The 71,621-nt window shown below is 44.9% G+C and overlaps 1 protein-coding gene and 1 long non-coding RNA gene across 2 annotated transcripts; both read right to left on the minus strand.

The window, feature by feature from the left end:
* Positions 1-25,417: 25,417 nt before the first annotated feature.
* On the minus strand, positions 25,418-27,753 carry LOC138769967 (uncharacterized). Its single transcript, XR_011359359.1, has 3 exons — positions 27,720-27,753; positions 26,502-26,579; positions 25,418-25,829 (listed from the first exon to the last, which is right to left on the minus strand). It is a non-coding gene; the product is annotated as an uncharacterized lncRNA (long non-coding RNA).
* A 2,159-nt stretch (positions 27,754-29,912) lies between these two features.
* On the minus strand, positions 29,913-56,308 carry LOC138768804 (B-cell receptor CD22-like). Its single transcript, XM_069946759.1, has 6 exons — positions 55,941-56,308; positions 49,479-49,766; positions 46,732-46,995; positions 42,635-42,898; positions 31,334-31,591; positions 29,913-29,977 (listed from the first exon to the last, which is right to left on the minus strand). Exons 1-6 carry the CDS (start codon positions 56,116-56,118, stop codon positions 29,913-29,915), a joined length of 1,317 nt encoding a protein of 438 aa, XP_069802860.1. The 5' UTR covers positions 56,119-56,308.
* Between the last annotated feature and the right edge of the window lie 15,313 nt (positions 56,309-71,621).

Raw genomic sequence — 71,621 nt, forward strand, 5'->3', positions numbered from 1 at the left:
ACAGCATATATGCAAATAGCTGAGATATAGCAGCAAATAGGAACTTTAAGGTCTTGTCAGGCAATGTATCACAACATCCACAGTCACATGTCCACTATTGGCCAATAGAAGATGTAATATATGGAAGGTCCTTAAAGTGACACTGTCACCTCCTTTGTGCATTCTGACATCTCTACACAGGTGTAAAGGGTGAATTTCGCATTTTTCATACCTTATTTTATATTATACGTCATGGTGCTTGTTCTAGTAAAAAGTCATCTTCTGTCAACTGCAGATTGTGTCTAAGTGTGCCACTTAGCCCCGCCCACAACGGCACAGTTGGCCCCGCCCCCTCATTGAAACAGGCTGGCCGAAAGGTCTCGACCCCACCCCATTTACGGCGGCCAACCAATGGACGTCAAGGGGGCGGGACCAACGGTGCAGTTGTGGGCGGGGCTAAGTGGCGCGAATGTCACGACTCCACACCAACTTAATACAATCTGCAGTTGATAAAAGGACACTTTTTACTTGAACATGATATGAAATATGACATATGATATGAAATAAGGTATGAAAAACGCTAAATTTACCCTTTACACCTGTGTAGAGATGTCAGAATGCACGAAGGGGGGGACAGTTTCACTTTAACGATTTTGTCTTCCTGACATGAGTAAGATTGTCATGGTAACCGAGCAATGATCTTTACCATTATAAGTAGCAGAGTTCAGTCAGTAAAATAGCAGAGCTGAGGCAGCAATGTAGCAGGGATGGTACCCCAAGCCACTCTTAAAGGGACGGTACCCAAGCAGCTCTTAAAGGGGCGGTACCCAAGCCGCTCTTAATGGGATGGTACCCAAGCCGCTCTTAATGGGACGGTACCCAAGTCGCTCTTAAAGGGACGGTACCCAAGTCGCTCTTAAAGGGACCCAAATCGCTCTAAATGGATCCCTTTAAGAGCGACCTGGGTCCCTTTAAGAGCGAAATATGTCCCTTTTAAGAGCGAAATATGTCCCTTTAAGAGCGACCTGGGTCCCTTTAACCCCTTAAGGACAGAGCCTGAAATGGCCTTAAGGACAGGGACAATTGTCACTTCTGCCTTTTCGTTTTTTCCTCCTCTCCTTCTAAGACCCATAACGCTTTCATTTTTCCACCTACCGGGCCATGTGAGGGCTTGTTTTTTTCAGGAGCAGGTGTACTTTGTAATGGCATCTTTCAATCTTCCATTAAATAAATGACGGAACCCCAAAATATCATTTATGGGGTGAACTTGGGTCAAAAAATGCGAATTTTGGGGGGCTTCCACGTTTACGTAATCCACTTTGCGGTCAAACTGGCATTTTTCCTTTATTCTATAGGTCGGTCTCAACATGGTGATATGCAGGTTTACTAGGTTTTCTTATGTTTTACTATTTTTATTAGCAGTAAAACTTTTTTATTGCAAATAGGCATATTTAAAATAGTCCTATTGTGACTCATATAGCGCATTTATTTTTTCACCTAGAGGGTCGTATGGGGTGTCATTTTTTGCGTCATGATCTCTAGTTTTTACTAGTAATATTTTTTTCTAGATCAAATGTATTGATCGCTTTTTATTAAATTTTTTATACATAAAATGCCATTAAAAAAACAATCTCTGCATATTTTTACCGCTTTTTTTTTCACGCCATTCACCGTGCAGGAAAAGTAATGTTTTTTTTAATAGATCGGACGATTACGCACGCTACGGTGTATAATATGTTAATTAACTGTATTACCTTTTAGGTTTTTTATGTAATGGGAAGGCGGGGTGATATACACTTTTATTGGGGGAGGGGCTTTGGGGCACTTTGTAAAACTTTTATTCATTTATTTCTTTACACTTTTATAGTTCCCTTAGGTAACTTACATATATTAGATCAGTAACACTGCTATGGCATAGTTAGCCATCAGTGTTATCTGTGATCTTCTGATTCAGCCTGCCTGTGGCAGGCTGAATCAGAGGACCGATCCAAGGACTGCACGGAGGTAAGTAGCAGACCTCCGGCAGTCAGGAAAAGCTATCGGGACCCCCGCAGCGTGTCCCGATCGTTAAGTGACCGGAGATGCTCCGGTCACTTATACTTAAACGTCGCAGTTGCGGTGCGATCGCGGCATTTAAGGGGTTAATGGCAAGCGGCCACGCAATCGCGGCGGCCCGCCATTGAGGGTGAGGGCCTGGCTGCAGAAAGCCGCCGGTCCTCACGCGGTATGGGGCGGGCTCAGCTCGTGAGCCCGCTCCATAGCCCGGGACCGCGCCAGGGCGTACATTTACGTCCTCCTGCGTTAAGTCCCAGGCAGTGAGGGCGTCAATGTACGCCCAATGTCGTTAAGGGGTTAAGAGCGAAATGGGTCCCTTTAAGAGCAAAATGGGATCTTTTAAGAGCGACCTGGGTCCCTTTAAGAGCAACCTGGGTCCCTTTAAATGTGACCTGGGTCCCTTTTAAGAGCGACCTGGGTCCCTTTTAAGAGCTAAATGGGACCCTTTTAGGAGCTAAATGGGCCCCTTTAAGAGCTATATGGGTCCCTTTAAGAGCGACCTGGGTCCCTTTAAGAGCGACCTGGGTCCCTTTATGAGCGACCTGGGTCCCTTTAAGAGCGACCTGGGTCCCTTTAAGAGCGACCTGGGTCCCTTTAAGAGCGACCTGGGTCCCTTTAAGAGCGACCTGGGTCCCTTTAAGAGCGACCTGGGTCCCTTTAAGAGCGACCTGGGTCCCTTTAAGAGCGACCTGGGTCCCTTTAAGAGCGACCTGGGTCCCTTTAAGTGGGAAATGGTTCCCTTTAAGAATGAAATTGGTCCCTTTAAGAGCGACCTGGGTCCCTGTATGAGTGAAATTGGTCCCTTTAAGAGCAACCTGGGTCCCTTTAAGAGCGAAATGGGTCTCTTTAAGAGCGAAGGGACCCAGGTCGCTCTTAAATCGACCCAGGTCGCTCCTAAAGGGCCTCATGTCGCTCTTAAAGGGACGGGAGCCAAGTTGCTCTTACAGGGATGGGACCCAAGTCGCTCTTACAGGGACGGCACCCAGGATTAAAGTTTCTCTTAAAAGGAAGTCACTGGTAAAGGGGCGCTCTTTTCAAGCACTATGTATTTCCCTGGAAATGCAAATCTAGTTGTTATTGTTGTTGTTGTTATTTTAGGTACTATGAGCGGCAGCATCTCCAAATGGTGTGGATCCTCTTTGTACTGTGACACCTCCAGCTCTTATCTGGATGGTTTTAATAAAATAATTACTGCATACGTCTGCTGCAATGAGGATAGCTGTATCACACCAGATCCTTTCGGTATGTATTTTGGATTAATTTAAAAAATACATTAAAACATCTATCATTTTGCGTTTCTGACTCCTGCCCCTTCAATAACATTAGGAAGGGGACAATGGTCTAAATGACACTGGGACGCTTGAGTGGTTCTTCTTACTTTCTTAGCCCCTAAAAAGGTATTTACTCCGCTGCGGATCTACGGCCGGTCATTCTCCATGAGAAGACATACTCGCAGCGTATGCAAAAAGACAGCCCCCTTAACCCCCACCGGCCCGCATCATATACTGTACCTGCTCCAAGATCCAGCCTGCTTCGCGGGCTCCCGGCGTCTGCACATCCCACCCAATCAGTGGCTGAGCGGGACGTCCAGCCGGGAACCCCCAAAGCAAGCCGGATCCCGGAGCTTGTACAGTATATGATGTGGCCAGTGGGGGTTAAGGGGGCGGTCTTTTTACATGCTTGCAGCAGGATGTCAACCCGGCTGCGAGTATGTCTTCTCATTGAGAATGACTGGCCATAGATCTGCAGTAGATTTCGCTGCGAAATCGCAGCATGAACTCTGCTGCGGACCCGGCGTGTGTGTTTGTAGCCTAAGACTGACAACTCATCTCATACATGTTATTACCTTTTCTATCTCCTTCCCCCAGTTCTGAGCTGTTGCTTTCTGCTGAAGACACAGAGCTGTTGTCTCAGTCTCCCTCCCCCCCCCCCCCCTTTTGAGACGGCTCATGTAAACAGTTTGAGGCCAGGGTGTTTATTTACAGTGAGGTCACAAATAATTTGACCATAGATTGCCCTCTCGGGGAGAGCCAGCCAACCGGGGAAACTGTTTACATGAGCCGTCTCGAAAAAGAGGGGCGAGGAGGGCGAGACAGAGTGAATGGCTTACAGAAAGGGAATAACAAGTATGGAATGACTTGTTCGTCTACAGGAGAGGGCAGGATTTAACATGTGAATCAATATTGGTGTCAGTGTTGTTCATAATATATAGTACAAGCATAGAAATGTAGTTTTTTTTTTTTTTTTTTTTTTGGGGGGGGGGGGGGAGTAATATGTTCCTCCCATGTGTGAGAGAGGAACGTAAGTATTGCAGACAAAAAAACTCATGAATAATAGAGGAGCTAGGGGGAAAAAGACTAATGAGGAGAGGGTAAATGGCAAAAAAAGGGGGGGAAGGTGGTTGTGTGACCGGAACAGCACAATTCAGCAGTTAATACATTACTGGAAAAGATGAAGAAAGTCACTGCAATTGGCACATACTGTAGTTATTTGAGGAGGTGGGTAGAGGGAAAAGGATGTTTCAAAGGTCAGTCCGAATCAGGGCAAAATGGGCAAGGTTGATTTATATAGAGTAGGAGGAACAGTTTGTTAGCCGCTGTAATAAGGTGTACTAAGAGTCGGTTCTTGGTTAACACCATGTGTGTGGGTGCCAACCATAGGAGAATCAATTGTGGCGACAGTCTGATACGCGTGTCACACATCTTCTGTATTGCCTTCTCCACCGCATTGCAGAATAGTACAACTCCCAGCAAGCATAGATATCAGGTCCTATATCCACATTTGATCGGTTCAAACCTAAACCTAAACCTAAAACGAACCTGGCTATAAGAGCTGAATAATTGCAGCTACAATAGTGGGAGTCTGATAGGGTATAGTTTCGTTTAGTTGCAGTTGCTATCACAATGAAAAAAGTGGAAAAAATAAAAGTGCAAAAATAGTAAAAAAAAAAAATTGCCGGCAACAATACCGCACCCTATTTAATTAATGAAACAAAGTTTTGTTCTAAAAAAAGCAAATTTTCATTGTTCAGTAGCATAATTAAAACGAATCAATGATTTTGCAATTAAATATACTGTTAATAAAAAAAATTATTATCAACAATTACAGGGAGCTGTATTAAGGCCGGCAATTCCTATTGCCGATAATACAGTTCAATGTAATACTTAATTAATACTTTAATTAAAACAGAAAATGTTTCTTCTAATTATGCAATTTTTTTTATCACAATAGCAAAATTAGAAGAAACATTTAGATTTATATGTCCGCCCAGCTGATTGGCTGAGCGGACTTATAAAGAGCTGGAGCCGGCAAACTGAGCTCAGTGTGCCGTGGACCGGCGAAGAGAGAAGAAAGAAGAGAAAAGATAGAAGAGCTGGGAGGGTGAGTAGAAAGCTCTCCCCCCTCCCCTACATCGCACCCATCCCAGCAAGGAAGGGGTGTCCCTTAACCCCTTCCTTGCTGGTATGGGTGCATTCTGACATCAGTCTGGCCACCAAGGGGTTAAGTGGGGACACTTACTTAACCCCCTGGGGGCCAGATTGTTCAGTATGGCACCCAAAGGGTTAAGGGGGATGCAATGCATCCTCCTTTAAGCCCTTGGGTGCCACACTGTAAGCAGCGATCTGTAAAGATGCTGCATACTGTAAGGTGCACAACAGCACTCACAATGATGGGTGTTGTGCTCCTCTTTGTGTGTTTTTTTTGTGTGTGTTTTTCTCTTTTTGTTTTTCAGATATTGGTATTCTGTGGATTATGGCGGATTCAGTGGACTATGTCGATGACCAGCGGTTGTTTGGATATTTTTTTTTTTTATAAAATGGTCAACAAGGGGTGTGGGGGTGTTTTTATTTGAATACAAAAAAAATTTACTTGTGTCTTGTCTTTATTTCTTTACTATATAGACTTAGTAGTGGAAGCCGTAATAGACGGAATCCATTACTAAGTCGGGCTTATTGTTAGCCGGTATAAAATGGTATAAGATGTCTTGGACTTGTCTATTCTGTGATTTTATTTGTAATGGTTATTTTAACCCCTTAAGGACAGAGCCAATTTAGATTTTTGCGTTCTAGTTTTTTCCTCCTTGTGCTTAAAAGGCCATAGCACTTGCATTTTTCCACCTAGAAACCCACATGAGCCCTAATTTTTTTGCGTCACTAATTGTACTTTGCAATGACAGGCAGAATTTTTGCATAAAGTACACTGCGAAACCAGAAAAAAATTCAAAGTGTGGTGAAATTGAAAAAAAAAAAGCATTTTGTTTATTTGGGGGAAATGTGTTTTTACGCCATTCGCCCTGGGGTAAAACTGACTTGTTATATATGTTCCTCAAGTCGTTACGATTAAAACGATATGTAACATGTATAACTTATATTGTATCTGATGGCCTGTAAAAAATTAAACCATTGTCAACAAATATACGTCACTTAAAATCGCTCCATTCCCAGGCTTATAACGCTTTTATCCTTTGGTCTATGGGGCTGTGTCAGGTGTCATTTTTTGCGCCATGATGTGTTCTTTCTATCGGAACCTTGATTGCGCATATATGACTTTTTGATCGCTTTTTATTACAATTTTTCTGGATTTGATGCGACCAAAAATGCGCAATTTTGCACTTTGGGATTTTTTTTTCGCTGACGCCGTTTACCGTGCGAGATCAGGAATGTGATTAATTAATAGTTTGGGCGATTACGCACGCGGCGATAGCAAACATGTTTATTTATTTATTTATTTACTTTTATTTATAACCTGGGAAAAGGGGGGTGATTCAGACTTTTATTAGGGGAGGGGGATTTTTACTATTAACAACACTTTTTTTTTTTACTTTAACACTTATACTAGAAGCCCCCCTGGGGTTAGGGTTATTCCCCCTAGGGTTAGGCTTATTCCCCCTGGGGGACTTCTAGTATAAGTGCTTTGATCTCTCATAGAGATCTCTGCAGCATAGATATGCTGCAGAGATCCATGAGACAGGCACTCGTTTTCTTTCGGCTGCTGCAGCCGGAAGTAAACGAGTGCCGAGCCGAGGACGGCGCCATCTTGGAACGGTCCCCGGCCGGCTTCAGAAACTGAGATCGTTCCTCCCGGATGACATCCCAGGGGAGCGATCTCCGCCACTAGACACCAGGGAACGGCTGAATCCGGTAATCGGATGCAGCTGTCATGTTTGACAGCTGCATCTGATTACTGTATTAGCGGGCACGGCGATCGGACCGTGCCCGCTAATACCTATGGTCCCGGGTGCCGGCACCCGGGACCGCCGCAGTTCAGAGCAGGGTTGCCGCGTGGCCCCGCTCTGAACGTCCTTACCGGCATCAGGGCGTAAATTTACGCCCGATGTCGTTAAGGGGTTAACTAGATTCGTAACAAACTTTCTCAAAGTCCGGTTCGGTGACGAACTGAACTTTTTGCAAAGTTCGTAACAGATCTGTTTTGTTGCGGTTTGGTTCGCTCATTCCTAGTTAAGAAAGATCATGTCCAGCGCCACTCATCATAAAACTTGATCTTTATTCAATGTCCAAAAGACATACAAAACAGGAACATGGAGACACCTCTCCTTACAGCTGAAGCCTATTGGCTGAGGTGTCTCCATGTTCCTTTTTTGTGTGTCTTTTAATTTTTCAATAAGTATTCTCATCTTATGCTGCGTTTACACGTAACGATTATCATGCGAATTTGCGCGATAACGGTCGAATTCGAACGATAATCGTACGTGTAAACGCAGCGAACGATCGAACGACGCACGATAAATCGTACATTTTGATCTTTCATCAGGTCATCAAATCGTTGTTCATCGTACGCCAAAAAATCGCAAATCGTTACGTGTGAACAGTCGTTCACCGATTTAACCAATGTGTGAGATAGGCTAAAACGATCGCAGTGCGAATTGTCGTACGATATATCGTACCATCTAAACGCTGTTCGTTATTAAAAAAAAATCGTAAATCCGACATCGCTAATCGTACGATCGGGCCAATAATCGTTTAGTGTAAACGCACCATTAGAAGAAGTGTTAATGTAGTGTCCGAGCACAGGTGTGCCACTTAGTTCTTTATGGCACCTGGGTAAAGTAACTCACTCAGGATCCCACAGTGGGATGAGATTTAACCCTTAGGAGACACAGTTTTCATTCTTGCGCTTTTGTTTTTTCCTCCTTGTGTATATAAGGCCATAGCGTGTGCATCTTTCCACCTAAAGACCCAGATGAGCCCTAATTTTTGCGCCACTAATTGTACTTTGCAATGGCAGATGTAATTTTTGTCTAAAAATATGCTGTGAAACCAGGGAATAAAAAAACAAAAAAAACAGAATTTTAAATTATAAGTGTGGTGAAATTGTGGTGAAACACATTTTTTTTATTGGGGGGGGGGGGGGGGGGGGGGGGTTACACCGTTCGCCCTAGGGTAAAACTGAATTGGTATACATGTTTCTCAAGTTGTAGCAATTACAACGATATGTAACTTGTATAACTTTTATTTTATTTGATGGCTTTTAAAAAAATTAAAACCTTTTAAAATATATAAAATGCGGTTCAGGGAAGAAACAGAGTGCTGCACCTCACACCTATGGCTGATACTAGTGCCGCTTGGCTAAATAAAAAACACATCAGAATTTTGTGTATGAATTGATCAAGCCATACTGCCCCATGTACCTCGTGCCGGTATCTGATACACATGGGTCCCTACACTAAGTCCACACCGTGCCAGTCAGTGGCCACCAACCCCGCAGGCGTGCACAGCCAGGGAACGGGGGCCATGGGACGGCCCTGCGACCCCCATGCCACAGGACCAGACCCAAAAACACCACACCAGAACCCGGCCAGCACCGCCGGCGGAGAAGGTCGCCCCCAAGCAGCACAAGTCTGGATAAGGTATTGCGCTCACCATAGCTGCAGCAAACAGAATGGGAAAAAAACAGGAGGGATTAAAACCATGTGCACTCAGGAGACACCTGAGTGCACATGGTTTTAATCCCTCCTGTTTTTTTCCCATTCTGTTTGCTGCAGCTATGGTGAGCGCAATACCTTATCCAGACTTGTGCTGCTTGGGGGCGACCTTCTCCGCCGGCGGTGCTGGCCGGGTTCTGGTGTGGTGTTTTTGGGTCTGGTCCTGTGGCATGGGGGTCGCAGGGCCGTCCCATGGCCCCCGTTCCCTGGCTGTGCACGCCTGCGGGGTTGGTGGCCACTGACTGGCACGGTGTGGACTTAGTGTAGGGACCCATGTGTATCAGATACCGGCACGAGGTACATGGGGCAGTATGGCTTGATCAATTCATACACAAAATTCTGATGTGTTTTTTATTTAGCCAAGCGGCACTAGTATCAGCCATAGGTGTGATGTGCAGCACTCTGTTTCTTCCCTGAGCCACATTTTGTTTCTCTCTTTTCTCAGTGTATTGCACTCCTCCTGGTGAGACCCACATGACCGCAATTAGCAGGAGACACCTGAGTGCACATGGTTTTAATCCCTCCTGTTTTTTTCCCATTCTGTTTGCTGCAGCTATGGTGAGCGCAATACCTTATCCAGACTTGTGCTGCTTGGGGGCGACCTTCTCCGCCGGCGGTGCTGGCCGGGTTCTGGTGTGGTGTTTTTGGGTCTGGTCCTGTGGCATGGGGGTCGCAGGGCCGTCCCATGGCCCCCGTTCCCTGGCTGTGCACGCCTGCGGGGTTGGTGGCCACTGACTGGCACGGTGTGGACTTAGTGTAGGGACCCATGTGTATCAGATACCGGCACGAGGTACATGGGGCAGTATGGCTTGATCAATTCATACACAAAATTCTGATGTGTTTTTTATTTAGCCAAGCGGCACTAGTATCAGCCATAGGTGTGATGTGCAGCACTCTGTTTCTTCCCTGAGCCACTTTTAAAATATATATATGTTCCTTAAAATTGCTCTATTACCATGCTACTGCTTTTATCCTTTGGTCTATGGGGCTGTGTGAGGTGTACTTTTTTTGCACCATGATGTTTTCTATCAGTACCTTGATTGCGCATATGCGACTTTTTGATCACTTTTTATTACAATTTTTCAAGATTTGATGCGACCAAAAATGTGCAATTTTGGACTTTGGAATTTTTTTACGCTTACTCTGTTTACCGTGCGAGATCGGGAATGTGATAATTATTATATTATTATTAGTTCAGGCGATTACACACGCAGCAAAACCAAACATGTTTGTTTGTTTATTTATTTATTTTTATTTATAAAGTAGGGAAAGGGGGTAATTTAAACTTTTATTCGGGGAAGGAATTTTGTATTTTTTTTACACATATACTAGAAGTCCCCCTGGGGTTAGGGTTATTCCCCCTGGGGTTAGGGTTATTCCCCCTGGGGAACTTCTAGTATATGCACACTGATCTCTCAAAGAGATCTATGCAGTATAGATATACTGCATAGATCCATGAGATCTGTGCTCTATTGCTTTTGGTGCCCGCTAACAGCCGCAGTCCCGGGCTGAATGTAGCTGCGGGACCCCCCTCTGAACTCCCTTAGCTGCACCTGGAAGTTCAGTATCAGTAAGGTCCTGGTGCAGCTATGGGTTAAGTGTATTTCCCTCTAGGTGTCACTGTCTATTGCTGTGAGCACAGCTGAAGGGAAACACTGGGTTAACTGTTGAACAGCACCATTCAAGTAAATAGGGCCGGCAGCTGGTCCCTTTAGAACTGGGGGATGAGATACACTTCTTCTCATGGGAGAAGTAAAGGGGTAGTAGCGCTGAATGAGCACTGTACAACTAGGCCTAGTCTGATCATACAGGAATAGTGTTATTAGGTTATAATCACTCCTTCAGCCAATGGGCTTCTAGTTATCATTAGTAACATTACATTCCTAATTTATTCATTTAAATCATTGATCTGTTTATTTGCAGTGGGCAATGGATTGTATTGTCCTTTCTTTGATCCCAAAACAAATTCTTCTGCAATATTGGAATGCACAGGAAATCAGACTGAATGCTACAATTCATCAACGTCCTTCTCCTCAGGTATGGACTATAGGCTGTATTTTTTTTAATAAATAATGGTCGCTGTTGCGGTTTATTGAAATATGTAGTAACATTGTGTTCCATAGGACGCAATGTTACTTTATTTTAAGCGGCCGCACAAAATAGACTGTGCAGACAATGTAAAGTATGGCTCCGGCAGTACTTTACATTGTCTGCTATGGCTAATTGGTGTGTGGGCACATCTAAATGTGCCCGCATTGTAATTAAAAAAAAGTGATCTTCACACAGCCAGTACTGCGGTACCAGTAGGCGTGAACATCACTGACAGCGTCTGCTATTTTGCCATGTATGAACATGGCCTAAGAAAAATATGAGACAATAGAATACAATAGGTATCTCTGGAACTGTTTTATGGGAACCAAGGATGTGCAAATACATAGGTTTACACACACCCTATAGTGTGAATCCAGAGAAAGGCAAAAACCATGAAGTAGAAGCCAGTTTTTTTCATTGTAAGGAGAACAATTCCTTCATGACTGAAATGTATTACACTTTTATTGGGTTTACCTTCCTCAGGCGCAGAGCTCTATGGTCTCCCTGCTCTTACCCTTCTTTCCATTAGGCACAGAGAATACAATATAAATATAAATAGATCATAAGGGCGCATTCACACTGCGGAAAATAGGCAGAAATTAAGAGTTGAATCCTCACCACGGACTCTGCTCGGAATTCCACCTGGCTCACTGCCTCAATGTTAAGAATAGGGCGCCTCTGCTCTTCGCTGAAAGAATTGGCATGTCAATTGAGGCAGTGAGGCAGGCGGAATTCACAGTTGGGATTTTCACTCAGAATTTCTAAACAATCCCTTTCCCTTTTGTATATCCTATCTTGTACCCTTTCCCTGTTTTTTCTCATTCTTATCCACTTTGTATGTTTAAAATCCTCTACCCTGGGTCCACTTTGACCACACTCACCTCCCTCTTCCTCCTCCCTTTGTAGTCACAGAACATGTGATCTTCTCTCTAGGGACCGGGTTAGCTGTCTTTTGACTTGGTAACCCGACCCCCAGGATCTGCATCATCTCCATGCACCTGTGCTGCTTCCGTAGACTTACATATGTCCCTGAGCCTAGTTTTCTGTAATATGAAAAGTTATAGCTCTCTGTTTGCTTGCTGTCAGTGAATGCAGGCGTATGTACCAGTCTTTGTGTCACAGCTTTGCATATTGTAAATGTTATAGATGGTCTTAGAGTCTGGATGAAACTAGAATGTTTTAATTCCCAGTCAGCGAACAGAGATCTAAAACTACACTACACCCCTCCACCCCCGGTAAACAGATGCCTGTATTGCAGCACATAGCTACACCATGCGCGGGTCAGCTCTGCTACATCATCAGCTAGCATGGAATACATACTGGGTTGATGTGATGCAAAATCATTGGAAAAAAAACAGTCCTGTGGTAACTGTACAATAGTAATGACAGCAGTGGGCAGGAAAGAAAGCTAAGGGGGCAAGTATGCAAATGCACCAATCAGGGAAAGGCATGATGGGAAATGTAGTTATAGATTGGCTTTTAGAAAAACTTGTAACTCAGGAATGGCAGCAGATAGAAAGACAGGAGACGGCTCAAAATACTCAGGGGGGCTTGGTGAGTAAGTCCAGCTGGCATAAATTTTTTTCGCTCTTAGGCAGATAACCCCTTTAATTACGTAAGAACCCGGACTCTCGGCAATGATTCTCGCTGTCTTAAAGCTCCATTGAGAGTGTGGATAAAGCCTATGGCTGTGCCTGCATCCCGGTTTTCCAGGCAGTCCTCCCGCTGTATCCACCCTCTCCACGGAGGTTTAAGACATCTGATATCATTGCCGAAAGTTCAGGTTCGTACGAACCCGAACCTCGGCAGGTTCGGACCATCTCTACCTTTAGTAACCACTCTCTCTTTTCTATCGCTAAGCTGGTTACTTATCCACTTACACTAATCCCCCACTTAAAGCCAGATGTCAGTTTTGGGAACCCAGAAGTTAAATGGGTAGGAGACATTGTTCAGCACCATGAGACGTGTTGACACATACTCATTCACCATGTATTTATAATTCTAAGTGAGGCTCCAGTAGAAAAAGTTTAAGAAGCCTTGGGCTAGAGCATTGGATGTCACAGACTCGGCCCCCGACCCTCAGTACATTATTCCCCCTATATTGCCGGCTGTCCGGGGATACACAGGTCTTCTCTGCATTATTGGTGGCCAACCCTTGCCCACAATAAGAGCTCTCACCAAAAGCCTGCAGGTCTACTGTTGCCACTACCTGTGCTGGAGAGTCCCTGGTCTCATATCGCCATGGAATTTGTCAACGATCTACCTCTCTCTTTCGGCTGCTCTGTAATATGGGTTGTGGGTTGTGGTTGTGGATTTTCACTTCTCTATCAGATCTTCCTTCAGCAACAAGCTTTGTGTTCCTATTCATTCAAAACATCTTCTGTCTACATGGTATGCCAAGCCTATATGCTCCAACAAGGGTGTTCAGTTCACCTCCAAGTTTTGGGGTGCTCTCTGTGGCCAGTTTCAAAACTTCGGCCTATCATCCCCAAGAAATGTGGAACAGATGAGTCAGATTTTGGGCAACTATCTTTGCCACTATGTCTCAACCCGTCAAGATGATTGGGTTCCTCTGTTGCCATGGGCCGAGATGGCTTATAATAACCGCTCTAGCAAATCCTCCAGGGACACTCCCTCCCACATAGTCTACACCCAGCATCCTCTACTTCTGTTGCTGCTTCCTACGACTTTACAAGTTCCAGCTACTGAGAGCCATAGCTTTCTCTGAGCTTATGCCAACATCAAAAGACAAGCCAACAAGACTCTCAGACCTTCACCCAAATTCCAACCTGGGGACAAAGTCTGGCAGTCGTCTGAGTATACTCTGGTCCCTACTTTGAAGTTGGCACTTCGTTACTTAAGACCTTTCTTCATTCTAAGACAAATTAGAATGTCTGTGCTCCCTGGCTATCTTGTAGCTAATTGAATCTTGTTCCAGTCTTGTTCTAGTTCTCTGCTTATCTCCAGTCGGAACATCTTTACATTGTATTTTGAAGTTTAACCGCAGAAGAGCATCTAGTCCTGGGCTCCAGTACTCATTCATTTTTTCAGTCGGTGGTTACTGGTAACCTTCTCTGAGGATAGTGACCTGGCAGTCTCCTACAGTGAAAACTGGGGGCTTCATAGACTCTGCTCCTTCTGCCCTTCTAGGTAATCCAGGGGATTCACCACCTCATGTCTGGCACATCGGTTACATCGGCCAAGGTACTGGCCACACGTCCTCTTCCTCCTCCTCCTCCTCCTCCTCCTCCTCCTCTTCCTCTTCCTCCTCCTCCTCCTCTTCCTCTTCCTCTTCCTCTTCCTCTTCCTCTTCCTCCTCCTCCTCCTCTTCCTCTTCCTCTTCCTCCTCTTCCTCTTCCTCTTCCTCCTCCTCCTCCTCCTCCTTCTCTTCCTCCTCCTCTTCCTCTTCCTCTTCCTCCTCCTCCTCCTCCTCTTCCTCCTCCTCTTCCTCTTCCTCTTCCTCCTCCTCTTCCTCTTCCTCTTCCTCCTCCTCCTCCTCCTCCTCCTCCTCCTCCTCCTCCTCCTCCTCTTCCTCTTCCTCTTCCTCTTCCTCTTCCTCTTCCTCCTCCTCTTCCTCCTCCTCTTCCTCTTCCTCTTCCTCTTCCTCCTCCTCCTCCTCCTTCTCCTCCTCCTCTTCCTCTTCCTCTTCCTCCTCCTCTTCCTCCTCCTCTTCCTCCTCCTCTTCCTCCTCCTCTTCCTCCTCCTCTTCCTCCTCCTCTTCCTCCTCCTCTTCCTCCTCCTCTTCCTCCTCCTCCTCTTATCCCTTGTCATTACATTGACTGATAGGAAACTACCAAAACCACCATATTAAGTGGCCCTAACAGGAGCTGCCCCTTGGCTGGGTCCTTCCCGGAGGGATATCTGGCTAGTCCTGTGTTTTGAGACTCTTCAATGAGGCTCACGGGCTCCTCTTTTGCATATTCTTATGAAGAGGACTTGATCCTTGAAACGTGTAAATTGTGCATATTTTATCTGTTTTTAACTGTTGGAGTTCTTTGGACAGCGCTGACCATTATGGATTAGTCACACTTTTTGCTTTTACACCTGGTTTCAGCATTGTCATGGAATTCAGTCCATGTGAAATCTATTACTTCGTTATGACCGCTCAGGTAATCTTCTTCTTACTACTCGACACTGCTCTTCGCGACAGTCTCCACATAGCTAAAAGTGTCAGCAATTGACAATTATGTTTAGTAGTCTTACACGTAACATGGCAGTCCCCATCCCATTGGCACAACCCTTCCTACGTCCTCATCCTCCATCATCAGTGATTGGGCATCGGTGCATTGCAGGTGCTTAACTGGGTCAGGGGAACGGACCACTAAATTAATGGGAGCAGAATCATCAAAGAGATTGCTTCATGACCTAGGGCTCATAACATTTAGACGATTTGCAAGGGGGTGAGGTAGAGGGGTCAATGGTTTCAGCGGCAGAAGAGCAGGTGGAAAACAACCCTATCACACTGGAGGCACTCTGTGCCATGTAATCTACTAAAGCTTCAACTCGATGTTGATTGACCATTTGCTAGACGATATCGGGGCCTAGGAAGTTATGATGTAATCCCTGACACTAAAGATAGACACAGATCTTCCTTGTCTGCTCCCTACAACAGCAGTAGCATTATCACCATAGCAGGGGCATCATGGCCGCATCCCTTCTTTGTGACTTATTTCATGTTTTAGTCAAAACAACTGCCTATCTCTGGCAGTACTCCGACTTTCAACAAAGACCACACTTGTGGTTCAATTTAAAGAGGAAAAATTTTTTGGAGGCGATATAGTGAACAGAACTATGTTACAGGCCTATTAACAAAAACTGAACATGTGGTTCAATTTAAAGAAAAACCCTTTTTTTTAAGATAAAGTGGACTCAACTATGTCACAGGCAACCCAATTTTAACAAACTTTTTCAGGATTTTCTTTCCCTGTCTCAGTCAGCAACCTTTTCCTAGTGCGAACAGCGATGTTAATCTGCATTTGTCTTTTACCCCCTCCTCCTGTCTCACTGACATTCTGACAATCAGCAGCTCCTCTGCACAGAGGACCCCACTGTTGTGCCAAGTTGTTCTTGCACCTGCGCCGTGCCAGTGTAAAGCGTCACTGCGCCTGCGCGGGATAGGTGCGCTACGGTGCATGTGATGTGAAGCCGAGGAGAGGACGGACGCAAGGAGCGTAAGCGGGGGGCGTGTTGGCCGCAGACAGACAAGGAGGGCGGGACTGGGACAACGGGAGGCAGCTCACACTGACATGGGAGGCGGGCCAGGCAGAAGCGCGTCGCTAAGACAACGTGGATGACGCGAAGCGTGACCCACAACATGACCCGCAAAATCAGGTAACTGCGCCAGGGGGTTACAAGCACGGCGCAGGCGCAAGAACAACTTGGCCTGTAAGGGCGGACAGAGGGCGTAACCAGAGGAGGGGGAGACACAGAGCAGAATGCTCTCGGCCCCGCCTCTTAGACACGGCATCTCCTCAACTAAAGTTTATTTTTCAGCCAAACGAAACCTCTACCAGCGTTCTAAAACATACCAGAAGAATGGACTTCACATGAGCTGGGTACGTTTTTAAAAATCGTTGAACCACAAAATTAAAACATGGGCCAGGCATGGAACATGTTGGAGTTGGCCAAGCTCCAGAGCCGCTAGCAGTTTATGGCCATTTTAGCACATGACCATGCCTGGTCCTAGCTGCAGCGCCACAGCCACATTTCTGTCGGCTGCAATATGGCGACCATCAGCTCCGGGGTGCTGTGTTTCTTATCTCCAAAGCTGATGAGCTTCAGTGGGGCCTCCTGACGTCTGCCCATGCTAGTGCTGTTGCATCTCCAGCTACATGCTAAGGGCAATGTTACGCCGGACAAGGAGGAAGAAGAGGTGTTGTCAGAACCCGTGTCGGCAATCTTGGCAGGGGGAGGAGGTAAGCCATCCCTGGTTGCGGCTCGGTTTCTGCCTCCACAACATTCACCCAATGTGCCGCTAGGGAGATGTAGCGTCCCTGGCCTGCAGGCACTTGTCCACACGTCTGTGGTCAAGTCGCCCTTGTAACTCAGGGGCTGCCCGATTTTACAGGACACCTGCTGGTGCAAGGCAGGGATGGCACACCGGAAAAAGTAGTGGCGGCTAGGGACAGTATAGCGAGGTGCGGCAGCTGCAATTAGGAAGGCCTGTATCTCAACAAGCCTAAACAGCAACATTTCCAGGGCCAGCAGTTTGGAGATTTAAGGCTTGGGCATGTGGGTGAGTTGAGGCATACTTCAGCCTGCGATTAAATGCCTGAGATATTGACAACTGATGGGACGAGGCGCATGATGGCGCAGGCAAAGGAGCAGATGCAGGCAAAGGGGAGGCTGAAGATGAAGGCCCCAAAGTGGCCGAAGCTGAGGCAGATGTGGAGGTGTCCTGGCAGGCGGTCTGGACTACAGAGCCTGCACACAAAACAGGGGAAGAGACAGTGGCAGCAATGCCGGGCGCAGGTTGTCCTGCATTTGCCCTCTCCCTCTCAATCCAGTGCTTGGCTTTCAAGTGACGCCGCATGCCTGTGGTGGTCAGGGCCCCTACTCAATTTGGAATGGCAGAGTATGCAAACTGCGTTCAGTTGGTCATCGAACACACGTTAAAAAATCTACACAAAAAAGAATGTGCCCTCGATGGTGGAGCTTTGCCTGATTGGCTGCTACAGGGAAGAGCTTCGGCCCTGCTGGCTCTGGCATGCTTTCTCTGAACCAACTGTGCTCTGCTTCTGGCCATCATTCTGCCTCTTGCTGCTTTTTGCGGAGCTGCGCAGGACTCTACATCTCCACCACTTTTCCCACTGGATATTACCCCTAGCCAGGTCAGCTTGGTCACTTCGTCGTCCAGCACTTCCTCTTTCACTTTCTCACTCCGCTCCACATCTTGCCCACAGGACATCTCAACAGCCTCCCATGATGGCAACTGTGTCTCGTCGTCATCGTTCATGATTTCAGATGCAGGTTGCTGGTCCACACCACCAAAATCACCAGGAGATTGCGGATGCTCCAGTGTTTGGGCATCACTACACACAAAATCCTCAGCTAGCTCCTGGGATTCTTGCTGTGCTTTACAAGAGTCCAATCCTGGAAAGGGACTGGAAAAGAGCTCCTGGGAGTAGCCAAGGGTGGGATCACTACTTTGGCTAATACACGCAGCGGCAGCGAGCAGGTGGGGCCGGGCGTGCGGGGAGCTGCAGGGGGGCTTCCCGGGTGATTGCTTGATCATCCAGGCAGCCCATAGCATATAACAGCGGTCTGCTGCCGTCACACCTCCATTGCTATATGAGTCGGTTGTCTTTCAACATGTTGAAAGATGAACGACTGCAACGATCAATTGACATTGTTTATGTCGGCTGATCGTTGCTTTCTATTACACGGAACGATTATGGGCCATAACAGCCAATATCAGGTGAATACGGGCGATAATTATTCCGTGTAATAAGGCCTTAACGTGTTCTCCTGCCGACAATCTTCTAAAATCCTCATTTTCCTCTCTCCAAAAGATGAACCTGCTAAAATATCAAGACAAAACCCTGAATGAGGAAGTAGTTGAACTGCAGCTTATTCTTCATACTGCGATTCACTGCCTGTCTGTGTGAACACACTGATAGGCTGCTAGCCGCTGATACAATCGTTGTACTGTATATTCGGTGCTGTGTATAGTTGTAACCCTAGAAAGGGCTTTGAGGGGGGGGGGGGCCCTACTACCTAAATTCTGCTAAAACCAAACTCTCCCTGCTGCAAACACTCTCCCTGTCTAGGTCCAAGATGGCATCTGATGGCGAGCAGGAAATCCCAAGTTCTTATACTCTGGAGGTCACATGAGTAAGTTAGCCAATGAAGGTTGCGCTGCCAGCATGTTTCTAGGGCCTGTCCCACCTCCTGCATAGTTATTGGTTCATAAAAGGTGCCAGGGAAGGTGGGAGGGCAATCAAATTTTGACTGCATATTTGGTCGTATGCTTGATCGAAAATGAGTAAATCGAATATCGTAATATTCGATCGAATACCTACTCGATTAAGTGCTACTCACTCATCTCTTGTCCTAAATGCTAAATGGCTTTTCCATCATCATCCTTAAATTTTAACTAACTTGTCCTTCCTCTTTGTCTAATTTTTTTTTTTTTCGTAATAATACTAATAATAATGCTTATAATAATGTGGATTAAAGGGGATGTCCATTTTTTTTCTCAAAAATGTATTGTAACGTTGTAGTTACATAACTTACAGTACTTATGTGTAATGCAGATCTGCTGTGCCCCATCGCTGAGATCAATGAGTTTTGATGATGATCCTGTCCATAAGGTGGACGAGCAAGGAGAAGCATGTGACTATGCACCTCGCTCATTGTCCTCCATAGGAATGTGACGTGCAGTCGAAACTAGCCGCTGGTGCAGCAGAGTTTGCGAAGAGAGTTGAATGGTCACATGTTCTTCCATACCCAGCCATCTTATGGACAGGATCACCGTCTGAACTGTTCAAAAGAAGGGTGGAGCAAGGAAACGGCTCTTTCTTATCTTTGGTATACATATGTAAATTATATAACTACAGAATTACACTAGATTTTTGATATACTGTATGATAAGAAGGCGGATAGCCCCTTATAACATTGCAGTGTTTTCTTACTTTATCACAGAAAATTCTTATTCACTTGGCTGCGCTAGTGAAAACTATTGTTCGAGTTATATTTACCCTAATCCTCTAAGCTCATGTTGGAATGCAACCTTAACTACAACTACAACATCCTCAGCTACAAGCTCTTCTACAACTTCGTCTACCTCAATCACAACCAAAACTCCACCTACAGCAGCCGATTCCGCTAGTCTGAATAAGTGGCCGTCTACTCTGTGTTCTCAGGGTCTCTTGTTACTGCTGGGATTATTTTCTGTGTGTCTGATAGAATTGTAAACTTTTATATGTAAAAATAAAAAATAAGCTGAAAAAAAAAAACCAAGTGAGCAATTAAAAGTGTCACTATAGAAAATGACAGAAAACCCAATCTAGTTATCATATAGTTTGTATTATTAGATAGTGGTTAAAAAAAAAGACAGCGATGATGACAGCGCCATTCTTGTCTATTGATTACAGTGATCCTGTTTTTCGTCAAAATCAGAGACAATAATTTAAAGTTTCTGTACTTGGTTATTTTCCCTGGGTTATATCTTTTCCTTCTTGTTTTGTGGGAGTTCTTTTCTATGCATAACTGCAAGAGAATATAGAGTCAGATTATAACACTGTCTTCCTAATCTTATTGCTAAAAGTGTACAGATGGGCTACAAAATGTTCTACAATAAACTGATTTAAAAAAAAAAAAAAAAAATTCTATATATTGACTACAAATTGCACCTACATATTCATCAATCAGTCATCATGTAGAAAGCACTGGCAGGTGATAAACATCTTGTGACAATGGCATCTAAAAGGGACCCCAGCCTGAGGATGGTACAGAAGTCTATAGATACCCGTACTGCACGTTCAGTGCTCCAATAGGCCAAAGATGAAGTGCTATGGACTGTGCTAGCCATCGTCCTACATTCACAGAGGCTTCTGGGACTGGCTGTTGGGTGCACACCTTGTACCTGGTGGGAAATGCTGCTGGGCGAGTGCAGGAAACATGGCGCCCTGGGATGCTGTGTTCACATTTAATGCAGCCATGGTCATGCAGGTCCTGATTGAGATACGTGCTGTATACAATGGGGAAGGGGCAAAAAAGATCTCATAATTAGCAAATGATTAATGGGGTACTTAGGCGAAAATCTTTTTTCTTTTAAATCAAGTGGTGTCAGACAGTTATACAAATCGGTAAATTTCTTTTAATAAACAATCCTGACACCAGTTGATTTGGAAGATAAAGATTTCTACCAGAGTTCCCCTTTAAAGCCTCACTCTTGACCAGGGCCTGCGTCAGCACAGGGCTTACCCAGGCAAGTGCAGGGCCCACAGCGCCTCCATTGGCCCAGAGAGGGAGAGGGGCCGGGTGTTCTAATGTTTAGCCTGCTCACTGTAGTGCAGAGTGAAGGGCTGAACATCAGAAGACACAGGAGATGGAGCAGGACCTGCATAGAGAAAAGGGTGAAGGACCTGATCACATGACCCAAAGGTCCTCAACCTTAAAGTGTGGAGAGCAGCCCGACACGGAGAAAGAGAGAGAAGACTGAGCTGTAAGTGCTGTGTGTCAGTGTCTGAGTGTGTCAGTCAGTCAGTCAGTCAGTGTTAGTCAGTAAGTGTAAGGGTCCCTTTACACACACAGTATATCTGACAGATTTTTGCAGCCAAAGCCAAGAATAGACTATAAACAGAGAACAGGTCATAAAGGAAAGACTGAGATTTTTCTCTTTTTTCAAAACCATTCCTGGCTTTGGTTGCAAAAATCTGCGTGTGTGTAAAGAGGCCCTCAGAGTCAGCCAGTGTCAGTCAGTTATAGCCCTATTTCACGGAACGATTATCGTTCATAGACTCGCTCCAACAACCGCTCATTAACGAGCACTTAACGATTTTTTAAAGCGAACGATAACACATAATACGTGTGGGAACGTGAACGATGTCTGTAGTGTAACGATTTTTTTGCGGTCGTTACATCGTTACATGGTCGTTTAAAATGTAGGTAGACATTTCAAGAACGACTGAAAGATTTTGTATTCAACGAAAAGATTAGCGAATTATTGTTGAAAGACCAACGATTTTTTTTCAACATGTTCAACAGTGAACGACTCAACGACGATTTTGCTGTTGTCGTTCGCTTGTTTACAGCTATTCCACAGAACAAATATCGTTAACGAGCGGTCGTTTGAACGATTTTATGAATGATAATCGTTCGAAAAAGTTAAGTGGAATAGGGCCTTTAGTCAGTCAGCCAGTGTCAGTCAGTCAGTGAGCCAGTGTCAGTGTCAATAATGTGTGTTTGTGTGTGTTAGTGATGGGTCCATAGTAGATGGATGAGGGGTCCTCTGAGGTTCTGTCGTCCAAGGGCCCACAAAAACCTGGAGCCGGCCCTGCCCTTGATACAGCAAGAGAAGACCAATAAACTTACAGCATGATTGAGAATGGTGCAAAAATTGATACTCCGGTTGTTTGTCCTTTCTAGGTAATGAAGGCACAGTACAGGAATATATGGAGAATACAGTACCGTATTTTCCGGCGTATAAGACGACTTTTTAACCCTAAACAATCTTCTCAGAAGTCGGGGGTCGTCTTATACACTGGATATGTGGGGGAGCTTAAAAATGGCCGCACCCCCACCGTATGTGGCGACCGCTATAAAAATCAAACAATTCAACTCACCTGTAACCCTTACCCGGCAGCCACGCGTCTCCCGGCATATTTCCAGCGCAGGCAGTGTGATGCAGAGACACTGCCCATGCCAGAGGTCCCCAAAGCTCTCCTGGCAGCCGAACGTCTCCGATGCTTGGCTGCCAGAAGAGCTTCGGGGACCTCCGGCGCAGGCAGTGTGCATCACACTGCCTGCGCCGGGAACATGACTGGAGATGCGCGGCTGCCGGGTAAGGGTTACAGGTGAGTTGATTATTGTTGTTGTTTTTTTTTTTTCAAACCCAGTTAACCCCTGTACATAGAATGGAGTCTATGAGCCGGGCAGGGACGCGCGCCCACCGCAGTTCGCAAGCAGCGAATTCCGCAACGGATTTTCTGTCACATTTCCGAAGTGTGCACATACCCTTAGGGAGTCCTAGAGTGGGGTGGGCACTGTCAGGAATCCCTGGTGAGGGTACTGTCAGGGCCAGCATTGAGGAGGCCAGTGTACAGTTACATCATTGCGTTTTGCACATATTTAAAATAAATGGGGGAGATTTATCAAACACCAATCAGATTTCACCTTTCATTCCTCACAGACTCTTTTGAAAATGAAAGGTGGAATCTGATTGGTTGCTAGGGGCAACTGAGCCCGTTTCACTTTACACCATGTTTGATAAATCTTCCTTATTGAATCTCTGTAAAATCACAGCAATTTTGCACAAATGTGTCAGACTACAATACTATAAGTTATATACCATGGCTGATGAGGCTGCTCAGAGCCCATAGAGGGATGAGAAACTCTGTTTATCTACCTGCAAGGACCTGAAATGACCCTCCTAATGGTGTCAGCAGGTCCTTGCAGGCAGCATACAGACATGTATACAGGAGACGTGTATACAGCATGAAGACCAGTGACACATGTATACAGGAGACCATGGTAATAGTGAAAGGGTGGGGGGTGGTATAAAGGGAGCATTATATGTGAGACAAAGGGCCATAGGGATCTCCCTCTATAAATATATATATACTGTATATGAGGGGGGAGCAGTATCTGGGGTGACAGTATATAGGGAGCATTATACTGTATGTGGCAGCATATGTGGGGTGGGGGTCTCTGAGGCTGGCACTATTATTGGGTCTTTCTATCTATCCCACCACCTATAAGGCTGGTACTAATATATGAGTTCTGCATACACTATACAGTATAAAATCGCGGTCAGGGCTGGATTAAGGTTGGTGGAGGCCCCGGGCGACAACCCCCCCCCCCCCCAATAAATAAATTAGCTATGCCACGACCTATACAGATGGCAGCTTACTGTAGGCGACTTAGCACAGGCCCTCTTCACTCCTGGCTGTATGGCTCAGCATCCTCCTCTGTTGCGCACGTGATGGTCACTAGAGGCTGCAGTGCAGAGGAAGATGCCAGATCCTAGAGACAGGAGCGGGGAGGGCTAAGTATCAGAGTGTATTTCCACATTGTGTTTGTGTTAATTAATGTGAGAACACAGCACTTTCTGTGCGCTGTTGCCCTCCGATCTACTAGGGTTCCTGCTGGTGGGGGCCCCTAAGTGGTGGAGGCCCCGGGGCACGTGCCCCTGGTGCCCTCCCTTTAATCCGGCCCTGATCGCGGTATATAGTGATGTATGTAATATGTTCACTGCTAGCAGGGCCGCCATCAGGAATTATGGGGCCCCATACACAGGGCCAGCTCCAGCTTTTTGTGGGCCCTTGGGCAACAGAGCCTTGGCGGGCCCCTTTGAGGAGCAAATCATGGTGAGACAGGCGAGGAAAGATTTGCAGCAGAAGAAACATGCGGCTGCTGCATATCTTTCTCCTCCTGTATCTCCTGATCTCTGCGGTAGGACTCTGGAGAAGTCAGACCCAGTGACAGGAATATATATATATATATATATATATATATATATATATATATATATATATACAGAGCAGATGCTGTACACAGGGGAACTAGCAGCACCAGCATTATATATATATTAGAGATGAGCGAACCGGGTTCGAGTCGATCCGAACCCGAACGTTCGGTATTTGATTAGCTGGGACTGCTGAACTTGGATAAAGCTCTAAGGTTGTCTGGAAAACATGGAAACAGCCAATGACTATATCCATGATTTCCACATAGCCTTAGGGCTTTATCCAACTTCAGCAGCCCCCGCTAATCAAATGCCGAAAGTTCGGGTTCGGATCGTCTCGAGGTTTGCTCATCTCTAATATATATATATATATATATATATATATATACATATATATATACACACACACGGACACACACACACAGAGCAGGAGCAGTATACAGAACTAGCAGCCCCAGCATGTGTGTATATATATATATATATATATATATATAATGGGAATTGTAGTTTTGTAACAGCTGGAGGGCCTGAGTTTGACACTCCTGATTTACAGGGCCAGGTAAGGGCTTGTTTTTTTTCCAGTAAGAGGTGTACTTTGCAATGGCGTCTTTCAATCTACCAAAAGTGAATGACGTATTGTTTTTTTTGTTTGTTTGTTTTTTCTTAATTGGGCAGTCGTGGCTTTTTGTTCACACCATATTAATTTTAATAATTCAGACAATCGCGCACGTTACAACATAATATGTTAAAGTGTCCCTGTCGTAATAACTTTCAAAATCTAAATCAGCAGATGTGATAAATCAAGTTTACAATATACATTCATTTTTTTTTTTGTTCTCATGCTGTAAAACAAAGCTGAACTTACCAGAAATCCAGGTCCAGTCTCCTGAAGGCAGATTTTCTGATTGAAAAAAACAGACTAAACCCAGGAATTCCGGCCAGTACAGAGAATCACGGCTCAATGTGTCCATCAATCACATGACTGCCTTCTCTCTGTGAGCATTCAGAGGACCTGGGATACAAAGGACTTCCTGTTTTCTGACTATTTGCTGTTTTTTGAGAAAAAAATGAATCAGAAAACAGGAAGTTCTGTGTTTTCCATGATAACTAAAAAAAAAAATAATGAATGTAAATTGCAAACTTGCTTCATATCACATCTACTGTTGATTTAGATTTTGAAAGTTATAACGACAGTGAGCCTTTAAGTTATCGGACCTCAGATCTACAAAGTTTTATAACTTTATTAAAGAAATGCAAAAAAAAAAAAAAAAAGATTGAAGATAGTGATGTAAACAGTTAATGCAGTAATGAGTTAAAACACTATCAAATGCACATCAGGTCCTAACCTCTACCTATAACAGTGAATGTCCTCAGTCCTCGGGGGAGGGCAGTTTTGTACCACCTGACCAGTTTCCGAGCTCTGGTGTGATATAACTCCTAATAAAGCTGGGGTTTATGCTGTCAGCTGAATATCTTGGGTGTTAACAATGACTCCGGGCTCCCTCTATGGGGAGAACCCATCTGTATTTCTTCTCTTTCTTTATTATTTTGAGGTACAGTAACGGATCGGACAGTTTTCGGATTGTTCTCATATTACATTCTCATACTGGTGGCATGTGTGGAGCTCACAGGCTGTAAAGTAACAGAAGGTACAGTTATATATAGATGATTAAAAAAGCTTATTGCCCCCAGAGATAAAAACAGCACTCTTGCAGGTATGAGACCTTATAAAGGGGAACTATCAGCAGGTTAGACCTGCTAATATGTCCCTTTTGCACAAGAGGCAAAGAGGATGAAGGTAAGTCTTTTACCTTCATCCTCGGCACCATCCCTGTGCTGTTAGTTGTTTAATCCTCTGTTCAGAGCACTGTTAGGAGCACTGCCTCACCCCAGCCAGCCCACCCCTTCTAATGATAATTAATGGAGCAGGCGGGCCAGATCGGCACAGTGGGGGCGGGGAAGTGCTCCTAACGGTGCTCCGGACCAGGGATTAAACTACTAAAGCATGGGAACAGTGCCAAGAATGAAAGGAAAAGACATACCTTCATCCTCTGAGCCTCCTGCGCAATAGGGGGCTATCAGATGGTTCGATTTGGCTAAGCTGCTGATAGTTTTTTCAGATATTTTATCCATCCTGATGAAGAAGCCAGAGTTGTCTCAAAAGTTTATTTGTCGAGTGTTCCTATAAACGCTTTTACAGCTAATAATCAGCCCATGTGAAAGCCCTGCTATCCCAGTAGGAAGAAAGCATCCGGCCTGTTGGCCATCCCCCCCCCCATCTGCATGTATTGTTTTCTCAGGTACCTTCAGTTCAAATTCATACACATTTTCAATGTCACTTTTCAGCAGGTCGGTATATACGGCATCTGGTAATGTCTTAGCCTAAGAAAAGAAAAAATAATAAAACACATTGATTCGTGATAAGTAATGGATTGTGGCGTACTGACCGCTGTAAACCGCGCTGGGAGCTAGATCAAAGGAGCCAGGTCAGCTGACCACAATGACATATTCTGTGTCTATAAGCGGCTGATATGTTCATCCAGTTCTGGAGCCATCACAGCATAAAACAAGCACTTACTATTGTATTTGTATTTTTATAAATAAAGCTTTACCCTTAGGCTATGTTCACACAATGTACTATTTTTGAAAACAACGGCCGTTTCTTTTTATACTGCAAAGATATGCATGGACGTCAATGGAATTACGGCTTTTGTTTTCACACAACGTATTGAATCACGGCCGTTTTTCCCTTGACCTTCGTGCACAACATTGCAGTATGAAAAGAATGGCGATTGTTTTAATGGAAAACAACGGCCGTTCTGTTTAGAAATTGTGTGAACATAGCCTAAGGATGGGTTCACACACAACGGATCCACAGCGGATTTCACAGTGTGGGTTTGCAGCAAAATGCGCTGCGGATACTTAACTGTCATTTTCAATGAGATTCCATACTTACAACAGGATTGTAATCCTGCTGCGAGTATGTAAAAATCAGCCCCCATAACCCCCTGTGGCCCGGTGCATACATTACCCGCTGTCTTCGGGGGCTTCCGGAGTCTGGGTGTCCCGCTCAGCCAATTAGTGTGCTGCGGCGGGGCAGTGCATTGATTGCCTAAGCGACAGGAGACGCGGGAAACCCCCAAAGCAAGCCGGAGCGCGGACCGGGTAATATATGTACCGGGCCGCGGGGGGTTAAGGGGTTGACTTTTACATACTTGAAATGTAAGTATGAAATCTAATTGAAAATGACAGTGAAGGATCCGCAGCGGATTTTGCTGTGAACTTGCAGCGTGAAATCCACTGCGGATCAGATGAAGCGTGCATGCGCGTGAAATGGCCATCATATCGATGTCTATACTGTGAAATGGTCTGGCGTCTGCTAAAGAGTGATATGCATCACTGAAAATTTGACTGCATTTTGAAATAAAGCACATTGCAACTGATCGGTGAGTGCCCTCACCTTTCTCTTCTACTTGTTGTTTAGAATGTTTTATAGATACTATAGCATCCACAGTCACTTACCTTATCGGTTGTACATTTCTGGCTTCTTTTTCTAAAAGAATATATAAAACACAATTGTCACTGATGTTGAATTCTATAAATAGCATCAATTTATCCAACATTGGACAGCAAAATAATTCTATGGCCCCGCCGCCGCAGGGCACTGATTGACTGAGCACCGAGAGACGCTGGGAGCCCCCGCAGCAAGCCGGAGCAGGTAATGTATGCTCCCGGGCCGCAGGGGGGGTAAATGGCGCTGAGTTTAACATACTCACAGCGGGATGGCAATACATACCTATATAGTATCTTAACTTCTGTTTCATTTGAATTGAAAAACCAAAGATACAATGAAGGATATACATCACCTCCAATTACAGCAGCAGTGGAGGACAAGCAGCACAAGCAGCAGGAGGCAGATCCCTCCAATCACTGCTGGAAGGATAATGTAATATAATGTAATACTGAAGTCTTCATCTGTAAGAAAGTACAACATATACATAATGGATGAAACTATGATCTGTATAGGAAAGAAAAATAACTGGTATCTCTGTATACATACACAGTACAGGTATCTGTATACATACACAGTACAGGTATCTGTATACATACATAGTACAGGTATCTGTATACATACACAGTACAGGTATCTCTGTATACATACACAGTACAGGTATCTGTATACATACATAGTACAGGTATCTGTATACATACATAGTACAGGTATCTGTATACATACATAGTACAGGTATCTGTATACATACATAGTACAGGAATCTGTATACATACATAGTACAGGTATCTGTATACATACACAGTACAGGTATCTGTATACATACATAGTACAGGTATCTCTGTATACATACATAGTACAGGTATCTCTGTATACATACACAGTACAGGTATCTGTATACATACACAGTACAGGTATCTGTATACATACATAGTACAGGTATCTGTATACATACATAGTACAGGAATCTGTATACATACATAGTACAGGTATCTCTGTATACAAAGTACAGGTATCTCTGTATACATAGTACAGGTATCTCTGTATACATACACAGTGCAGGTATCTGTATACATACATAGTACAGGTTTCTGTATACATACACAGTACAGGTATCTGTATACATACATAGTACAGGTTTCTGTATACATACACAGTACAGGAATCTGTATACATACATAGTACAGGAATCTGTATACATACATAGTACAGGTATCTCTGCATACATACACAGTACAGGTATCTGTATACATACATAGTACAGGTATCAGTATACATACATAGTACAGGTGTATCTGTATACATACATAGTACAGGTATCTCTGTATACATACACAGTACAGGTATCTGTATACATACATAGTACAGGTATCTGTATACATACATAGTACAGGTATCTCTGTATACAAAGTACAGGTGTCTCTGTATAAATAGTACAGGTATCTCTGTATACATAGTACAGGTATCTGTATACATACACAGTGCAGGTATCTGTATACATACATAGTACAGGTTTCTGTATACATACACAGTACAGGTATCTGTATACATACATAGTACAGGTATCTGTATACATACACAGTACAGGTATCTGTATACATACATAGTACAGGAATCTGTATACATACATAGTACAGGTATCTCTGCATACATACACAGTACAGGTATCTGTATACATACATAGTACAGGTATCAGTATACATACACTACCGTTCAAAAGTTTGGGGTCACATTGAAATGTCCTTATTTTTTAAAGAAAAACACTGTACTTTTCAATGAAGATAACTTTAAACTAGTCCTAACTTTAAACAAATACACTCTATACATTGCTAATGTGGTAAATGACTATTCTAGCTGCAAATGTCTGGTTTTTGGTGCAATATCTACATAGGTGTATAGAGGCCCATTTCCAGCAACTATCACTCCAGTGTTCTAATGGTACAATGTGTTTGCTCATTGGCTCAGAAGGCTAATTGATGATTAGAAAACCCTTGTGCAATCATGTTCACACATCTGAAAACAGTCTAGCTTGTTACAGAAGCTACAAAACTGACCTTCCTTTGAGCAGATTGTGTTTCTGGAGCATCACATTTGTGGGGTCAATTAAACGCTCAAAATGGCCAGAAAAAGAGAACTTTCATCTGAAACTCGACACTATATTCTTGTTCTTAGAAATGAAGGCTATTCCGTGTGTACTACTTCCTTTAGAGGACAGCACAAACAGGCTCTAACCAGAGTAGAAAAAGAAGTAGGAGGCCGCGTTGCACAACTAAGCAAGAAGATAAGCACATTAGAGTCTCTAGTTTGAGAAACAGACGCCTCACAGGTCCCCAACTGGCATCTTCATTAAATAGTACCCGCAAAACACCAGTGTCAACATCTACAGTGAAGAGGCGGCGGCGGGATTTTGGGCTTCAGGCCAAAGTGGCAAAGAAAAAGCCATATCTGAGACTGGCCAACAAAAGAAAAAGATTAAGATGGGCAAAAGAACACAGACATTGGACAGAGGAAGACTGGAAAAAAGTGTTGTGGACGGATGAATCCAAGTTTGAGGTGTTTGGATGACAAAGAAGAACGTTTATGAGACACAGAACAAATGAAAAGATGCTGGAAGAATGCCTGACGCCATCTGTTAAGCATGGTGGAGGTCATGCGATGGTCTGGGGTTGCTTTGGTGCTGGTAAGGTGGGAGATTTGTACAGGGTAAAAGGGATTGTGAATAAGGAAGGCTATCACTCTGCACCGCCATGCCATACCCAGTGGACAGCGCTTGATTGGAGCCAATTTCATCCTACAACAGGACAATGACCCTAAACACACCTCCAAATTGTGCAAGAACTGTTTACAGCAGAAGCAGCAGCTGGTATTCTATCATAGGTAATGGAGTGGCCAGCGCAGTCACCAGATCACCAACCCATTGAGCTGTTGTGGGAGCAGCTGGACCGTATGGTACGCCAGAAGTGCCTGTCCAACCAATCCAACTTGTGGGAGCTGCTTCTAGAAGCGTGGGGGACAATTTCTCCAGCTTACCCCAACAGATTAATAGCTAGAATGCCAAAGGTGTGCAATGCTGGAATTGCTGCAAAAGGAGGATTCTGTGACGAAAGCAAAGTGTGATGTAAGAACAATGTTATTTCACATACAAATCATTATTTCTAACCTTGTCAATGTCTTGTCTCTATTTTCTATTCATTTCACAACGTATGGTGGTGAAGAAGTGTGACTTTTCATGGAAAATGGTGACCCCAAACTTTTGAACGGTAGTGTATATAGTACAGGTATCTCTGTATTCATACATAGTACAGGTATCTGTATACATACATAGTACAGGTATCTGTATATACACACAGTACAGGTATCTGTATACATACATAATACAGGTATCTGTATACATACATAGTACAGGTATCTGTATATACACACAGTACAGGTATCTGTATACATACATAGTTCAGGTATCTGTATAAATACATAGTACAGGTATCTCTGTATACATACACAGTACAGGTATCTGTATACATACACAGTACAGGTATCTCTGTATACATACACAGTACAGGTATCTGTATACATACATAGTACAGGTGTCTGTATAAATACACAGTACAAGTATCTGTATACATACATAGTACAGGTATCTGTGTCAGGGCTGATTCTCCTCTCCCGATAGAATTTCTGGCAGTACAGGAATAGGGCTCCATGTCTCTGGTCACGTTCCTCACTGTGATCTCCCGTCCTCTCTCCAGTAATTTCTCTTTCCCTTTGTACCATTCGTACTCATATACATCAGGATTGGAGAAGCTGTTACATTGTAACGCCACATCACTTCCCTCCATCACACCATCCATCCCGATGACGATGACAGACACATTTTTTGGTGCAACTGTGAAAAGAAAATATTAAGAATATATTAACAATCTAATTAATATAACAAATATTTTGATTCATTTCTGTAAGGAAAAACAAAATACAAACTAAATACGTTAATGTAAAAAAAAAACATTTATGTGTTTAAAGGACAAGTGCCATGAAAAACTTTTTCCCACTAATTGAAGCACATTACAAAGTTATATAACTCTGTAATGTGCTTCAATCACCTATCTGCCTCCCTTCCCTGCCTTTTCCCCCCTCCACCCCCCACCAGGAAGTGTCCTGACTCACACAGACCTGATACTGTCGTCACCGTCACCAAGCTCTTCTCTCAGCTCCTTCTCCTGTTACACTAGCCTCCCCCCTCCCCTGCCTTGTCAGGTGACAGGCTTGCTCACCTCCGATTGGCTGAACAACTGCAAGCCATCACTTGTCACATCTCACTTGCTTATCTTACCTCAGACTGACTCCGGCACATGGGCAGCTCCCCCCTCCCCTCATACCCTCTCCTGCTGCCGTGGACTCAGTGAAGGAGTCATGTCACTAGAGAAGATAAGCTGAGCAAGCAGAGTCACCTGACAAGGAGGGGAGGGGGAGGCTGGTGTAACAGGAGCTAGAGCAGCCCTCCTGCTGATGACTCATCCCCACAAGAAGGAGCTGCCTGGTGACGGTGACGGCAGTAATCAGGTCTGTGTGAGTCAGGACACTTCCTGGTGGGGGGTGGGAGGGGGAAAAGGCAGGGAAGGGAGGCAGATAGGTGATTGAAGCACATTACAGAGTTATATAACTTTGTAATGTGCTTCAATTACTGGGAAAAAGTTTTTCATGGCACTTGTCCTTTAATGTAGAGATTTTCTTACTTCATCTTCTATCACTATTTCTTATTTAGACTTACAATATTTGCTGTCTTTCTACATCCCTATCAGGTAAATTGTAGAATTCAGTCTACCTGTAACCACCAGTAGGGGGAGCACAGGAGCTAACTGCATACTGATTATAAAACTATCAGATTAAAGGACAAGTGCCATGAAAAACTTTTTCCCAGTAATTGAAGCACATTACAAAGTTATATAACTCTGTAATATGCTCCAATCACCTATCTGCCTCCCTTCCCTGCCTTTTCCCCCCTCCACCCCCCCACCAGGAAGTGTCCTGACTCACACAGACCTGATTACTGTCGTCACCAGGCAGCTCCTTCTTGTGAGGATCATCAGCAGGAGGGCTGCTCTAGCTCCTGTTACACCAGCCTCCCCCTCCCCTCCTTGTCAAGTGACTCTGCTTGCTCAGCTTATCTTCTCTAGTGACATGACTCCTTCACTGAGTCCACGGCAGCAGGAGAGAGGGTATGAGGGGAGGGGGGAGCTGCCCATGTGCCGGAGTCAGTCTGAGGGAAGATAAGCAAGTGAGATGTGACAAGTGATGGCTTGCAGTTGTTCAGCCAATGGGAGCTGAGCAAGCCTGTCACCTGACAAGGCAGGGGAGTGGGGAGGCTAGTGTAACAGGAGAAGGAGCTGAGAGAAGAGCTTGGTGACGGTGACGACAGTAATCAGGCCTGTGTGAGTCAGGACACTTCCTGGTGGGGGGTGGAGGGGGAAAAGACAGGGAAGGGAGGCAGATAGGTGATTGAAGTATATTACACAGTTATATAACTTTGTAATGTGCTTCAATTAGTGGGAAAAAGTTTTTCATGGCACTTGTCCTTTAATAGTCTACTCAAAGGGAAATTCAAATGGCAGTATAATCACATGATACAGAAGTAGTGGTAAATGAGCTGTCAGAGTATTGGAGGATTCCTGGGTGGGCCCTGGTTCCGACACAGTAAAAATCTCCTTATAGAACAAGGTCACAATGGTTGAGAGGAAGACAACCCTGAAGCCAATGCTTTTAGATCTATTTTTCTTGTGCCAAATCAAAAAGAACCTATTTAATGTTAAAGTGACTGTACCACCAGGCCCAGGCTGAAGCACTGGAGGCGGACCGACCCACCTCCAGTGGGAAGAAACCCCAGCCCCTCCATGACGTGACTCACTAAGGGTGGGTCGGCCCGCCTCCTGTGCTTCAGCCTGGGCTTGGTGGTACGGTCACTTTAATGGTAATAGATGAGGACCATGTCCAGTGTCTGAATGGGGTATCTGGGGCCAACCAATGAAGAATCAGTGAGAAAAGACTTGTCAGTCAGTTTTATGCAGGTTCTAAAGCTAGGGGCCCACTGGAGGATTCTCCCGTCCTCTGGTGGGGCAGTCCGACACTGACCATGTCCTATATAGAAGAAGAGGACACTCTGAATATAATGTTCTCTTATTGGAAGGCTGGACACAAGTAGTAAACATTTAAAAGATATGGGCATCTTTGCACTTTTTTTCCTTCCTGAATTAAAAATTTTAAAACTTTTTAAATAGTCTACATTAAAAATGTCCTACTATTTATCTGCCATTAGGACAAAGATAAGACAGGTCCTTCAGAGAATGTCAGACTTTTTGATATCTTACTATTAGAAATAACAGCAGCGGCATAGTTGTACAGAAGTTAAGACAGTAAACAGAGGGAGAGAAGCCGAGGAGGAAAGCTCATACAGGCTTGGAAAAGAAGGGAGAGCAGGTATAAGGTAGTCTACTGAAGACAATCATATAGGCTGTATAGTATAGAGAGAAAATAGAGCTCACACAGCAAACTGCTGAGGCCTGTATTTTGGTGTGTTCAGTGACTCAGATTAGGGCTGATTACAGTGATCCCTCAACTTACAATGGCCTCAAGATACAATATTTACAACATACAATGTTCCTTTTTGGACCATCGTAAGTTGAGACCAGACTCAACATACAATGCCATGGACTGTCCAGATCTCCGTAACATGTAAAAAAAAACTAGTTGATCAACCAAAGAACGTGGGCATTTTACTGGTAAAATCTCACTATTAGCGAAGTGCATGCACTGGTTGGCTGTCTGGTATATCCTCTCTACAGATCAGTGTGATACTACATGTCCTGTACTGCTGTGTGTCTGGTATCTCCTCTCTACAGAGCAGTGTGATACTACATGTCCTGTACTGCTGTGTGTCTGGTAGCTCTTCTCTACAGAACAGTGTGATACTACATGTCCTGTACTGCTGTGTGTGTGTGTGTGTCTGGTATCTCCTCTATACAGTATAGTGTGATACTACATGTCCTGTACTGCTGTGTGTCTAGTATCTCCTCTCTATAGAATAGTGTGATACTACATGTCATGTACTGCTGTGTGTCTAGTATCTCCTCTCTATAGTATAGTTTGATAGTACATGTCTTGTACTGCTGTGTGTCTAGTATCTCCTCTCTATAGTATAGTGTGACACTACATGTCCTGTACTGCTGTGTGTCTATTATCTCCTCTCTATAGTACAGTGTGATACTACATGTCATGTACTGCTGTGTATGTCTAGTATCTCCTCCATACAGTATAGTGTGATACTACATGTCCTGTACTTCTGTGTGTCTGGTATCTCCTCTCTACAGTATAGTTTGATACTACAGTGCATGTCCTGTACTGCTGTGTGTGAAGTATCTTCTCTCTACAGTACAGTGTGATATTAAATGTCTTGTACTGCTGTGTGTCTGGTATCTCCTCCCTACAGTATAGTGTGATACTACATGTCCTGTACCGCTGTGTGTCTTATATCTCCTCTCTACAGTACAGTGTGATACTACATGTCCTGTACTGCTGTGTGTCTAGTATCTCCTCTCTACAGTATAGTGTGATACTACATGTCCTGTACTGTTGTGTGTCTAGTATCTCCTCTCTACAGTATAGTGTGATACTACATGTCCTGTACTGCTGTGTATGTCTAGTATCTCCTCCCTACAGTATAGTGTGATACTACATGTCCTGTACTGCTGTGTGTCTAGTATCTCCTCTCTACAGCATAGTGTTATACTACATGTCCTGTACTGCTGTGTGTCTAGTATTTCCTCTTTACAGTATAGTGTGATACTTCATGTCCTGTACTGCTGTGTGTGTCTGGTATCTCCTCTCTACAGTATAGTGTGATACTACATGTCCTGTACTGCTGTGTGTGTCTGGTATCTCCTCTCTACAGTATAGTGTGATACTACATGTCCTGTACTGCTGTGTGTCTAGTATCTCTTCTCTACAGTACAGTGTGATACTACATGTCCTGTACTGCTGTGTGTGTCTAGTATCTCCTCTCTAAAGTATAGTGTGATACTACATGTCCTGTACTGCTCTTTACCTGGGCCAGAATGAGCTGATCCTTCGGGCACCAGGTGAGGGTGGCTTAATTTTATTTTTCTGGAACCCTGTGTGACCTGTACAGGACCCTGAAAACGCTCCAGTCCTCTACATAGAAAGAAATTTACAGCCTCGTGTAGCTCTTTCTGACTGTTATATGTAAGGATTTGCTGTAGCCATATTAGTTAACTGCTTATTTTCCTTTAAATTTTAATTGTTTTCTCATTTTGGGGTATTTAGAACCAATTACCAGTTTTCCATAGAGTTTTGATCTCAACATTCAATGGTTTCAACATCTAATGGTCGTCCTGGAACCAATTAATATTGTATGTTGAGAGACCCCTGTATACCTAAACTGACGCTATGTGTATGATATACATTGCTGAACCAGATGAATATTATGACAATGTACAAGTCTACAGAGGTTTACTTGTGCCGGTTCCATTGAGTTCAAAGGATTGACTATAGTCTAATAGTGACCATATTAAATCCATTCCCAAGCATGGCTGACTCTTGTTTTTTCAGGGGATCTAAAATCTGTACATGTGTTCTTTCTCTATTTGTATATATATATATATATATATATATATATATTATATATATATATATATATATATATATATATATATATATATATATATATATATATATATATATATATATATTGTGGGAGATTAGCTCTGTAGAGCCGGGCAGACAGCAGGATTGGCAGTCAGAGACAGGGACACAAACTTGTATAAAACAGAGATTCTCCTGTTTGTTTATTGAAACCAAAAGAAATTCAGCCTTACATACAGGCACAAAGTAAAATAAATCCTGCTCGTCTGAGCTCTAACTAACACAGCAAATCCTGGCTATACAGGTGACTTGCTACCAGTCACCCAACATAAAACAACAACAGTTGGTACAATACCAGTGTGGCTCAAAGTCCCAGCAGAAGCTTTAGCAGTCCTGACCCTCTGCACAGCCAGGAGAGACCTCCATGCACAGCCACCGCTCTATACACAGCCAGGAGAGACCTCCATGCACAGCCACCGTTCTATACACAGCCAGGAGAGACCTCCATGCACAGCCACCGCTCTATACACAGCCAGGAGAGACCTCCATGCACAGCCACCGCTCTATACACTCTGTGCCTCCACTTATGAGACCTGTGATCAGTGGCCTCCAGCACCTGGGCTGACTTGGCCAGATAGAAAAACCTGGACTGGCCAGAAAGGGAATGACAGGCCCTTTTTCAGCAACTAAAAACAGTCCCATAGCAAGTAGTTTGCTATGGGTTTTAACTTTCCTGGATTCCTCCATATCTCACCCAGCTTTCCCTGGATGAGGTATGGACTTTCTGGAACCTAGTGTTCACATATGACAGGTACCTCGGGGAGATATAGAGATTCCCAACCACAATCCCTGTCACTGTCTCACATACCCTCCCCCTCTGTTCGAACCTGTGGGGGCGAACACTTTTGGCCATCAAACAGTGTGTTCGGGACAGCGCATCTGCGTTACCTTGAAGTTTACCTGACCTGTGCTCTACTGAGAACTTAAAATTCTGTAACGTGAGGAACCACCTTGTAACTCGTGCATTTCGTTCCTTGGCCTGACTCATCCAGGTAAGAGGGGCGTGATCAGTTACTAACTTAAAATGTCGGCCTAACAAATAATACCTGAGCGATTCTAAGGCCCATTTTATTGCCAAGCATTCACGTTCCACAATGCTATAATTTTTCTCAGGTGGTGTAAGTTTCCTGCTCAGGTACGTTACAGGGTGTTCTTCACCTCCCACCTCCTGTGAAAGAACGGCACCTAAACCCACATCAGACGCATCTGTCTGAAGTACAAAGGTCTTTGCAAAATCTGGGGTGATCAGCACTGGTTCACTACACAGAACGGACTTTAACCTTTGAAATGCCCCCTCGGCTTCTGCACTCCACTTGACCATAACAGACTTGTTGCCCTTAGTAAGATCGGTCAGGGGAGCTGCTATGGTAGCAAAGTTCGGTATGAACCTGCGATAATACCCCACTATACCCAAAAAGGCTCTCACTTGTTTCTTGGTTAAGGGTTTGGGCCAACTTTGGATAGCTTCCACCTTGTTTACTTGGGGTTTAATCACACCTCTTCCTATTACATACCCCAGGTAACGGCCTTCTTCCAGACCTATAGCACACTTTTTAGGGTTGGCTGTTAACCCTGCCGCCCTGAGGGAATCTACTACTGCTTGCACTTTTGCCAAATGACTTTCCCAGTCATTACTGAAAACAATGATATCATCCAGATATGCGGAGGCATACCTGCGATGGGGTTTGAGGATTATGTCCATTAACCTTTGGAATGTGGCGGGGGCTCCATGTGACCCAAAGGGTAAACAGACATACTGAAAGAGACCATCTGGGGTGACAAATGCGGTTTTCTCTTTAGCAGTGTCAGTGAGGGGTACCTGCCAATATCCTTTAGTAAGGTCCAGGGTAGAGAAAAACCTAGCATGGCCAAGCCGCTCAATTAATTCATCAACCCTTGGCATTGGGTATGCGTCAAATTTTGACACCTCATTTATCACAGTAACATTCTCTCTGGCCTTTATCAAGGTGGGATCCCTGAGCTGAGCAGTGCCAAAGTTATCACGTGACACTTCCAAGTCAGGCATATCAGGAACTTCCTCCTGGACTTCACCCTCACCAGCCAGTACAGCTAAGGGAACATTGTCACTTTCTGTGGTCACCCCTACGGCTGGTACCTCAGCATCTGGGTCAAATGGAACCGGGGTTATCTCATGACATACATTATCAATAGTAACATTCTCAGTGTAAGTTACCTGTTTTCCCCGCCACAAGTCCCAAAATAGGGGAAAGTCTCTTCCCAGTATCACATTATACATTAGAGACTTAACCACACCCACTTCATGAGACGCTATCCCACAAGTAGTCGTTATTGGGACCACAGCGGTAGGATACTCTCTGGTTTCACCATGTATGCACAAGACCCCAACAGTATGTCCACTGTGTGTTCCAGGGTCTATTAGAGAGCCATGCACTAAAGTCACCAAGCTCCCAGAGTCCAGCAGAGCTAGTACTGCATAACCTCCAATTGACACAGTACACATTTGAGGTTCAGTCTCTGACATAGTCTCTGCAGCAAGAACAGGTCGTGCAAATAAGGAGATACGTCTGGAGGTGTTGCATTCCATGGGCTCAGTCGTCAGGGGACAACTAGCAGCTATATGCCCCAGTTCATGGCACCGCCAACACTGTATACGGCACTGGTCTCGACCTTGAGACCATGGTCGTTGACCAAATGTCCCACTGTTCCTGGGCCCAACCGCTAGGTCCCCCTCTGAGCCACCTCCCCTTGAGACCTTTTGCACCCCTTTAGTAACTGGAACAGTCTTACCAGTTGGCTTCAATGGCTTGTTTTCCCTGGAGCTGGCACGTCTTGGTGACACCTGTAGTAGCTCCTCGGTGGCGCTATACCTCTCCACAAGATTCACAAGCTGGTCAGCATCTGTAGGCCCAGCTTGTCCAACCCAGCGCTGGATCCTTGGAGGAAGGGAACGGATGAACTTGTTCAGGACCACTCTCTCCACAATTTGACCAGGGGTAGTTTCCTCAGGCTGTAGCCACTTCTTAACAAGATGGATCAGGTCATGCATCTGTGACCGTGGTGGTGAGCTTTCAGAAAAAGTCCAGTTGTGCACCCGGCCTGCTCGCACATGCATATTGACCCCAAGTCTGGCAAGGATCTCACCTTTGAGCTTCTGATAGTCTCTGGAGTCTTGCTCACTCAAGTCATAGTACGCCTTCTGGGATTCTCCAGTCAGAAATGGCGCCACAACATCTGCCCACTGGTCAGCCGGTAACTTCTCACGCTCTGCAACTCTTTCAAAGACCATGAGATAGGCTTCCACATCATCTGTGGGTGTCATCTTTTGGAGTGATGCCTGTACAGTGGCCCTTGCAGATGGCTGTGGACCCTGAGTCCCTTGCAGTACAGAGTTGTTTCCTGCAGTTTGCTGAGCTGAGATTGCCTCGGCCATTTTCTCCACCACTAGCCTGTGTGCCTCATTTTGCTGCTGAAGCATAGCCCGGGTTTCTTGCTGTTGCTTCAGCATGGCCTGGGTAAAAGCTTGCTGCTGCTTCTCAGCTTGCATCATGACTTGTTTCATAAAGTCCTCCATTGCAGCAGCCTCCTTTTTCAGCTCTCCTGCAGCTTTTATCCAAGACATAAACAGGTATCTCTGTACAAAGTCCTTTCAGTGTGTATGTCTCTTTAAGACTGCATTTTTATGCCCGCACCGAGCACCATATGTGGGAGATTAGCTCTGTAGAGCCGGGCAGACGGCAGCAGGATTGGCAGTCAGAGACAGGGACACAAACTTGTATAAAACAGAGATTCTCCTGTTTGTTTATTGAAACCAAAAGAAATTCAGCCTTACATACAGGCACAAAGTAAAATAAATCCTGCTCGTCTGAGCTCTAACTAACACAGCAAATCCTGGCTATACAGGTGACTTGCTACCAGTCACCCAACATAAAACAACATCAGTTGGTACAATACCAGTGTGGCTCAAAGTCCCAGCAGAAGCTTTAGCAGTCCTGACCCTCTGCACAGCCAGGAGAGACCTCCATGCACAGCCACCGCTCTATACACAGCCAGGAGAGACCTCCATGCACAGCCACAGCTCTATACACAGCCAGGAGAGACCTCCATGCACAGCCACAGCTCTATACACAGCCAGAAGAGACCTCCATGCACAGCCACAGCTCTATACACAGCCAGGAGAGACCTCCATGCACAGCCACCGCTCTATACACAGCCAGGAGAGACCTCCATGCACAGCCACCGCTCTATACACAGCCAGGAGAGACCTCCATGCACAGCCACCGCTCTATACACAGCCAGGAGAGACCTCCATGCACAGCCACCGCTCTATACACAGCCAGGAGAGACCTCCATGCACAGCCACCGCTCTATACACAGCCAGGAGAGACCTCCATGCACAGCCACCGCTCTATACACAGCCAGGAGAGACCTCCATGCACAGCCACCGCTCTATACACAGCCAGGAGAGACCTCCATGCACAGCCACCGCTCTATACACAGCCAGGAGAGACCTCCATGCACAGCCACCGCTCTATACACAGCCAGGAGAGACCTCCATGCACAGCCACCGCTCCATACACAGCCAGGAGAGACCTCCATGCACAGCCACCGCTCCATACACAGCCAGGAGAGACCTCCATGCACAGCCACCGCTCCATACACAGCCAGGAGAGACCTCTATGCACAGCCACCGCTCCATACACAGCCAGGAGAGACCTCTATGCACAGCCACCGCTCCATACACAGCCAGGAGAGACCTCCATGCACAGCCACCGCTCTATACACAGCCAGGAGAGACCTCCATGCACAGCCACCGCTCTATACACAGCCAGGAGAGACCTCCATGCACAGCCACCGCTCTATACACAGCCAGGAGAGACCTCCATGCACAGCCACCGCTCCATACACAGCCAGGAGAGACCTCCATGCACAGCCACCGCTCCATACACAGCCAGGAGAGACCTCCATGCACAGCCACCGCTCCATACACAGCCAGGAGAGACCTCCATGCACAGCCACAGCTCTATACACAGCCAGGAGAGACCTCCATGCACAGCCACCGCTCTATACACAGCCAGGAGAGACCTCCATGCACAGCCACCGCTCTATACACAGCCAGGAGAGACCTCCATGCACAGCCACCGCTCTATACACAGCCAGGAGAGACCTCCATGCACAGCCACCGCTCCATACACAGCCAGGAGAGACCTCCATGCACAGCCACCGCTCCATACACAGCCAGGAGAGACCTCCATGCACAGCCACCGCTCCATACACAGCCAGGAGAGACCTCTATGCACAGCCACCGCTCCATACACAGCCAGGAGAGACCTCCATGCACAGCCACCGCTCCATACACAGCCAGGAGAGACCTCCATGCACAGCCACAGCTCTATACACAGCCAGGAGAGACCTCCATGCACAGCCACAGCTCTATACACTGCCAGGAGAGACCTCCATGCACAGCCACCGCTCTATACACAGCCAGGAGAGACCTCCATGCACAGCCACCGCTCTATACACAGCCAGGAGAGACCTCCATGCACAGCCACCGCTCTATACACAGCCAGGAGAGACCTCCATGCACAGCCACCGCTCTATACACAGCCAGGAGAGACCTCCATGCACAGCCACCGCTCTATACACAGCCAGGAGAGACCTCCATGCACAGCCACCGCTCTATACACAGCCAGGAGAGACCTCCATGCACAGCCACCGCTCTATACACAGCCAGGAGAGACCTCCATGCACAGCCACCGCTCTATACACAGCCAGGAGAGACCTCCATGCACAGCCACCGCTCTATACACAGCCAGGAGAGACCTCCATGCACAGCCACCGCTCTATACACAGCCAGGAGAGACCTCCATGCACAGCCACCGCTCTATACACTCTGTGCCTCCTCTTATGAGACCTGTGATCAGTGGCCTCCAGCACCTGGGCTGACTTGGCCAGATAGAAAAACCTGGACTGGCCAGAAAGGGAATGACAGGCCCTTTTTCAGCAACTAAAAACAGTCCCATAGCAAGTAGTTTGCTATGGGTTTTAACTTTCCTGGATTCCTCCATATCTCACCCAGCTTTCCCTGGATGAGGTATGGACTTTCTGGAACCTAGTGTTCACATATGACAGGTACCTCGGGGAGATATAGCGATTCCCAACCACAATCCCTGTCACTGTCTCACAATATATATATATATATATATATATAGTATATTACTCCTAGTTGTATACATACATAGTACAGGTATCTGTGTCAGGGCTGATTCTCCTCCTCCCATTTGATTTAAGGCAGTACAGGAATAGGGCTCCACATCCCAGGTCACGTTCCGCACCCTGATCTTCCGTCCTATGTCCGATAATCTGGTTCTCTCTTTCCCTTTGTACCATTCATATTCATATACATCAAATTTGGAGAAGCTGTTACATTGTAAGGTCACATCACTTCCCTCCATTACTTCATCCATCCCAATAACGGTGACAGTCACATTTTTTGGTGCAACTGTGGAGAGAAGAAATGTTGCCGTTTAGTTACTATAATAAATATCATCTAGGAAAAAGTATTACTGTCTTTCAGGCTGCAGTCCCATTATTAGAGGTGAGCTGTCTGTCTCATAGGCTGCAGTCACATCATTAGAGGTGAGCTGTCTGTCTCATAGACTGCAGTCACATTTTTAGAGGTGAACTGTCTGCCTTACAGGCTGTAGTCACATCATTAGAGGTGAACTGTTTGTCTCATAGGCTGCAGTCACATTATTAGAGGTGAGCTGTCTCTCTTTCAGGCTGCAGTCACATTATTACAGGTGAGCTGTCTGTCTTACAGGCTGCAGTCACATCATTAGAGGTGAACTGTCTGTCTCATAGGCTGCAGTCACATTATTAGAGGTGAGCTGTCTCTCTTTCAGGCTGCAGTCACATTATTACAGGTGAGCTGTCTGTCTTACAGGCTGCAGTCACATCATTAGAGGTGAACTGTCTGTCTCATAGGCGGCAGTCACATCATTAGAAGTGAGCTGTCTCTCTTTCAGGCTGCAGTCACATTATTAGAGGTGAGGTGTCTGTCTCATAGGCTGTAGTCACATTAAAGGTGAGCTGTCTGTCTCATAGACTGCAGTCACATTTCTAGAGGTGAACTGTCTGCCTTACAGGCTGTAGTCACATCATTAGAGGTGAGCTGTCTGTCTCATAGACTGCAGTCACATTTTTAGAGGTGAACTGTCTGCCTTACAGGCTGTAGTCACATCATTAGAGGTGAACTGTTTGTCTCATAGGCTGCAGTCACATTATTAGAGGTGAGCTGTCTCTCTTTCAGGCTGCAGTCACATTATTACAGGTGAGCTGTCTGTCTTACAGGCTGCAGTCACATCATTAGAGGTGAACTGTCTGTCTCATAGGCTGCAGTCACATTATTAGAGGTGAGCTGTCTCTCTTTCAGGCTGCAGTCACATTATTACAGGTGAGCTGTCTGTCTTACAGGCTGCAGTCACATCATTAGAGGTGAACTGTCTGTCTCATAGGCGGCAGTCACATCATTAGAAGTGAGCTGTCTCTCTTTCAGGCTGCAGTCACATTATTAGAGGTGAGGTGTCTGTCTCATAGGCTGTAGTCACATTAAAGGTGAGCTGTCTGTCTCATAGACTGCAGTCACATTTCTAGAGGTGAACTGTCTGCCTTACAGGCTGTAGTCACATCATTAGAGGTGAGCTGTCTGTCTCATAGGCTGCAGTCACATCATTAGAGGTGAGCTGTCTGTCTCATAGGCTGCAGTCACATCATTAGAGGTGAGCTGTCTGTCTCACAGGCTGCAGCCACATCATTAGAGGTGAGCTGTCTCTCTTTCAGGCTGCAGTCACATTATTACAGGTGAGCTGTCTGTCTTACAAGCTACAGTCTCATCATTAGAGGTGAACTGTCTGTCTCATAGGCGGCAGTCACATCATTAGAAGTGAGCTGTCTCTCTTTCAGGCTGCAGTCACATTATTAGAGGTGAGGTGTCTGTCTCATAGGCTGTAGTCACATTAGAGGTGAGCTGTCTGTCTCACAGGCTGCAGTCACATTAGAGGTGAGCTGCCTCTCTTTCAGGCTGAAGTCACATTATTAGAGGTGAGCTGCAGTCACATTATTAGAGGCTTCTCACAGGCTTCAGTTACATCATTAGAGCTGTCTGTCTCATAAGTGGCAGTCACATCATTAGAGGGGCAAGGTTTGTCTCACAGGCTTCAGTCACATTATTAGTGGGGCAGAATCTGTCTCACAGGCTGCAGTGACCTTATTAGAGAGGCAGGGTCTGTCTCACAGGCTTCAGTCACATTATTAGAGAGGCAGGGTCTGTCTCACAGGCTTCAGTCACATTATTAGAGAGGCAGGGTCTGTCTCACAGGCTGCAGTCCCATTATTAGAGAGGCAGAGTCTGTCTCACAGGCTGCAGTCCCATTATTAGAGAGGCAGGGTCTGTCTCACAGGCTGCAGTCCCATTATTAGAGGGGCCGAGTCTGTCTCACAGGCTGCACACACATAATTAGAGGGGCAGAGTCTGTCTCAAAGGCTGCAGACACATTATTAGAGGGGCAGAGTCTGTCTCACAGGCTGCACACACATAATTAGAGGGTCAGAGTCTGTCTCACAGGCTGCAGTCCCATTATTAGAGGGGCCGAGTCTGTCTCACAGGCTGCAGACAAATTGATGGAGGTGCAGGGTCTGTCTCACAGGCTGCAGTCACATAATTAGAGGTGAGTGGTCTGTCTCACATGCTGCAGTCAAATTATTAGAGGGGCAGAGTCTGTCTTTCAGGCTGCAGTCACATTATTAGGCTACGTTGACACTACTTAAAACTACGGCAACAACGGCCATAGTTTTTGTGCAGCGGAACACAGCCTATTAAGCAATGGGATCCCGTAAGGAGCGTACACACATCATATACGCTCCGGCCGGGATCTGTGCGGCCCCGCAAATAACTGACATGTCAGTTTTCTGCAGCCGGAATTCAGTGAATTCCGGCCGTAGAAAGACCTGTCAGTTCACACAGTGAAGCAAGCGGCACCGGCCGCTCGCTATACTGTGTGCTATGGTAAGCTCTGATGCGGGCGCGCGCTGATGTGCCCACATCAGAGCTCTGCGGCCTGAAGGATCACCCGGCCGGTACTTAAGTACCGGCCGAGATGATCCGGCCAGAGACCGTCGTTCCGTCTCATACGTAGTGTGAACATAGCCTTAGAGGGGCCGAGTCTGTCTCACAGGCTGCAGTGACATTATTAGAGGGGCAGAGTCTGTCTCACAGGCTGCAGTGACATTATGATAGGTGAGTGGTCTGTCTCACATGCTGCAGTCAAATTATTAGAGGGGTGGAGTCTGTCTCTCAGGCTGCAGTCACGTTATTAGAGGGGCAGAGTCTGTCTCACTGGCTGCAGTGACATTATGAGAGGTGCAGAAAGTTTCCCACAAACTTTAGAAAGATTATTAGAGGTAAATGGTCTGTCTCACTGGCTGCAGTCACATTATTGGCAGTGCACGGTCTGTCTCACAGGCTGCAGTCACATTATTGGCAGTGCACAGTCTGTCTCACAGGCTGCAGTCATATTATTGGCAGTGCACAGTCTGTCTCACAGGCTGCAGTCTGAGGACTGAGCACGCAGCTTTTTTTGTGGGACACAAAACCCTAATCATGTTGTCTTTTCCGTCATTCTTCCTTAGTCCTCTCTTGTCATTTTCACAGCTTACGTAGGGTTTTTGTAGGCACTATGCTTTTTTTTTTTTTTCAATAATATCTTTGTCTTCTCTAGAAGAAAATGAAGGGGGTATATACCTACTCCTCGCTTCCACAAAAATCTTCAGGGAATTAACTTTTGTTTTGTATTTTTATTTAATGTTTCTTTTGGTCATGTTGGCTTCATATCTTCATATCAGCAGAAAGTAAAGTTTGTAACCACATACACACAGACACAGAAAGCCATGCAAAGCCTGGTAAGTCTGCTAGTAAAATATTATTAAGTAAAGTGGTATACCGCGTAAACATGTATTACTCATTAGCATTGTTGATCCTGGTTGCATACATACTGTACATAGTACAGGTATCTGTATACATACATAGTACAGGTATCTGTATACATACACAGTACAGGTATCTGTATACATACATAGTACAGGTATCTGTATACATACATAGTACGGCTATCTGTATACATACATAGTACAGGTATCTGTATACATACATAGTACGGCTATCTGTATACATACATAGTACGGCTAGCTGTATACATACATAGTACAGGTATCTCTGTATACATACATAGTACAGGTATCTGTATACATACATAGTACGGCTATCTGTATACATACATAGTACAGGTATATGTGTCAGGGCTGATTCTCTTCTGCCCCCAGGATTTATGGCAGTACAGGAATAGGGCTCCATGTCTCTGGTCACTTTCCTCACTGTGATCTCCCGTCCTCTCTCCAGTAATCTGGATTTCTCTTTCCCTTTGTACCATTCATACCTATATACACCAGGATTGGAGAAGCTGTTACACTGTAACCTCACATCACTTCCCTCCATCACTTCATCCATCCCGATGACGGTGACAGACACATTTTTTGGTGCATCTGTGGAGAGAAAATATATGATACATTATTATGGTATTTAAGCTCAATATAAAAAAAAACACTTGGATATTAAAAGGGTTAGCTGGGCTCCTCTGTATAGGCCATCAATGTTATATTCGTAGGGATCTGATTTCTGGCATCCCTGCTGATCAACTGGTTGAAGAATTTGCTTGCAGGCAACAACTTAATGGAAAATGGAATAACTTTACTAGGTAAGTGGTCAAAACAATGGAAACTGCCGCCCAACATTTCCAAATGTAAAATAATGCACTGGGGGAGAAGAAATTCTCTATCCGAGTATCATATCAGCAGTTTTTTTTTTTTTTTTGCCAAAGACTTCAGAAGAGAAGGATTTAGGGAGAGTGATTTCAGACACCACACAATGAATCACCAGAGCATCTGGAATACTGTATCCAATTCTGGAGACCTCACCTACAAAAATATTGATAAAATAGACAGCAAAGACAGCTACAAAAATGATGGAGGGTGTGAAGGATAAAACCAAGAAAGACTTAAAGGGGTAGTGCGGCGGTAAAAAATTATTCACAGAATAACACACATTACAAAGTTATACAACTTTGTAATGTATGTTATGTCTGTGAATGGCCCCCTTCCCCGTGTCCCCCCACCCCCACCCGTGTACCCGGAAGTGTAGTGCTTTATACATACCTGATCCGTACCGACACGCGGCCGCCATCTTGTGCCAAACGTCATCGCGGCCGCGTCATCAGCCGCTGAGCCGCGATTGGCCGAGCACAGTTATGCTCAGCCAATCGCGGCTGAGCAGCTGATGACGCGGCCGGCACTCGGGAAGATCGAAGGTGTTCGGGCCAGCCGTCCGAAGATGACGTTTGGCACAAGATGGCGGACGCGTGCCGGCATGGATCAGGTATGTATAATGCACTACACTTCCGGGTACACGGGTGGGTGTGGTGGGACACGGGGAAGGGGGCCATTCACAGACATAACATACATTACAAAGTTGTATAACTTTGTAATGTGTGTTATTCTGTGAATAATTTTTTACCGCCGCACTACCCCTTTAAGGAAGAAATGGGAAGTCCCTTTAAAAAAAAAAAAAAGCAAGTCTGGCAGGGGGTGCGGAAACTTAATAAACAATGTATACTTACCAGTCTTTGTGCGTACATATCGCCACTCCCTGGTCTCACCAGGATGGCTGCCAGCTATAATTTTTGGCTGGAATCCGGGTACGCCACGTATTCAGCTCTTCCAGCTACAATGTCATGGCCCAGCTGAGCGTTTGCCCGCTTAGCTAGTCAGTGACTGTGGAGGTGACACTGATTGGCTGGACAGGTACTTATTCAGCTAGGTACGTGACATTGCAGCTGGATTTGCTGCAGGAGGCCGGTGGCTGTCAGCTGGAGCCAGGAGCAGCGTTATGAGGCATGAGGATAGGTAAATATTCTTTGTTTTTTATGGTCCTGCACCCCCGTACCTTTTTTTTTAATGTCATGGGACTTCTCCTTTAAGGATCTGAATCTTTATAGTCTGGCGGAAAGAAGGGAAAGATATGCTTGAAACCATTAAATATGTATGAAGTATGTTCACAAAAAGTGAAACGGCGGCAATCTTTTCTATTTTAAAAGACTGTTATTGACGCAATGTAGTGGACTTCTATTCAATGCATTGAAATCAATGAAATGACGGACGTCCAATGCACACAGTGTATAAAATGACGTTTTTACTATTAAATTCAATGGCTTTTCAATTAAAGACACACCCAAAGGCCAATCAGTCCACCTAAACTTGAAAAATGTAACAGCCGTCATTACATTTTAACCTGAGAATGACAGACGTAATTTTAAAATAGATGGGGAAAAAAGGTTGTGTGAACATAGCCAAAGAACTAAGTAAGGTTCAATGGGAAGAAACTGAACACAAGAACAAGGGGACACAATCTGAGGTTATTTGTGGGGGGGGGGATCAGAAACAACACAAGAAAATATTACTTTACTGAAAGAGTAGTAGATGCTTGGAACAAACTTCCAGCAGATGTGGTAGGTAAATCTGCAATAACAGAATTTAAACCTGCCAGGGATAAACATATATCTATCCTAAGATAATAAGAAAAAAAAATTACTCAAAAGGCAGACTAGATGGACAAGGGGGCTTTTTCTGCCAACAATCTTCTATGTTTCTGACTGACAGAGATTATTTGTAGACTATGGCGCAGATTTATCACACTGTTTTATTGTAATACTCTCTTTGTTGTCCATAGCAACCAATCACAGCTCAGCTTTTATTTCTCCCATTGCTCTGATAGAATGAAAGCTGAGCTGTGATTGGTTGCTATGGGCAGAAACTTATTATAAGATCTGGGCCTATATGAATACACATAACAGTGAGATTTGTGTATAGACATATATAGAGAACGGGGAGTATAGGTGGCATATAATGTTATCACACACAGTGTGTAATCTAATGTAAAATGTTCATTGCACCCAGAACCCTATAATACTTACATTTGATGCTCAGAGTTATTGATCTCTCAGCTGTTTGTCCATTAGGATATGTAGCCGTGCACTGAATATAACTCCCATCGTCCACATAGGAAGGAATATAAGTAAGTTCTGATTCTTCTCTCCAGGATCCTCCAGAAATCTCCACTGACTGAGTTGTAACTTCCCCCGGTTTGTTCCATTGTAGAGATGGAGGACTGGAGCGGCATGTGTGTTCTGCAGAACATTGTATGGCCGAGTCTTCTCCTTCACTCATAGTCCTGGATCCATGAAGCTGAACATTCACCTTATCTGAGTAGTTTAATTTAAAAAGTCATTACTCATTCTTAGTAATATGTTAACCGATATTATTTCAGGAAGTTTTACAGTAATATTGTCTACTCTGAGGAGTATGGATAATCCCAAGATCCTGCAAAGACTCCTTAGAGAGAGTCAAGGCGTGTCCAATCTATGTGCTGGAGACTTAAAGGGGTACTCCGGTGGGGGGGGGCACTTTTTTAGGGGGACCGGGGAGGAGGTGGCTGAAATAAAAGACGTCCACTTACCTCCCCGGTTCCAGCGGCGGGTCCTGCATCACGGTGTCCGGTTCCCAGGCCGCTTCTTGGTGTCTGACGCCGCCCGAGACGCTACATCTCAGGGCCGCTCAGCCACTCAGTGAAGGAGGCGGGATCCGTTTGTAGTCCACTCAGATCCCGCCTCCTTCACTGAGTGGCTGAGCGGCCCTGAGACGTAGCGTCTCGGGCGGAGTCAGACACCAGGAAGTGGCCGGGAACCGGGCACCGGAGCGCCGTGATGCGGGACCCGCCGGTCCCCCCCAAAAAAGTGCCCCCCCGGAGTACCCCTTTAACGCTGGCTTTATTTTATTTTTTAAGGGGTTGGCCACTTTATAGTACAATTGTTTGGTGTACAGTATTAGTAACTGTACCTCCTTGCTAATAACAGTCTCCCCTCCTCCAGGCTGTGCAGTACTGCTCTGAGGTGTGTCTGACCAAAAGATGGCCGACAATTAGGAGCATGTGACCATGCCCCAACACCCAGTGTCCACCACTATGGAGGACACTAGGGCAGGGCATGGTCACATGCTCCTCCATGTCGGCCATCTTATGGACAGGCTCACCTCAGAGCAGAACAGCACAGCCTGGAGGAGGGGTGTCTGGTATTAGCTACTGTATGAGGTACACAGGGAGCTGCTGTCAGTAAGTGCAGAAAACATTATATCAGGAAAACAAGTCAGGAGAAGTCTGCGCATGGCATGTTCCCTCTTGGACCTTTCTCATTTTTCGGTTAGCCCCTTAGGCTTTCATTATGGGCCAGGTCACATTACTTCTTGAGGCCAATTCTCCTGGTCGCTGCCTGAACACTCAGACCCTGACTGATCCAAACTTTTGACGTGTCTCTCTGACTTTTTCTCATGATCGGTACTCTTTAACCCCTTAACGACATCGGGCGTAAACTTACGCCCTGGCGCCCTGGTACTTAGCGCATCAGGGCGTAAATTTACGCCCGATGTTTCCCCGATCGCTGCGTGTTCACACACAGCGGTCGGGGAAGATGGCCTGCTATAAATCATAGCAGGCCATCATAGCTTCTCGGCACGGGGGGTGGTTAACACCCCCCGTGCTTACGATCGCTGCTATAGGCTGATCAATTCAGATCAGCCAATAGCGCTGATCGGAACCTTTCCGGGTCATCGGTGACCCGATGACCCGTAAAAAAAATGGCGGTCGGTGCTGTCCGAGGACGGCACCGACCGCCATTACTGTAAAAAGTAATGTTGATCGCCGTGCCACCGGCCCGATCGCCGTGAACGGCCGGCCGGCCGTTCACGGCGATCGGGCCGGTGGCACGGCGATCAGAGTCCCACAAAATAGTAAATACCCGCCCTGGACCCCTCAGCTAGGTAGCGGAGGGGTCCAGAGCAGGTATTTGTACATTACTCACCTGTCCCGGGCTCCTGATCAGCGGCTTCCGGGTTCGCGGCGTCCTCCGTCATTCCGTTCGGACTTCGGGTCTTTCCGGCGGTCCTCGTCGTCTTCTTTCGGCTATTTTCGGCTCCAGCCTCGTCATTTTCCGGATTTTGCGCTCTGCTGCCCCCTAGCGGCTGATATGTGTAATACACTTATCAGCAGCTACAGGGATATTCAGAATATAGAAAAAAAAAAAAAAAATTTCCCAAATTTTTTTTTTTCTCTTTTCCGCACCCTATCGCCGCTGAGTGTTGATCAGCATCGCACGAAAGTGCGCTGCTAATCAGCAACTCCTCCTTTTTGGCGTAGGGTGTTTTTTTTCTATATTCTACTGCCACGGTCTGCTTATAAGTGCGGCATTTATCAGCAACTCCTTTGTTGGCGTAGGTTTTTTTTATACTTACTGTAAAAAAAACACGTAAAAAACACTACATTACACCACACTACATTGAATAAAGTTTGACACTACACCACTACATACCCCATATACTAGTCCCCATATAAAGATGGCCCCCAGGGTGTTTTCGGTGTCAGAGGGATACGTTATTATTGCCTCCGACACCGAAACAGCCAGTGAGGATGAATGGGGGGGATCGTTCTTTCCTCCATTCATCCTCATCATCCAGTGACGTGTCTGGGGGTAGCGTAGCGTACGCTGCCCCCCAGACACGTCTTTTCCGCCAGTACCGTCCCAATAAGAGATGACGGTATGGAGTGAAATTCTACAAACTCTGTGAGCGTACCTCAGGGTACACTTACAGATTTAGGGTACATGCACACTGCGGAATGGCGAAGGATAACCCTTTGTGCATTCCGCAGCTGGCACCCGCCGGCGGACTGATGGAGGCGCGCGTCTCCACCCGTGTCATAGACTCCATGTTATGCATGGGCGGATTCCGTCGTCCATCCAAAGAATGAACACGTTGGACGGAGAGCGGAATCCGCCTGTGCATAGAATGGAGTCTATGACACGGACGGAGACGTGCGCCTGCATCAGTCCGCCGGCGGGTGCCAACTGCGGAATGCACGAAGGGTTATCTGTCGCGATTCCGCAGTGTGCATGTACCCTTAGAGTGTATGTAGGAAGGAACACCCGAATCCAGCCCCAGATGCCCCCGCCCCCCCCATCCTCGGAACAAGTGGGAAGATCGTCCGGGAACTGATCTTCCCACTGCTGGATAAAGGTTACCACCACCTGTACGGGGATAACTTTTATACCAGCACCCCCCTCTTCCAGTCCCTCGCTGCCCTGTAGCTTGCGGCACGATCCGAACATATCAGAAGTAGTAATAGCGCCCTAATATTTAGCAGCCATGGAGCGGACCCAGCACTTCTGGATGTGAGTGACCCCGGATCGCACCAGGGCAACATTCTCCAGGTGACGTCCCCCACACTGGAGAAAGGGAGACCCCAGAAGAAGTGCAGAGTGTGGCGTAACAGGGGGATCAGGAAGGACACCATTTCCAGTGTGACGCCTGTCCTGATCACCCCGGCCTCTGCATACTGGATTGCTCCAAGGCGTACCACACGTCACTGGGGTTCTACATTATCTAAATTCTGTCCCTTATTCCTATTTCAGGGGTCACGTTGGTCCGGGGATTATTCTGATCGCCATTATGGAGTCGGGAAGGAATTTTTCCCCTGTGATGAGGCTACTGTCGTCTGCCTCACGAGGGGTTTTTGCCTTCCTCTGGATCAACACAGGTTGAATTTGATGGACACCTGTCATTTCCAACCTTATAAACTAATAATTGGCCTAATACCCCCAAATAAATTAGAATTGTCCCTTTTCCCCAGCTAAATAGGTATGGCCGCCATTCCCATTAGAGGATGCCATGATGCAATTACAAAGCCTCTGTAGAAACCCCCCACAAGTGACCCCATTCTGGAAACTACACCCCATAAGGAATCTAACAAGGGGGGCAGCGGGGATATGGCCCCCTGGTGACGGCCACATTTGGGACGTGAAAATGAAAAAAATGGTATTTTTTATTTTCTCGGCACATGTTCTACGTAAGTGCCTGTCACCAGTGGGGTCCATATGCTCACTGCACCCCTTGTTAGATTCCTTATGGGGTGTAGTTTCCAGAATGGGGTCACTTGTCGGGGGTATCTACTGACCTGGCAGCACAGGAGCTTTGTAATTGCGACATGGCCTCCATCCTCCATTCCAGCCTCTAAATGGCACTCTGTCCCTTTGGTGGCTTGCCCTGTGCCCATATGGCACATTATGCCCACATATGGGGTATTTTCGTAATCAGGGGAAACTACCCTACACGTTTTGTGTTAATTTTCTTTTTTAACCCCTTGTGGAAATGGAAAAAATCAAGGCTAGACCAACATTTAGTGTAATTTTTGTAAAATTTTTACTCTAAATCATTAATCTTGTCATGATTTTTTCATTTTCACAAGGGGCTAAAAGATAAAAAAAAACACTAAATGTGTAGAGCATTTTCCTCTGAGTACGGAAATACCCCACTTGTGTACATAAAGCGCCATTCGGGTGCAGGGTAAGCCTCCGAAGGGACGGAGCGCCATTTGGTTTTTGAAGGCTGGATTTGGATGGAATGGATTTTAAGGGGCCATGTTGCATTCAAAAGGCCTCTGTGTTGCCAAGACAGTTGAACCCCCCCACAAGTGACCCCATTATGGAAACTACACCCCTCAAGGAATGTAACAAGGGGTGTAGTGAGCATATGGACCCCACTGGTGACGGGCACAAATGTGGAACAATGTGGCGTGAAAATGAAATATTACATTTTTTACACTATAATGTTGGTTTAGCCTTGAATTTATCATTTTCACAAGGGGTTAAAAGAGAAAAAAACACACAATATGTGTAGAGCAATTTCCCCCGAGTCCGTAAATACCCCACATGTGGACATAAAGCGCCATGTGGGCGCAGGGCAAGCCTCCAAAGGGAAGGAGCGCCATTTGGATTTTGGAGGTTGGATTTGGCTAGAATGGATGATGAACGCCATGTCGCATTTACAGAGCCCTCGTGCTGCCAAAACACTGGAAACCCCCCACAAGTGACCCCATTCTGGAAACTGCACCCCTCAAAGAATCTAACAAGGGGTGCAGTGAGGATATGGACCCCTTGATGACGGGCACATTTGTGCCATGAAAGTGAAAAAATGAAATTTTTTACTTTTACGTCACATTGTTCCACATTTGTGCCCGTCACCAGTGGGGTCCATATGCTCATTGTGCCTCTTGTTAGATTCCTTGAGGGGTGTAGTTTCCAGAATGGAATCACTTGTGGGGGGTTTCCAGTGTCTTGGCAGCACGAGGGCTCTGTAAATGCGACATGGCCCTTGAAATCCTTTCCAGTGAAATTCAGCTTCCAAAAGCCAATTGGCGCTCCTTCCCTTTGGAGGCTCGTCCTGCGCCCCCTTGGCACTTTATCGCCACATGTGGGGTATTTCCGTACTCGGGAGAAACTGCGCTACACATTTTGTGTCTTTTTTTTCCTCTTATCCCTTTAAGAAAATGAAAAATTGAAGGCTAGAACAACGTTTTAGTGTAAAAAATACATTTTTCTTTTTTCACGCCATATTGTTTGGAAAATCTGTGAAGCACCTGTGGGGTCCAAATGCTCACCGCACCCCTTGTTACATTCCTTGAGGGGTGTAGTTTTCTAAATGGTGTCCCTTTAGGGGTGTTTTTTAGGTTTTGGCACCCCAGAGCCTCTGCCAACCTGAAGTGGTACAGTCAGAAATGACCAAATATAACGGAGGCGTTGAAATTCACTAGGCGCTCCTTTGTATCTAAGGCTTGTGGTTGCGTCAAATAGCGCAATAGGGCCACATATGGGGTATTTCTATAAACTGCAGAAACGGGGCAATAATTATTGGGGTGCATTTCTCTGGTAATAGGTTTATAATTATGAAAAATATTGGATTACAATAAAATCTCTGCACAGAAAATTAAAATTTTCAAATTTCTTACACACTTAGCTTTTATTTCTGTGACTCCCCTAAAGGGTTAAAACACTTTATGGATATGCTTTTGCAGAGTGTGGGGGGTGCAGTTTCTGAAATGGGGTGCTTTGTGGGGCTTTCTAACATACAGGCCCCTCAAATACACTTTAAACCTGAACAGGTCCCTAAAAATATCTGATTTTGAAAATGCAGTTTTTCACATTTTTTCACATTATTTGGGTTTTTTTCATAAAGATTTGTTATGAGTATCGACTCCAATTTACCAGAAATGTAAAGTACAATATGTCACGAGAAAACAATCTCAGAATCAGCCGGATAGGTAAAAGCATCCCGAAGTTATTAATGAATAAAGTGACACTAGTCAAATTCATAAAATTTGTCTCTGTCATTAAGGCCATTTCAGGCTCTGTCCTTAAGGGGTTAATGAGTGGGATGCCCAGTACAACAAGATTATACACTGTGTATTACTAATAGATATATTGATAGGTATAATGATAAAACACAAGTGAGAAGCTTCTCAGTGGCTCCATATACTACTCATTTTATACATTTACCTGAGACAGAGAGAGTAACATATATAGAGCCTTGTTTCTCATATGCATTTATACTTCTATCCTCTATGATCCCTGGATAATAATATTTGTCACCATCTTCCTCTCTCACTGGGTCTATCCGCAGGGTACAGCTCTTCTCTCCTGATACCAGTGAGGTTCGGCCTCTGTATTCCTCCATTACTGAAGATGGGTCCTTGGTGTTTAGGATCTCTGGATAGCTTCTTCTATTATATATGTACCATACAGTGCTGGATGGTCCTGAGGTCCCGGCAGGATCATATGTACAAGGAATCTCCACACAGGAGCCGATCAGAGCAGTGATTTTAGAAGGGAACGTCCATCGCTGACATACAGAGCCCAGATAGAAGCCTGGAGACAATGACACAACATGAGGCCGGAGTCACAGAATCTCATTCTATCCGATTATTCTGGAATTGTGAGACTATTTACCTTGACAGATGAGGAGAAAATAAACCTGCTTCACTGCCTCCATTCTGTATTGTCGGAGACTAAATCAGGAAGCCAGTCCTAGACACCTGTGGAATGGATACAATAACATGTTACTGTGTGAACAACTAAAAAAAATGTCCATTGTTAGCAAAAAAATGTCCTCAAATAATTATCATGAACATTAATTTGACATCCGTGTAAAAAAAGTCTGTTATACACTACGTTGTGTGTATTGGACGGTCGTCATTCCATTGACTTCAGTTATAGTTCAGTAATAACAGACATTAAAAACTGACATTTTTTTTACTTAGTGTGAACATAGGGTAAAATCCACTCTGTCCTTAAGAGGTTAAATTTGCCCTTATTTTATGAAACTTTAAACATACCGTATATCTCTCTTTCTTTTATCAAAGGAAATCAGTTGTTTTCATCCGTTTGATGAAAGAAAGAAAAAAAGGATGAAAAACTGATGTATTTCTGTTCATCTGTTTTTTGCCTTAAAGGGGTACTCCGGCGCTAATAAAAAAATAAAAAAAAACAATCAATCAAATAAACATAGTCTCCGTTTGAATTTCCAGCTGTTTGCAGGTCCCTGAAGCTCCAGTTGGTGTCTTAATTTTTTCTTTACTTCCTGGTTTGGGCTTTCCCATGATGCACTTTGTCTCCTGTGATGTCTAACTGACTCTGTGAAACTGTAAGATGGCTTACATCTTGCTTAGCCAATAAGAGCTGAGTAACCTGTGTCATCTGACAAAAGGAGGCTGGCTTAACAGGGCTTAGACCCGCCTCCCTCTTGATGATGTCATTGTCACAAAATGGCTGCCACAGAGCAGCCTGGGGTCAACAGTCATTAGGTAAGAATGAGTTTACTTCACTTCCAGGTGGGGGATTGAGGGGGGAAAAGATAGGGAAGGAGGACAGTTGGGTGATTGAAGCTTATTATAATATTACAAAACTTTGTAATGTGTTTTATATTTACTGGGAAATAGCTTTTCACTGGAGTACCCCTTTAAACAGATGAAAAGGATTTTTGCAGTGTTAACTCAGCCTAAGGCTAAAATATAAGAACATGGCAGTTGGAATCCAGTTGCCAATCCTTATCTTCCCCAGGGGACAGTCGGGAAGCCACTATACACATCAGATAGTAATTATTTTTCATATTTAGGCTGGGTTCACACTACGTATATTTCAGTCAGTATTGTGGTCCTCATATTGCAACCAAAACCAGGAGTGGATTGAAAACACAGAAAGGCTCTGTTCACACAATGTTGAAATTGAGTGGATGGCCGCCATTTAATGGCAAATATTTGCTGTTATCTTAAAACAACGGCTGTTATATTGAAATAATGGCAGATATTTACCGTTATATCCTTTCTGTGTTTTTAATCCACTCCTGGTTTTGGTTGAAATATGAGGACCACAATACTGACTGAAATATACGTAGTGTGAACCCAGCCTTAAGCTATATATAAGGCATATTGAAACTCAAATAACATCCCAACATCCTTTCTTCAATGGTTTATAACTGGAGACATTCCTTACACATTTTGATTTCCAATATACAATATTACAACCTAGACCTTAGGGCCCTATTCCACGGGCCGAGCAATGATGTAAACGAGCGTCGATCTGATAGATCGGTGCTCGTTTACTGGGCCTATTACCCGCCCCCGATGATCGTTTAGCGAGAACTGTAGGGACATTGTTACCGATGTCCTTGCAGCCCTTGCACCATACATTACCATACATTACCTTGCGCTCCGTCTTCCTTCCCGAGTCCTGCGGCATAGCATCAGCTGCGGTGCGGCCTGACTGAGCTGTCAGACCGCTCAGCCAATCACTGGCTGCGGCGTTCCGGAGCTGCTGCTACGCCGCAGGACCCAAGAAGGAAGACAAAGCACAGGAGAAGCCCGGACAGGTAATGTATGCAGCTTGAATCGTCGGTCGCTGCTGCACACCGATATTCCACCGTAGTGATGCGCGGGTGGCGAACAATGATTTTGGGTTTGAACCTAAATGACTGATCAGCCGATGACACGATCATCGGCTGATCGTTTTCTCTATTCCACTGAGCGATAATCGGCCGAATCGGCCGATTATCGTTCCTGTGAAATAGGGCCCTTTCTCTCTATGGTTTTCCTCACACGGAGTAAAACTGGCGGAATTCCGCCAGCCTCCATGTCATACTGGCAGTCTATGGGAGGCTCACGCGCCTCCTCTCTCTGCACGGAAGAATAGACATGTCCATTCTTCTTCACTGAGAGAGAGAAGCCCCCCATAGTATGAAAAGGAGGCTGGCGAGATTCTCCACCACAGAATTCCACCAGTTTTACTCTGTGTGAACGGAGCCTAAGTGTGCACATTTTTTGCTGAGCAATTGCAGAAAGGGGAAGGAAGTTCTAACACTATCATGCAGCTAACTTTCAGAATTACAAGTGTGTTTAACCCGTAAGTGACCAGCCTTTTTTTTTTTCCAATCTTGATGTCCAAGCTATTTTTATTTATCATCATCACAAATTTAAAGAGCTTTAACATCTTTATTTTTCCATTGAAAAAAAAAAAAAAAAAAACACAGCTTTCTTTTAACAAGAGTACAAAAATGGCCAGCAGCTGCCATTAAAAACCATCATCCCCCTGACCAGCACCAACTCCTCTAAAACAACTTACTGTAGATGTCCCTTTGGTTATTGACCACAGTCAAGTGTCGAACTCAGGCCCCCCCTGCTGTTGCAAAACTACAATTCCCATCATGCCAGGACAGCTAAAGCTAAAGTTTTGACTGTCCAGGCATTATGGGAGTTGTAGTTTTGCAACAGCTGGGGGGGGGGCTGAGTTTGACATCCTTGATCTAAGAGGTTTAGAGGGAACCTTTCACCATAAAAATGCTACCTAAGCTATTGGCATCATATTATAGAGCACGTGAGCGTATTGATATATATATATATATATATATATATATATATATATATATATATATATATATATATAGATTCAGTATAATTTATTGACTGAAATCTCTGATGTTTCCAGGCTTAAGAGTCCAGTCCATTGAGTGACACCGCCCACTGGACTCCTTCACACAGAATGGCCAAGGATTGCAATCAACATGTTATAAGTTATACTAAATCTTTTCCCACAAAGATATATATTAATCTGCTCAGCTCTTCCTGCTCTGTAACATGATGGGGATAGATTAGATAGCATTGTCTAGGTGACAGGTTCCCTTTAAGGGTGAGGACTGGAGGTTTCTCTAATCCCAACCATAACAGTAAAATCCCAGGTGTTATAAGTCAAAAACTGCAACACCAGAGTTAGGCCTTTAGGTTAGACTATTCCTGTTCTGCCATTATAAAGAGTATGGGCAGGAACAAGGGTTCTTGCTGATCACAGTAAAAAGAGTTATTGTCAGTCACCAAAGGGTTAAGTTGAAAGTTAGCAAATCCAGTCTTCCTGACCAACAGAATATTCTTGTATAAGATTCCCTAATGGCAGAATTGTTTCATAATAGTTAAAGGGGGTGTAAGAGAAAAGCTGTGTGGGGACAGCAGAGGACTGGAAACAGCCGTATGGGGACAGCAGAGGTGCGGGAACAGCTGTGTGGGGACATCAGAAGACCGGGAACAGCCGTATGGGGACAGCAGAGGCGTGGGAATAGCTGTGTGGGGACAGCAGAGGACAGGGAACAGCCCTGTAGGGACAGCAGAGAACCGGGAACAGCCGTGTGGGGACAGCAGAGAACTAGGAACAGCCGTGTAGGGAGAGCAGAGGACCAGGAACAGCCGTGTGGGGACAGCAGATGACCAGGAACAGCCGTATGGGAACAGCAGAGGCCCGGGAACAGCCGTGTAGTGACAGCAGAGGACCGGGAACAGCCGTGTTGAGACAGCAGAGAACTGGGAACAGCCGTGTGGGGACAGCAGAGGATCGGGAACAGCCGTGTGGGGACAGCAGAGGACCGGGAACAGCCTTGTGGGGACAGCAGAGGACCGGGAACAGCCCTGTAGAGACAGCAGAGAACTGGGAACAGCCGTGTGGGGACAGCAGAGGACCGGGAACAGCCATATGGGAACAGCAGAGGACCGGGAACAGCCGTGTGGGGACAGAAGAGGACCGGGAACAGCCATATGGGAACAGCAGAGGACCGGGAACAGCCGTGTGGGGACAGCAGAGAACCAGGAACAGCCGTGTAGGGACAGCAGGTAGGGAGAACCAGGAACAGCCATGTAGGGAGAGCAGAGGACCAGGAACAGCCGTGTGGGAACAGCAGAGGACCAGGAACAGCCGTATGGGAACAGCAGAGGACTGGGAACAGCCATGTTGAGACAGCAGAGAACTGGGAACAGCCGTGTGGGGACAGCAGAGGATCGGGAACAGCCATGTGGGGACAGCAGAGGACCGGGAACAGCCTTGTGGGGACAGCAGAGAACAGGGGACATCAGAGAACCGGGAACAGCCTTGTGGTGACAGCACAGGATCGACAATAGCCATGTAGGGACAGCAGAGAATCGGGAACAGCCGTGTGGGGACAGCAGAGGATCGGGAACAGCCATGTGGGGACAGCAGAGGACCGGGAACAGCCTTGTGGGGACAGCAGAGAACAGGGGACATCAGAGAACCGGGAACAGCCTTGTGGGGACAGCACAGGATCGGCAATAGCCATGTAGGGACAGCAGAGAATCAGGAACAGCCGTGTGGGGACAGCAAGGGACTGGGAAGGGTGAGTGTGTCTACTATATTGAAATTAAAAAGAAGCTTGCGACACTCAACAAGACTTATGAATTTAAAAATCCAAACTGAAAGTCCATGAAATATAAAAAATTTGCAGATGCAGAGAAGAACATGAGCCCTGAAGAGCCACAGCTGGCTCCTACTAGTTTGCTTTTTTTCACACCCTGGTGTTCTGGTGTTCTGAATCTAATTTTTGCTAATCCAGTAACCACTGTTCATTATAATAAATATTATATGCAGCTATATTATTATTATTATTATTATTATTATTATTATTAATAAGAATAATTCTCTGAAACCCTAGTACCATAAATGTCCTTACTTTTAATCCAGAACAAAATTAAAAAGTTCAAAATTAGGAAAATAATGAAAGAAATATCATCTCGACATTATTCTAGTTCAGGTGGACTGATTGCCCTTTGGATGCGTCTTTAATTGAAAAGTCCATTGAAGTTAATGGTAAAATCGGTGAACAGACGGTGAAAAAAAAACTGTGTGTGAGCAACTAAAAAATAACGTCCGCTATTTGCAAACGACGTCTGTAAATAATTGTCATGATCATTATCTTGCAACAGGTTTGTGTCTTACAAAAAAGTATCCTTTAGAAAGCAAGGAGGTGTGAAGAGGGGGAGGAGGGGGATGCAGATGCCCAATATCAACCAATTCTATTAAAGTTAGGATATACTATAAACTATAAATGACATTAAGTAATTACTTACAAGCTGTATCCCTTATCGTGACTTCTCAAAAAGCAAATCTTAGATGTCGCTTTCTCCCTTGTATTAGACATATGGGGAAGTGTCTTATTTCCTAAAACAACTGCTTTGTTTTTCTTAACCGAATATCACATGTGTTATGTTGTGACCTTTTCTGGTTTTCGGAGGTCTGATGAACATACAGTATTATATATATATATATATATATATATATATATATATATATATATATATATATATATATATATAGTTTTTTTTTCCCATCAAATTTATATATATATATATATATATATATATATATATATGTTTTTGTTTTTGTTTTTTTTTTTCAACATATTTTTTCATTTGTGTATATATATATATTTTTTTTTTTTTCCCATCAAATTTATATATATATATATATATATATATATATATATATATATATATATATATATATGTTTTTGTTTTTGTTTGTTTTTTTTTACATATTTTTTCATTTGTGTATATATATATATTTTTTAAATAAATAAATAAAATAAGGGCCTCCAAGTGTGCAAAGATGCAGTTTCCAGAGCATTGGATATATGTTGGAATAATATATATGTTTATAACCATCGCAATGAAGGCCGTTTGTATTTGTTTACGACAAATAATGGCGGTTATTTTAAAACAATGGCCGTTATTATATGAAAAACAACAGTTATAAAATATTGGTCGTTCAATGAGGGCCATTTAATTAACCTTCCCCCGCCCCCTTTCCCCGTCATCACAACATCAGCAGCGACCTCAGATCATTGCAAGCAGGAGAAATGAAAGCCCACCTGTACCACCCAAGTGCAGGATCAGAAGAATTGATCAGACTGAGCTGCTTACTTATTGGATTTTTTATTAGGCATGCGTTTCGACTTTGCCTCCTTCCTCAGGCACTGAAACTACCAAAAAAATGTATACACTTCATAATATCAAAGTCCCAGAAGGGACGACATCGCACCGTCTACTGTGCCAATCTTGTATCCCAGCAGTCGTGCTCTATACACATTCCGGCTATAGGATCACACGGCATTCTGGCTGTATGTCCAGACTAAGCAAATACGGCGGAATTCCGCGGCGAATCTCTCCCGCCGTGCTCAGTGTCCTGCTGTGAGTGAATGGGGGGGGGGGGGGCACGCTTCTCTGCTGCCGCCGCTTCACTTTTTTGAGCGGGGAGTGGTGGCTGCGGAGAAGCGCACGCTCTCCCATAGACGGACTATGGGACACTGAGACAGGCGGGATTCCGCAGCTAAAAGTTCTGCCGCGAAATTCCGTCTGTTTTACTCAGTGTGAACATACTCTTAGCTAGAAATGCTGAAGGGAGGAGGAATAGGCCGCCTGCATGGACGCCGCCTGTTTTCTCCCTCTGCAAACTTCATCACTCATTTTCAGTTTCATTTTCTTTTACACACCCTAAGTAGCAGCAGCCCTAAAAGGGAATCTGTCACCCTGGGAGAGTGGGCTGAACCCACCCTACCCCTGGATAGAGCCCTCATACTTAGCACCTTAGCACATCAGTCGGGCCCTGTCTTATCTATGGAGAGGGGAGGAGGGAGATTAGTCACCAGTGGAGAGAAGAGAACAAAGGATTACACAGTGGGAGCTCTGTGAAAGCCGGTATTCAGAGATCAGAGAGGTCAGTGCTGACTTCAGAGGAGATAGCCCGGTGATATAGCTGTAAATTAACTCTTTGTTGTCCTGTTTTGGTGCCTCATCTCCCTCCACCCCTCCCCTCTCCATAGAAAACCATGAAGACAGGGGGAGAGCGTCAAACTCCTTTTTCATGATAAAAATGCATTTTTCGGCTAATAAACTGAATTACAAAGTTTCTTAAAATCGCCTGTACTATTGATTTCTGCAAAAAAAAATGTAAACGACAGAGACACTTTAATAAAAAAAAAAAACAGTAGCATGGATAAAAAAAAATCTAAGAAATCCTGTTTTCTGGGCTAATAGATAAACCCTGGGTGGTATTTAGAAGGGCCCAAAAAATTAAAGAGACTCTGTCAGTAGGTGTATAGTGTCCTATCTCAGGGTAGTAGTATAGTAGTCGATTGTAGTAGTAGTAGTAGTAGTAGTAGTATTAGTAGTAGTAGTAGTAGTAGTAGTATAAACTAGTGACAGAGAAGCTGAACAGACTGATGTATCACTTACATTTTTCTGTGCAGCTAATCCAGAGATCTCCTCCTGCATAACATGGATAATAAGTAGTCCTCTCCATTATGTGCATAAGCCCAGTAGTCCTGGATATTCATGAGAAGCAGAAAACTCCACCCACCAGCTGCTGATTGGCAGTTATCTATCCATGCTGTCTATAGTCGCTAACTGTCAATCAGCAGCTGGAGGGCGGGGGAGGGTTGTGGCAAGACTCCTATTCCGCATATTAGGAGAACGGCTAAACAGAATTATGTAAGTAATACACCGATGTGTTCACTCGTTTATACTGCTCTCATTTAAGGCGGCATAAACCTAGTGACAGACTTTTAGTAGTCTTATTTTAAATCAAATACAAGAGATCTTTGGCCTTTATATGGCTTGTCCCATCACTAACCCAGGCTTATCCCCATAGCTTTAAGACAACAGTCCTCAGAATCACAGGAGTCCCATTTGTTGGCTGCTCCATACCAGACAGGGGAAAAGCCAGAATGGTGGGACAACCCCTTTAAAGGGGTGTTCTACTCAAACATAACTTTTCATATGTTGCTGATGTCACTGCAGAGTGCTGCCCCAATACTCATCAGAAGGGGTGGGCCGGCTGGTGCGGATCGATGGATTCAGGGTGGTAGTCCCACCCCAGTGCACCAAACTGAACTGCCTAATGAGCATATAGATTAAACTACAAAGTACATAAAACAATAGCAAGGAAGAAGGTAAGAAACTAGAGTGGTCAAATTCTGCAGTTGTACTTTGGCCTCAATGGTTTTGCATTTCCTGCTTTTTCAGGGGGAACTTCACACAAACATTTACATTTCTTCCTTTTTTTTTTTTAAATGACTCCCCCCCCCCCCCCCCCACACACACACACATAAACATAAACTAATATTACACAAAATCAGCCCAGCAGAGGAGCACTATAGATATACTGTATATATATAAGGCTCCTCTGCTGGGCTGATTTTGTGTAATATTAGTTTTCCATCTTATGCTTATGAGGGTATTGGATGCAGTGAGGACAATATCACTCCTGCTTCTGTCCGTCAGCATTTCCTCATGAATATTCATCTGGCGCTCTAGTTTTGAGCTGCTTGTTCTGAGATCAAGTTGTACAATGTTGCCGATACAGCCAGCTAGGGACTTGTTTACATTAGCCATCTCAGAAGGGAGGAGGAGGGGAAGACAGAGAGAAAAGCTCACACACATATTTTTGTGTTTTCAGCAAAAAGCAGCTCAGAACTGGGGGAAGGAGACTGAATAGATAATAACGTATGGAAGGAATTTTTAGTCTCACCATGGCCTGCAACATATCAAAAATTATGTGTGAGTGGAATACCTCTTTAAAGGAGAAGTCCGGCGAAAATTTTTATTAAGATATTGTATTGCCCCCTAAAAGTTATACAAATCAGCAATATAGACTTATTAAGGGAAATGCTTATAAAGTGTTTTTTTTCCCTGCACTTACTACTGCATCAAGGCTTCACTTCCTGGATAACATGGTGATGTCACTTCCTGGATAACATGGTGATGTCACTTCCTGGATAACATGGTGATGTCACTTCCTGGATAACATGGTGATGTTACTTCCTGGATAACATGGTGATGTCACTTTCTGGATAACATGGTGATGTCACTTCCTGGATAACATGGTGATGTCACTTCCTGGATAACATGGTGATGTCACGACCCGACTCCCAGAGCTGTGCGGGCTGTGGCTGCTGGAGAGGATGATGGCAGGGGGATGCTCAGTGTCCCTCCAGTGCCCTGTGTCCCTCAGTGTCCCCCTGCCATCATCCTCTCCAGCAGCCATAGCCTGCACTGCTCTGGGAGTTGGGTCGTGACATCACTATTTTATCCAGGAAGTGAAGCCTTGATGTAGTAGTAAGTGCAGGAAAAAAAAGAACTTTATAAGCATTTCCTGTAATAAGTGTATATTGGGGATTTGTATAACTTTTGGGGGGCAATAAAATACTTTAATAAAAAATTTCGCCGGGCTTCTCCTTTAAGAAAACATATAAAAATAACTACTATATAAGTACTATAACAGAAAGCTAGGGAGGGTTGTTTATTCCCTTAACCAAACAGGATATTGCTACATTGTATTATGTTGTAACAGTACTACCCTGTATGTGGCACAAAGCTATGGTAAACTTACACTACAGCCCAAACAAATGTGATACATAAGCAATGGTCAGAATTCAATTTTTATGTACAGAAAATGAACTTTTTTCCTTTTCACCTGCATAATAAACAGGGATGTGAAAAGTTATTTTTGTCTTTTTTGCATGTTTCATCTGGGGTTACCTAAGGCCCAGTTCACACTGAGCAAAACAGGCAGAATTTCGAGCGTAAGGCTAGGTTCACACTACGTTTTTTTTCATCCATTTTTTTCATCCGTTTTTTTTTTTGCATTTGTGAACATCCTTTTGATCTGTTTTTCCATTGACTTCCATTGTAAAACAAAGGGATCAAAACGGATCAGTTAATTTTTTGCCAAAAACGGATGAAATAAACGGATTGCAAAAACGCAGTGTGAACTTAGCCTAATCCGCATAAATTTTCCACCAATTCCACTCAAAATTCCGCCTAAAAAAGATTGCAGATTGATATCCCATTGATTTCAATGGGATTTTCGCTGTACTGTTCACACTGCGGAATTGTGCGGAATTCCGTGCTGAAAGTTCTGTCACGGATGCGCTTCCGTCCAAAAGAAATAACATGTCAATTCTTTGGGCGGATTCTGCTAGACGGATGCCATTGAAAATCAATGGAAATTTTATTTTACGCCTTGTAAATATTCAGAGCTAAATTCAGCGCTTGATTTAGAAAGGATTTCACACTGAGCAAAACAGGCAGAATTGAAGAGGAAATGTTACTGAGCGGAAATTGCTCGGAATTACGTGCAAAATCAGTCAGTAAAATTTCCTCTCCAATTCTGCCTGTTTTGCTCAGTGTGAACTGGGCCTAATTGTGTTTTTTCCACTTTGAATCCTATTTTGGTAGCAGAATGTCCCAACAAGGTGTCTGTCCTCTCAGACCCCAGTGAGCAGCTGTAATCTGTTGGGGTACCTGGCAGAAAGTGTTCAGCTTCCCGGCTGAGCCTGGAAATGAGTGAACTGTCCATGTACATGGTTGTGATGCTAATTGTTCTTGTTCGCCGGTCACAAACAATGTGTTCGATGATCGGAATGGTTTTAACGATCCTTTTCAAACATATTCGACCTTGCCAACGTACTCAACTGCGCAATTTTCACTTTGCGCCTGATAATCTGTACGCATGTGCGTAACTCTAGACCGAAACGTACGCAAAATGTGTACGCAACTGCGTAATTTACCGTATTTTTCGCTTTATATGACGCGCCTTTTGATAAGACACACCCCTGATTTCAGGGGGGAAAAATAGAAAAAAAAATAATTTGCTCATTGTCACAGTTTGGAGATAGCAGCAGTGTGATTGGTGCCAATCCCCCCATATAGTGCCCCACATAGTAGCCAATGTCCCCATATAGTGCCCCACATAGTAGCCAATGCCCCATATAGTGCCCACATAGTAGCCAATGCCCCCTTACAGTGCCCCATATAGTAGCCAGTGCCCCCATATAGTGCCCCACATAGTAGCCAATGCCCCCGTACAGTGCCCCCATACAGTGCCCCCATATAGTAGCCAATGCCCCCTTATAGTAGCCAATGCCCCCCATGGTAGCCAATGTCCCCATACAATGCCCCCCATGGTAGCCAATGCCCCCATACAGTGCCCCCCATGGTAGCCAATGCCCCCATACAGTGCCCCCCATGGTAGCCAATGCCCCCATACAGTGCCCCCATATAGTAGCCAGTGCCCCCATATAGTAGCCAATCCCCCCTGCGACCAGAAAAACAACAAACAGGCTACTCACCTGTCCGCCGGCCCCAGCAGCTCCTCTCCCGACACTCCGGTCTCCGTCATCCTCCGGGCACAGGCAGCGGAGCGGTGAGAGACTGCCGCTGCAGAACACTTCCAGGACACAGGCAGCTTCTCTGTACCCCACTGCCTGTGCCCGGAGGATGACGGGAGGCTGGAGAGTCGGGAGAGGAGCTGCTGGGGCCGGCGGAGAGGTGAGTAGGACAGCGATCCCCTCCGCCTGCCCAGCCGGCCCCCTCCATCGCCGCTTAGCCGATCAGGAGCCCAGGAAAGTGCTGCTCATTGCACTTTCCTGGGCTTCTGATCTGCTGTCAGCTGAGCGGGGATAGAAGGGGCGGAGGGGGTGGCTCAGGGGCGCTCAGTATGCATATGCACAGTGAGCGGCAATACAGGGCGCGGGCGGGCGGGTTCCATGCGGTGCTCAGCACTGCTTGGGAGCCGTCTTCACTTTATAGGACGCACTTAGTTTTTCCTCCCACTTTGGGAGGAAAAAAAGTGCGTTTTATAAAGCGAAAAATACGGTTCATCTGATACCGAGACCGAAACGTACGCTTCTACTGTATGTTCATTATTTGTTCGTGAATGTTTGGCGGACAAGAAGCGATCACCAACATTTTTTTCTATGTTCTTGTTTGAGATCTAAATGGAACATCAGCATGTCTGCTTATCACTAGTGCCGAGTCCTCCACAGCGAGAGGAACTTTTTGTTGTTGTTGGTTTTTTTTCACTTTTTCACTATTTTGTGTAAATATTTTTATTGATATAAACAAACATATCAATAAAATATCGGCCTCATTGTGATGGTTCCTCAAACGTCTGAGACCTTCAAGGTCAAGACAGATCATGCCCACACTCTCTAACCCCCTCAGTCACATGTTACATCTTATGATCACAGATTTTGTTGACAGAAAACTGAAGGGGAACCAAAAAAAAACACAAAGAATTTGAGCTCTCTAGAATTTTTTTTTTTGTTATAACACAACATAATCGGCAATGTCCACCTGAACTGAAGGAGTAGGTTTGCATTTCATGGTTCAATTATAATTGAAATGTCCCCAAATAGGATTTGCTCTTGATCCTGCATCCTCTTCCATAGCTTTTCACATATGGTTTAGTAAAATATTAAAGGGTTTGGTCACCTTTTTCTTTCAAATCAACTGCTGACAGAAAGTACCAGAAACTTGTAATTCACTTCTTAAAAAAAAAAAAAAAACTCAACTCTTTTAGTACTTATCAGCTGCTGTATGTGCTGCAGGAAGTGGTGTATTCTTTCCAGTGTGACACAGTGCTCTCTGCTGCCACCTCTGTCCATGTCAGGAACTGCTGTCTAGAGAAACAGCAAATCCCCATAGAAAACCTCTCCTGCCCCCCAGACTGGAAAGAATACAGCACTTCCTGCAGGACATATAGTAGCTGATAAGTACTGGAATAGGAGATTTTTAATAGTAAATGACAAATCTCTCCTTATGGAATGTTGGCTCTTCCTAGTCTGTGATGCAAGATCACTTGTCCGGGAAGGGTTTAAATGGAGGGAACACAGGGGGAGCTGTTCTTGTAGAATCACCTTACAACTATACAGTATGTAGTAAGTGACATTATGCCAGGCTGTGATTGAACCTATTATAGTCAGCATGCCCCAAAATAGAAATATTAGTGAGTGTCCAGAATTCTTATGCTGGAGCAGTCCCACAATGCTGCTTTGTTCAGTTTGCACATAATACAATCTGCCGAGTCCTATAATTATAATAAGCTTGTAGCACCTTCTCAATGAATCTTGCAGGTGGTAAGTATTGCTGTAAAATAAAGTAAGGGTCCTATTCCACAGGCCGATGGGGGCCCGATCAATAATGTAAACTGCTAGATCGGCGCTCGTTTACTGGGCCCATTCCACGGCCCGATAATCATTTAGCGAGGGCTGCAGGGACATTGTTACCGATGTCCCTGCAGCCCTTAAATACCATACATTACCTAACCATGTTGCAGGTCTCCTGCGCTCCTCCTTCCTCTTGGCCCCAGGCGCAGCAGTTTCGGTGCAGCCTGTCTGAGTTGACAGATTGCTCAGCCAATCACTGGCCGCGGCGGTCCTGGTCAGTGATTGGCTGAGTGGTCTGTCAGCTCAGACAGGCCGCTCCGAAGCTGCTGCTGCTGCGCGCGGGACCGGGAGGAAGAAGGAGCGCAGGAGAAGCCCTGCAGCATGGATCGGTAATGTATGCTCTTTGTGAAATCGTCGGTCGCTGGCCGCGCATTGTTATTTGGTGCCCGCTGATTTTAGGTTTGCACCTAAATAAACGATCAGCCGATGACACAATCACCGCCTGATCGTTGTCTCTATTCCACGGAGCGATGATTGGCCGAATCAGGCCGATTGGGCCAATTATTGCTCCATGGAATAGAACCCTAAGCCCAGAGAATCAAGGATCTTCACACGATTGTGTCAGTTTTTACTGTAAGGAGAGGCTTAAGGAAACCATCAGTATTTCCTAATAGTGATTAGTATTTACAGTCAGGAAACCATCAGTAATTCCTAACAGTAATCGGTAGTTACAGTCAGGAAACCATCAGTATTTCCTAACAGTAATCAGTAGTTATGGTCAGGAAACCATCAGTATTTCCTAACAGTAATCAGAAGTTATGGTCAGGAAACCATCAGTATTTTCTAACAGTAATCAGTAGTTATGGTCAGGAAACCATCAGTATTTCCTAACAGTAATCAGTAGTTATGGTCAGGAAACCATCAGTATTTCCTAACAGTAATCAGTAGTTACAGTCAGGAAACCATCAGTATTTCCTAACAGTAATCAGAAGTTATGGTCAGGAAACCATCAGTATTTTCTAACAGTGATCAGTAGTTATGGTCAGAAAACCATCAGTATTTCCTAACAGTAATCAGTAGTTATGGTCAGGAAACCATCAGTATTTCCTAACAGTAATCAGTAGTTACAGTCAGGAAACCATCAGTATTTCCTAACAGTAATCAGTAGTTATGGTCAGGAAACCATCAGTATTTCCTAACAGTGATCAGTAGTTATGGTCAGGAAACCATCAGTATTTCCTAACAGTAATCAGTAGTTATGGTCAGGAAACCATCAGTATTTCCTAACAGTAATCAGTAGTTACAGTCAGGAAACCATCAGTATTTCCTAACAGTTATCAGAAGTTATGGTCAGGAAACCATCAGTATTTTCTAACAGTAATCAGTAGTTATGGTCAGGAAACCATCAGTATTTCCTAACAGTAATCAGTAGTTATGGTCAGGAAACCATCAGTGCCTTCAGGATTTCCTGATATGAAAAAAAAAATTCTAATGTCAGTATTTCTGGACGTTTCCCTGATGTTCATCAGGAAAGTGTCAGTAATTCCTGATGTTCCCATAGACTTCTATGGGGACCTTCAATAAGGAAATCCAAACAAAAATGGGACAGGTTCTATGATTTCCTGACCGATTTCCTGGAACGAACCCAATACAACCCTATGGGTAAGGAAATCCATCGAGGTAAGAAATCCTGACAGATTTTCCTACAGTGTGATGGAGTCTAAGGGTACTATTACACCAAGCAATTTTCCGACGACTAACGATTAACGATAAACGATCTTAAACGACCGCTAAGGCAAACGACCAGAAATCGTTCGCCCAAGTACACGAAACGATGATCGTTATTTATGATCGTTCTTGCGGTCGTTTAGTCGTCGCTATTGCGTACGTTTCAGCTGTGAATTCTT

Source organism: Dendropsophus ebraccatus, chromosome 12, assembly GCF_027789765.1.
Source record: "Dendropsophus ebraccatus isolate aDenEbr1 chromosome 12, aDenEbr1.pat, whole genome shotgun sequence".
Classification (NCBI taxonomy): Eukaryota; Metazoa; Chordata; class Amphibia; order Anura; family Hylidae; genus Dendropsophus; species Dendropsophus ebraccatus.

Coding starts and splice junctions, on each gene's coding strand:
- LOC138768804 (XM_069946759.1), bottom strand. CDS start 56,118: ATGGAGGAATACAGAGGCCGAACCTCACTGGTATCAGGAGAGAAGAGC. Junction 31,592..42,634: donor GACACAGATACCTGTACTAT/GTATGTATACAA, acceptor TTCTTTTCACAG/TTGCACCAAAAAATGTGTCT. Junction 29,978..31,333: donor GACACAGATACCTGTACTAT/GTATGTATACAG, acceptor CTTCTTGCTTAG/TTGTGCAACGCGGCCTCCTA.